The 70622-nt window shown below is 34.3% G+C and overlaps 4 protein-coding genes and 1 long non-coding RNA gene across 11 annotated transcripts; 1 reads left to right on the top strand and 4 right to left on the bottom strand.

Moving 5' to 3' along the window:
* Positions 1-10267: 10267 nt before the first annotated feature.
* Positions 10268-11240, bottom strand: LOC127811734 (uncharacterized). The gene is made up of 3 exons (XR_008025779.1): positions 11122-11240; positions 10951-11042; positions 10268-10797 (listed from the first exon to the last, which is right to left on the bottom strand). It is a non-coding gene; the product is annotated as an uncharacterized LOC127811734 (long non-coding RNA).
* Positions 11241-11322: 82 nt separating this feature from the next.
* LOC127811700 (uncharacterized) lies at positions 11323-17724 on the bottom strand. Of its 6 annotated transcripts, none has more exons than XR_008025777.1 (4): positions 17152-17368; positions 12508-12763; positions 11527-11580; positions 11323-11395 (listed from the first exon to the last, which is right to left on the bottom strand). XR_008025777.1 is itself a non-coding variant. In XM_052351845.1 (4 exons), the coding sequence occupies exons 2-3, from the start codon at positions 17152-17154 to the stop codon at positions 11711-11713; spliced, it is 1056 nt and encodes a 351-aa protein (XP_052207805.1). In that variant the 5' UTR covers positions 17155-17286; positions 17440-17724; the 3' UTR covers positions 11323-11395; positions 11527-11710. The 6 variants fall into 6 exon arrangements, 5 of the variants coding, with proteins under 5 accessions (XP_052207805.1, XP_052207814.1, XP_052207823.1 ...); XM_052351845.1 differs by adding an exon at positions 17440-17724 and having other exon boundaries at positions 11527-12763; positions 17152-17286; XM_052351854.1 differs by lacking the exon at positions 17152-17368 and adding an exon at positions 17440-17724 and having other exon boundaries at positions 11527-12632; positions 12717-12763.
* Positions 17725-19568: 1844 nt separating this feature from the next.
* Positions 19569-22887, top strand: LOC127811682 (cytochrome P450 714C2-like). The gene is made up of 5 exons (XM_052351777.1): positions 19569-19991; positions 20102-20328; positions 21320-21570; positions 21776-22136; positions 22289-22887. Exons 1-5 carry the CDS (start codon positions 19697-19699, stop codon positions 22712-22714), a joined length of 1560 nt encoding a protein of 519 aa, XP_052207737.1. The 5' UTR covers positions 19569-19696; the 3' UTR covers positions 22715-22887.
* A 24118-nt stretch (positions 22888-47005) lies between these two features.
* On the bottom strand, positions 47006-63224 carry LOC127811689 (cytochrome P450 71B10-like). 2 transcript variants are annotated; one of them, XM_052351800.1, is made up of 3 exons: positions 49093-49503; positions 48531-48711; positions 47006-47779 (listed from the first exon to the last, which is right to left on the bottom strand). In XM_052351800.1, the coding sequence occupies exons 1-3, from the start codon at positions 49440-49442 to the stop codon at positions 47150-47152; spliced, it is 1161 nt and encodes a 386-aa protein (XP_052207760.1). In that variant the 5' UTR covers positions 49443-49503; the 3' UTR covers positions 47006-47149. The 2 variants fall into 2 exon arrangements, with proteins under 2 accessions (XP_052207760.1, XP_052207750.1); XM_052351790.1 differs by lacking the exons at positions 48531-48711; positions 49093-49503 and adding exons at positions 60927-61499; positions 62194-63224 and having other exon boundaries at positions 47012-47206.
* Positions 52554-54761, bottom strand: LOC127811678 (tyrosine N-monooxygenase-like). Its single transcript, XM_052351765.1, has 2 exons — positions 53751-54761; positions 52554-53332 (listed from the first exon to the last, which is right to left on the bottom strand). The coding sequence occupies exons 1-2, from the start codon at positions 54726-54728 to the stop codon at positions 52700-52702; spliced, it is 1611 nt and encodes a 536-aa protein (XP_052207725.1). The 5' UTR covers positions 54729-54761; the 3' UTR covers positions 52554-52699.
* Positions 63225-70622: the final 7398 nt, after the last annotated feature.

Raw genomic sequence — 70622 nt, 5'->3', positions numbered from 1 at the left:
ATTTTTTATTAATTAGCGACGAAATATTCCGTAGCTAAATATATTTAATTTAATTAAATAAAAAATAAAAAATTTAGCGACAAGATAGCCCCCGTCGCTAAAAAATAAAAATAAATTAATTAAAAATACTAAATTTAGCGACGGGATAGCCCCCGTTGGTAAAAATAAAAAAAATTATTTAAAAATACCAAATTTAGCAACGGGGTCACACCTGTTGCTAAAAAATAAAAATAATAAAAACACAAAATTTAGTGACGGGACAACCCGTCGCTAAAAAATAAAAATAAAAAAATATAAAATATAAAATTTAGTGATGAGGTTACACTCGTTGATAAAAAATAAAAAAATAAAAATTCAAAATTTAGTGACAGGGCAACCCCCGTCTCTAAAAAGTAAAAAATAAATTAAATAAAAATGCAAAATTTATCGACGAGGTGACCAAGTCGCTAAAAAATAAAAAATAAATAAATTTTTTTAATTATTTTACAACTGAATATTCCGTTGCTAAATTTAAAAAAAAATATAAAATTTTGCTTCGAATATGCCATCGCAAATCCGAATTTCTGTCTCTAATTAGTGACGAAAAAATTTCGTCGCTAAATCCGTCACTAAATTACGAATTTTTTGTAGTATTATATTGTGTTTATCAGGTTGAATTTTGGAATCTTGAAAGAAAATAAATTTTATTTTTTTAATTATATTTAAATTTGTGATGAAAGAATCCAACTCAAAATCCCTCTACAATTATCAAAAAAACGACATGGGGCAGAAAAATCTGTCTCAAATTTGAGAAGGATTTAAAGACGGATTTTTTCGTCTCTAAATCCCTCTTCATCTCTAAATCCCTCACAAATTTGGGATAGATTTAGAAAGAAAAAAATCTATCTCAAAATTTGTCTCAAAACGAAAATTCATTTCAAAATTTGTCTCAAAATGCTAGTTTTCTTGTGGTGAATTTTGAGAACAAGGGCCAGCTATTTTATTTTGTGATAATTAAGTTGTTCTTCATTTTGCAAAAAATTCGGTCTTTCATGAAGGAAGAAGACACATTGAGATTAATTTCCATTTTGTTCGAGATAAAATTATGGAAGGAAAAATTGTGACGAAGTTTGTTCCATCCGTGTTACAACTTGCTAATATATTTACTAAAGCCCTAAGAAAGGAAAGATTTCATTCTTTATTAGTCAAGTCAACTTAAGGAGGAGTATGGAGAAAATCAAAAAATCCACACAATGATATTTGGCATTAGTAGAATTGATTTGATTTTTATTTCTTTCTTTCTTTGTAATATATTGTCAATCAATAGCAGATTTATAGGAACTAAATTGAGAAGCTGTGAGCTGTTTATACTTGTACATTGTAGATAGAAAATTATCAAACAAAGATTTATTCATTCTTCAAAAATTTTACAAGAACTTTTTGGCAATTTTTAAGAAGCATACCACATTAAGTTCTAGTTCTCAACCATTGTCCATTCTCAAGCCAATGGTCAAATTGAGATGATCAACCAAAACATGCTCTAAGATTTTAAAACTAGACTCGATTCAACAAAGGGATCAGGGGCATATGAACTTTCACATGCACTATGAGTCTTTCAAATCACTCCGCATGTAACTTTAGTGGTTCATTTTTTTGCATGCCAACACTTTAGGTTGTGTTCTCTTTGTTGTTTTCAAGTCATTTTTAGTTTTCAATTTTCTAAAATAATGAAAACGCGTTCTCTTTACTGTTTTTAAAAATGCATTTTTGAAAACAAAAAAAAAAAAATTGTAAAGAAAACTCAAAACAATAAAAAGTTATTTTGAGTGTTTTCATTCAAAACAAACTCAAAACTTAAAACACATTTATTTATTTATTCATATTTTATTATTATAATAAAAAAATATTACAAAATTCATTAACTTTAAAATGTAGATATTTTTTTAATAATTTATAAACATTAAATATTTTTAATTTACTAAATAATCAAATTTATTGAATAAAATATCATTAAAAAAATATTTTCAAAATTTCAAAGAGAACGCGTTTTTTAATTTTCTGTTTTGAGAAATAATTTTTCAAAATGACAAAAAGAATGCGTTTTCAATTTTCTAAAAACAAACTACCAAAATAAAAAACTAAAAATGAATTCAAAACTCAAAACTGAAAATTGAAAAGTAAAGAGAACGCAGCCTTAGTAGTTTATTGTTAGTCCTTCATGTTTACTCTCATTTGTAATTAGTTCAAATTTTAACTCAATATTGTTGAGAAATCACCTGTGTAAACCAACACACAGCCACATGGCCAAGACCAAGAGAAGTACCATGATCCACAAATAACCGAACTAAATGAAAGACAACGAAGAACACAACGCATATACGTGTTCGGATCAAAAGATCCTATTCACAGCAGAGGCTCTGCCTCTAGTCAATCCACTATATGAATAGGTGATTACAACACAATATTACAACCAAACCCACAAGAATCGAACACTTACAGTATTGTAAACAGAAGCAAAAACAAAAGAGTACAAGATCGTTCCAAGAACGAACTAAAGCAACAAATATAGTACTTTAGCTTCTCAATACAAACCTCACACGTCTTAGGCAATTTCTAGAGATTCAAACACAATACCTTACCTTGTTCTTCTTCGATTTCAGATCATAGAGCGCCTCTGAGCTCTTCATGAGCTTCTCTGTTTCAACTCTGTGTGTTCTTCTTGCTCGATTAGGGCTTATCAATTCGTGTGTGTTGCCTTTGATTTTCTTTTCTATTTGCCTTCATGCATATTTTCTTATTTGCCCCAAAACAACCATATATATACACGGGCTAATAGATACAATACAGAATTCATGGGCTTAACATAAACATGGGCTTGGGCTTCAATTAACAGCTTACAATGAAATCGGCCCATATTATATTATATATCCAACCCACTTGAAATGCAAATGAATTACAAATAAAATACATCAATATATTTTGAATCACAAATATTAACAAATTCCACCTTGATTCAAGAATGGATTGATAGTGGACTTGACCAAAGACCTCTGCAAATCTCCCAACTACAACGGGAGCACATTAAGCAACGACACAGCTTGCTCAAACTTAAAACTCGAGACCAACTAGACTAATACATGCCTCACTACAAACAATTGAAACCTTTATCAAGACTTCTATAAGCAAGACATCAGGGCTAACACTCAGCCTTCCATTAGACATAGAAATTTTCTAAGATTCCATCTTAGGGATAACACATTTCCACCTCAAACTCTACACTATGAGTTTGTTCAAGTACGTCTAATTCTACAAGGCCATCAAATACTACAAGACCAGACACACATCAACATTTGGACCTTCATCAGAATTTAAAACTTAATCCTTTTTCCTGTTCAATATTCAAATATTTTTCACTCCTTAAACTTCTCAAAAGATTCATTTTTATGCCTAAGGAAGAATACCCAAAATCTCTCCAGAATATCCACCAACAAAGAAAGAAATATTAGGTCCTAGACAGAAACTAGGAAATCGGAACAGCTCCCAATAAAGAGACATAGAAAGCAACTTAGAACCTATGGGAATAAAAAACACATGCATCTATGGGAACCTCTACCCCATACTATAAAACAGGATTCATTTCACCCTCTAAGTTACAAACCTAAAAAAATCCATTCATGCCTAACATGCTTAACTCTAACAGCTCTTTTATGACCAATGTGCCCTAGCCTTTTCATGGCTAGATCCAAAAAATAGACAACACTTACTAATAAATAGAGACTTAACAATTTACTAAGACTCTTAAGTTAATCCATACCTTCGCAATAGCTTACCTGCCTGCCTTTACTTCTTCCTAATTTGTCACATGCTGAAGTTTCCATGGCCATCGAACTATTCAAGTTCCACCTTAATTATTGATACCATCTCCAGTTTGGTTGGTTAATATCTTGCAAAGGAAAAACAAATAACCAATAGCAAAGCAAATGCAAAAAACGCAGCAAAAAAATAGGAAACAGGCCAAGGGAAATACAGGCCAATAGACAGTAACACAAAACACGTACAACAACATAAATGTACTTGAGAACAGTGAAATGATTAGATTGCAATGCTTCCAAAATACATCAAGCAATTACACACAATCAACCTCACAAACTTTCCCAACAAATAAGTGATTTATACTTACAATAGGGAGTAGTTCATGCTTCAATCCCTAATTAATCTTGCAATAAATCACATAGAAACATAAGGCAAAAAAACAAGGCCAAATTGGTTCAAGACTCACAACCAATTAGAAGGGAATATTTGACAGCATGACAAGACCAACAAAAAATTAACAACTGAACAAAGCAATGAATCACTCATTGGAAGTTCAATTCAACCCTAATCTTGATTCTAACAACAAAATTCAAGAATTCAACAAACCAGAGGAACAAATTAATAATAAGAGGATCAAAATTGTGCATTTAAGACATATGCTGCATAGTATTCAAGATTAATATGCTTGCTATAACCTAACTTGCATTTAATCGCAGCAATAACTCAATAAGAAAGTAATCAGAATAAAAGCAGACAAAGAAGACACACAACAGATAAAATTGCGATACACAGAGCAGGGCAAAAAATTAAGGCACCGAATCAGAAAGAAAAGAAAATAGTGAACTTACAGTGGTGATCAAGATCGAACATCAATCTAACTTACCTATTTTCGATCTTATTTTCTGTCGGATCTGGCGTAAGAGTCCCCTTTAGCCTTCATGTGGCAATTGCGATCTTTCCTCAGATCGTTCAAGGGCGTGATATGAAACACCTTCGTTCTGCCTTCGAGTTAGGGCTTTAATCGCATTCTCTCTTCTTGGTCCCCGATGGCTCTTTACCGTACTCGTTCTTGGATCGCCTTCAGATCTATCTTGGATCTTGATGCCGAAACTGACTTCGTGATCCTTGGATCTTGATCTTCTTTAAGTGGCTCTGATACCACTTGTTGAGAAATCACCTATGTAAACCAACACACAACCGCACGGCCAAAACCAAGAGAAGTACCAAGATCCACAAATAACCGAACTAAACGAAAGACAACGAAGAACACAAAGCATATACGTGTTCGGATAAAAAGATTCTACTCACGACAGAAGCTCTGCTTCTAGTTAATCCACTATATGAATAGGTGATTATAACACAATATTACAACTGAACCCACAAGAATCGAACACTTATAGTATTGTAAACAAAAGTAAAAACAAAAGAGAACAAGATCATTCCAAGAACGAACTAAAGCAACAAATACAGTACTCTAGCTTTTCAATACAAACCTCACACGCCTTAGGCGATTTCCATAGATTCAAACACAATACCTTGCCTTGTTCTTCTTTTGTTTCGGATCATCAAGTGCCTTCAAGCTCTTTGCAAGCTTCTTTGCTTTAGCTTTGTGTGTTCTTCTTGCCTGATTAGGGCTTATCAATTCGTGTGTGTTGCTTCTGATTTTCCCTTCTATTTTCCTTCATGCCTATTTTCTTATTTGCCCCAAAACAGCCATATATATATACACAAGCCAATGGATACAAATAGAATTCATGGGCTTATATATCCAATCCACTTGAAATGCAAATGAATTACAAATAAAATACATCAATATATTTTGAATCACAAATATTAACATATATTGAAATTTTCATCCAATTAAGTGTCTACGACGTCTCTACATGTGCTTAACAACATCTAATAACAACATCTACTAAACTAAATCAAGAGTATCTATTTGACCATTATGTCAGTTGAGACAAAGGGTTGGTAATGAGCTAGCTAGTGTCGGATCATGCAATTCACATACCTAGTACCCATGCAATTCACATAGATGGTACCTCTTTCTTGACAACCCATGTAAGTCTCTTTCGAGATTGGCTTGATAATTATTAAAAAGGCAGCCCACACACGTGAAGGTGCACACACGAGATCACTTCTGAAAGAAGAACGACATATATAGAAAACTATCTTATATATACGACACACGATATCACATTTTGATAATTAGTCAAAAAGTGGAATCTAAGTTTGGGCCATGAGAAGGTGATTTGGTCTATGAAAAGCCTTTTGAAATATATATGTCCAGCCCGCATATTTTTCGATGGTTGGGCCTCTTTAGGCCATGGTCGTAGTCCCACTTGGAATCCTAGTGATTTTCTACGCACAAAATGACACCGACATATATACGCACAAAATGTTCTTAGATTTTCTAATGTTTAAATTCTTTCACTATTTGGTCAAAATGAGATGATATGAAGTCAAATCCAAATCCTTTCTAAAAAAGTTGTACCCAAGCATGGAATGTGAAATTTCAATTGACTTCTTCCATAGTCTTAATTAGGTAAGGTATATTGCTGATGAATATATCTAAGAATATAATAAGAATACTTCTGGGGTCATGTGATGAAGGTAAAGGAATAACCTGAATTTTTGGTGGGTTATAAGTTTTTTGAGAAATCAGCTAAATGCTCTAGGACCACCACCTCCCCCCACCCCACCCACAAAAAAAAAATTGGCTGAGTGATTTATGATTGAAAAAACTTGATAAATAACTTGGGTGCCCTCAGCGATTTAAATTTGGAAAGTAGTATGAAAATGGATGGGTTTGATCGTAAGCATCAAATTGGTGACGTATTGATTAATAAATAATTACAAGAGCTAGCTTATAAAAGCAAATAGAGTAGATGCTACAATATTATCATTAGTGGCAATAGAAGTGACCGTCTCCTGAAAATCACCTAAATCTTTATTTGTGCATTTAACTTGTTAAAAAGTTCCATCACTCAAACTAAATGGCCCTACCTAACAATAGACAATGAAATTTGCACATGTACTTGGGTGGTTAATTTGGAGACTCGTGATTTCTAGGTACTTTGCAGTGTTTGGAGCTTTGAACAAGTAATTTGATTGACTTAATTTCATCCCATTTTGAGCATAGAGTAGTACCGTACGTGTTTGTTGATTCAATCTTTTTAACGCCACCCCATTCATTCTCCATTTGGACTATTCCAAAAATTTATGTATCTTATGTCAAATCTACTATAAGATTGTGTTGCTTTGGGGAATCTTTCACGTTATTACAATATTTTTAGAGTAGAGAACTAAGTTGATACTATTGAAGAAGAATTGCGTTGCGCTAGTGGGTAAGAGAATTTTGAATTCTTATAAATAAATTCTTATTTTTTTGAATATCAATAATGGGTCACCATTGAAGCTAGGTTGCACGAAACGAAAATGCGAAACATTTTTGATACAAAACGGAAACGTGCAAACGGCATTTTTCAAAAAAGTTAAGAAATGAAAACGTGGAGTAAACTGTAATTTTTTAAAATTTAGGGGTGTATGTGAAATTAATTTATAATTTATATGATATAAATAATATTAAGTTGCAACTTGCAAACCCTAGAGTTGCAGATCAAAGTTGCTAGATTTTGGAGCAGCTAGAAAAGACCCACGCTGCCTCTCGTCAGAGTGTTCTATCACTGTCGCCGCCTCTCACCGGAGTGTTCTGCCACTATCACCGCCTATCTCGCTATCGCCTCACTTGTTTCTCCATTCTGGCCGTTGCCTCACATCTCACCCTCGTCGTCAAATGGTTTTGTTCGAATCACAGTTGAAGATCCAAACTCGCTCCACTGTTCTTTCTTCCGTTCAATCTCCCAAATTGTTGGCTGATTTCGAGATCAAGACAAGGACTTCTTAGCTGGGTTCTTTCTCACCGTCTCTAGGGATGAAATCACCATTTGGGTCTGCAAATTCTGGCCTAGAAACCCTCAATTCTTCGACAACTTTCATCTCTTTACTTCTGAAAAAGGAAGAAAACAGCTTGCTAAAGGTTTAGATTTGTCACTGGAAACGCGTTTCTAGTTGGAAACGTGTTTTTGGCTGATTTTCTTAAATTTTGAAATGATCCGTAATTTTTCAAAAATTATAAAAACGGCTTGAAAACGTTTCGGGCCGTTTTTCACGTTTTCAAAACGGGAAATGGTTCGAAAATGCTGAAACTACATCTCCGAGTCATTTCCGTGCTTCATAGCATTGAAGTGTGAACACATTTTTTTCTAAATTTATATTCATTATCTAAATAAATAGTTAGGACTTATTTTAATAAATATTTAAATAAAATTTATCTATATAACTCAAAATATAAATTATTTTAAATTTAAATAAATGAATAAATAATGCCTATTTATTAACACATTGCATAGCATTCTTAAAACAAGCATCATATGTTTGCAAGATATTTTAGATGTGTCCTTAGACTATAGATCGAGCGGTCAGACACGCGATATACTGAGTTTATATCGGTGGGTTGTGAATTTAATTATTGTCTTATATAGTAAAATAAAGCCTTACACCTATAATTTATTTTCTTTATTAAAATCGAGTATACAAACTAAGAAACTGCACAAAGACGAACATGTCCCAAATGTCCTTAGCATTCAATCTTGCAACACATTAGGTGACCTGTCGTCCTTGCTGGGACTTGGGTGCCATCAATGGCGAAAATGCCGATATTCAACTGTGGCATGCCGTTGAAATTTTCTTACAACTAAGAATGCATTTACTCGCACAAAAAACCATTTGCCGTTGCCAGGACCACTGAGATTTGGTCACCTAAACTTTGACTCCTCAAAAGTGTCGATATCCTTCCCCATGCATAAGTCAAAAATGGGGGAAATGTACACACACACACACGCAAATTTAATAGACAACTCTTATAAATATATTATAATTGAAATTTTATTTAAAATTTATAATCTTTCGATCCATTGTTATTATTTTTAAACATACATGAATATAATATTTTTTGATTTTTGTGTTTTTCTTTTCAAAATATAAGCCCTTAACTTTAAAGAATAACTCAAGTAATGTTGGAAATAAGAAGGATTTTATGCTAAACCAATGTTCAAACTATAGAAACACAATAATGAGGTTATTTATTAAAGTCCCAAAATGAAAACTTACCCGATGTGTGTATAAGTTTGGATTGGTGTGGAAGGAGTTTTAAAAAAAAAATAGTGGTGCTTATTTTTAAAACCCATCATTTTATGTTAGCAAAATTAAAAATAAACGCATTGACCTTCGGCCATTATTTGTATAAAAAACTTATATTGTAATTGACATGGATGCTTCTAATCAATCAGTTAGATGCATAATGATGGTATATGCTTTTAGGTCTGGACTTAATTGAAGACCCAAACTATTTTTAATATCAATGACTATATATGTTTTCAATAGAGAAACTCTCTATATTGAACAATGTCTATCTTCATTCAAAACGAACTCCATCAAATTAGTTTGAATTCAATTTGAAAAATAATTATAATTCTTTATCTAGTGAATAAATATTAAAAAATAATTTTTTAATGATTTAAATGATGTTTCTCAAATAAATAGGACCACTTAATAAATAATTATATTAATAGATAATACAATTAATCTAATAATTAATTACATTTTAAATAATTACACTTTCTCAGTTATTTTGTTTTTAAGACTTTAAACAGAACTCTACCAACCTAAGTTTTATTTTCTTTTGAAGATTTTGGTCAGCATTCAAAAATGAACTTTTGCTTTATAACTTTGTGCTAACATTGTGTTCTTGCCATGTCCGTGGAGGTACACTCCCTCCCTTTGGCTAGTTTGCTTTATAATGGGTAATTCATGCTAAAAATCACAAAATTTTTGTATCTTTTATAATTTGATCACTAAATTTTAATTGATTACAAAATAATCACAAAACTTTTAAATTGTTTGTAATGTGATCATATTTGAGAATTTTCAACATGCTCTCGCCAGAGTTGCTGCCATTCCAATGACGTGGCGCTGATGTGTTCATGACGTGGCAATATAGTCATATGCGTGCTGATTGTGCAAAAAAACAGCCAATAAAATTGTGCCACTTGTCAGACCCCCTTTCCTCCTCCCCCTCTCTCTCTTTCTTTTCTCGCCCACACTGCTGCGTTCCCGCCCATACTGTTGCGTTCCCCCCTTTAAATTTATTCCAAATTTGAAACTTTATCCAAATTTATTTTAAATTTCATAAATAGATAAATACATATTTAATATTTAAAAAATAAAAAAAAATCTTCTAATTTTACAACTTTATCTCATTTTTACCTAAATTAATTTAAAAAATACAACTAAAATTATTAAAAAAAATTCTTAAATATTAAGTCCTTTTTAAATTCATAAACAAATGCACATTAAAATCAAAATCAGTAAAATTAAGTCCTTCGGTAAGATTTATCAATAACCCTACCACCACCAAAATTATATTTGATTTGAAATTAAATTCATAATTCTCTTTTAGTCTGAAAATCAAAATCCTAACATAACTGTGAATTGCCAAGATCTTCATACAGGCATGGCCAATATAGTCCACAATCTCTATTTGCTTAGAGAAGTGTATAGTTACAGGACATTGTCGAGTTGGCACTTCTATTACAGGTGGTGGATCACGAAAAATCCTCCTTCCAAAAACAAAGTTTTCAACTCCGAAGGTAGCACTGATCAGTACCAGTTTTAGAGGGGAAGACCATGTTTTCAGGGCTAATTTTTTGCCCTGAAATAATATCACATTGCTGCTCCTTGTTTATTATATGCAATCAAACACAAGATCATACACCAAGCAAATAGAAAAGGCTAAGAAATAACAAAAAAATACACCACTGTAGCTCTCACCTGGCATTGTTGTATAACACGGGAAAGCATTCCAATAAGTATGACAGTGTTCAAACTCCTTTCACGAACCTCATCCAAAATTATGATTGAATATTTCCTTAATCAGAAATCACTCTACATAATAAAATAAACATGTTAAATAGCAGTCCATTTTCAAGGCATAAATAGAAGTTAAACAACAAAATAGGTATAATTTCCCAAAAAATAATATATGTGCAGATAAGAGCAGCAAAAACAGGAAAGGGGAAGAAATAAAATAACAGTCACCTTAATTTCCAATAGCTGGTGCCTACGTCGAAGTAAATGGCATTTGCACTACATTGTGCAATGCAACCAACATTATAACATTAAGTGCATACCTGTGTCAAATAATAATATGGCATACTTAATAACTATAATTCTTATTTGTGATTCTAGTTGTCAAAGAACATACTTTACCTATCATCATCTTCATCTGCACCTTCACTTTGGTTTGGATCTTACTTCATCTAGCTTTGCAAATTTTACAGGTTGGTAACTTCTCTTACTCTGCACATGTCTACTAGGACCTTCATTCTGCAATTATGAAATTCACATATCATTTTTCTTCACCAAAACCAGTTCATCATATTTTTATCCACATCATTAGTTCAAAACGTATCTCATCTACCCTCGACATTAACTCATCAATTATTCGGTCCAAATTTGGGTCTTTGTAGTTTGGGGGTATAGGCTGCATCCCATTAATTAAATTTATAAACTATTTTCATGAAGACCTCACAAGTATGTCCAACTAAAACAAATTTTCCATCCACATCCTCATTGGATGTCAAAAAGAAAAGTCTCTGAGCAATTAAAAAATACCTCTGACCATGGTGGCAATATGTGGGTAAATACTTCATTTTCTGGATGATTCACCTGCACAATCAACATGTATATAAGAGTAATAGAAAACTCACTATATGTTGTAGACAATACAAGAAAACCCACAAATATTAACCATCATTAGTTGCATAATAATATTATGAAAAAAAAAATAATAATTGACTTACATTAGGCAAGAGGTGCAATTTTGAAGAGTTGGGTTCACTGGTGGAACAGAAAAAGATGCACAAGACTTTGTTTGAGTTACATCATTAAAGATATTATCTTGTTGTACAGCATCACCATCAGTTGGTTGCTTGCCATGATATCTTTTATTATGACCCTTCACACCACACACTGTGCATGTCATAATTGATCCTCTCCTTAAAACCCTTCCAGTCGCTGCCAATTTCTCCAACTCTTCTGCTTCTAATCTCCTTAATTTTGCCCTCCTTCCTTTCTTTGGGTTTGGTTTTAGTGGGGGTAAATTAGCAACTTCCTTACTCATAGGCCACATTTCATATCCATTTATTGGGTTGATACAATTGTTATAGATCTTCAAATAAGACTCAACAGTGTAGCACGTATCCACAAAATTTTCTGGCTTATTTCTATTCATGAACAACGCATTGACTGCATGCTCACAAGGGATTCCTGTGAGATCCCATCTCCTGCAGCTACAACTCCTCTCATTCGTATCAACTACAAATTGGCCTTCTGGTCCGACAACCTGACATTTACTCCACCCGGACCAAGTGGACATGTAGTTGAAGCTGAGCACCTTAATTTTATCTAGTTTTTTTTGTATTTTAGGACACAATGGACTAGGAATTTTTTTCATAGCATCCCTTTTTTTCCAAAGCCTTTTCATCAACTTACATCTTATGCTTTCTAAGCATGTGATGATGCCCTTATCCCTAGCTTCTAAGATGTAGCTGTTGAAGCATTCACAAATATTATTCAAGAGCAAGTCACACTTACAATGAGTTTGGAAATGTGACCTTGTCCAATGCTGAGGCGGAATTTCATTTAGATATTCATATGCCTCATGTGACTTCTTATACACTTCCTCCATGCATTTGGTGAACTTCTGGACATAGCTTGACCTTGCACAATTCCATAACATGTCCTTCAGCTCTTTTCCTTTCCAATTCTTTCTGAAATTTGTATAAATGTGCCTCACACAGTACCTCTTCTCTGATGCAGGGAATACTTGATTAAAGGCTGGAATCAACCCCTACAAACCAATGGAACCAACTGTAATACCCCATGTTTATATAAGGTTGCCACGTAATTTTAATGAGTTTAGAATATCGAAAAATTGGCTTGATAGCAATTATAAGTACCGAATCAACTGTAGGGAATGCCTCAGAGTGAAATTGTCTAAAGAAACTAATATGGTTTCGATAAGCGTTCCGAGATAGGATTTATGGTATCGAAAGAAATCGGATTGAGAACAGTTTTCGGTACAGCTAAAATACAGCTGCCATTTAGGTTGAAGAATCGAATCGTTGTAGGAGACTCCCGAAAAATTAACGGAACCCTAGGGGGCTTCGGTTTTACGTAATGAGCAACACTTCAGTAGTTTCGGAATGAAACGACAATCCGGTAAGGACACTAGGGCGAAATCGTCCTTTTCAACTAAGAATTGGATTATTAATTTTGCACTTTCAGTATTAAAATGCAAATTTAATTGGTGTTTGAGGATATGGTTGCAAGAAGGAAAAATTCTCAAGTGATATTAAAACAAATTAGGGATTTTACGTAATGTTCTTTAGTTTAAATATGTAATTTATTAGTGTAAAACATACATATATATGCATGAGCGCGTGGCCAGCTTTTGAGAAACTTTAATGGCCGCGATATTTGGCTGCAATTGGAGAGATTGTGCCAGCGAGATTTGAGGAATGGCAGCAGGATTTGAGCAGCTGGATTTAAGGAAGATATGGCAGGATTCGGGGCGCTGGCATGCCTATAAATAGGATGAGAATTGAAGAAGAAAGAAGCAAGAAATGGAGGAGCAATGAGGAAGAGAGCTTCGGCCGAGAGAGATAGAGAGAGCTTGTGAGATCGAGAGAGAGAGAGAGAGAGAGAGTAAGATTGTGAGAGAGAGAGTGTGTGGCTGAGGGTGGCCATTTCCAGCGGCCAAAGGCAGCCATGGCCGCGAAGCAGAGCTTCGGCCATGGCGGATGAGGAAGCAGGGCAGCAAGTTGGGTGGCGCGGTGATGGCTGCAAACGCACGGAAAAAAGAAGGCAAGCGAGCAAGGGAGTTTGTGGAGGCCGGCCGGTGAGGCCGAAGGCGGCCAGAATGGCCGCAAGCTCGCGGCGGCAGCCATGGCCGCGAGCTCGCAGCGGCTGGGCAGCGAACCGGCGGCGGCCGCGAGCAGCAGCTTGCGGCAGTGTGTGGTGCGGCGGTCCGGGAGGCCGAGGCGACTGGCGGCGGAGGAGCTGGCAGCAGCGGCGGTCGCAGGCGCTGTGCACGAGTGCGGTGAAGAAAGAGAAGAAACAGAGGAAGGAGGGAGGTTGAAGATGAAGTGGAAGAGAAAAAAAAAAGAAAAGAAAAAGAAAAGAAAGAAAAAATAAGAAAAAATTTTAGAAAATTTTTGAAAAAATAGGATTTGGATATTTATTAATATTTCGAAAATTTTGGGCGAGAAATCAGTTCAAGCACGCGTTTTGAGAATGTGACACACATACCAAGGATGTCGGAGATGCTAAGTTAAGGTAAGTAAAATTTCTTAGAAAATTTCAGAAATTCAAGAATATTATTTTATGAATTGTCGTAGAAGAATATTTGAGAAAATATTTTAGAAATATTTAGTTTGGATTTATTGAAAAAAATTATGAAGAAATAGAGAGAAAATTATAGAAAAATACAGAAATTATGAAAAAATAGGTTTTAATGTTCATTTAAATAATTATGGTGATTAGGATACTTTGAGACTGAAGTTGAAGAGACTAGTACAAATTTTGAGGTTGGCACGCAAATCGAGGCAAGTCACGAATATCGAGGTAGCCCGATAAGATTGAGAAAGTAAGTGGTACTCCCCAATTAAAGTTAGTTTTATGAAAAATTGTTGAATTGTAAGTGATTTATGTTCCTCGAAAATGTTTTCATCATATTGACATGCCCTGATATGTATCCATCACGTAGACTGCATATATGACATGACTATGAAATGCATAAATACACGTTGATATCATTGATCACTCGCATTTGAGGCCGTAGGGAGTACGAACTGGCACCGCTACTTTACCAAGGGTGCACCCATACACCTCGGCTTCGAAAGAAGGGGGCCGCAAAAATGGTAAGTAGCATGAGGGGTGCAGTTGACACCGATGAGGTAAGACATTGCATACATACATGATATAGCATTATGTACCCTTACTTAGATGATTCATCATCTAATTTGGGTTTTGCCCTTGGAATATTCAAACGTTCCAGGTGGAGATTGTAGTAGATTTGAGGATAAATGAGACATGAAACGGCACTTAGCAAAGAGAGTGTATGAAGAGTAAAATGTATGTTATGCAGCCCATGTATTTAAGTTTTGCTATTTTAGATTCTGAACGTTTTGAGGAATGTTGAATTTATTTACAATTAATGTTAAGATATCAGGTTTCGATCTTTGCTTCCGCATTTGATGTGTATAGTGATTCTCTTTCGAGATTAATAGTTGGAAATTCCGAGACGGATTCAAGGAATGATGTGGTTCAGCTTTAATGTTTAAAAAAAAAAATTATTGTCCTGGAATTGTCCCAAGTTTATAACGCGCCCGAAAAGCGGGGCGTTACACCAACAATTTAAAATATTCTCACATTTAACAATATGCAAATAATATTAATTGTATTTGAAATAAGTGTAAGAATTTATCTTTTGCCTATCAGATATAAAAGTCCATTTCACTAGATTCTTAAAAATTTCAAAATCCACTCCAATATTTGTCAAAAACCACACCCAATTTTTCTTATTTTTCTTCCTCACCACTGCCCAAGCTAGGGGAAATATGCAATCATTAACATCAATGCCAACAGCTGCTAGTAATTGACCCCCATACATGCCTTTGAGGAAACATCCATATACCCCGATTAGTCTTCTACATCCAGCTTTAAATGCATTAATCAAAGGCCCAAGACATATGTACACTCCAGTAAAAACCGTTTCATCATCTTCATCTGGCAAAAACACAACACTACTACTAGGATTAGTTCTCAAAATCTCTTCTTTGTACTTTTGCAAATTGCTCATTTTCATCCCCATCTATCAATTTGGCAGCTATTTTTCTCGCTCTCCATGCCTTACGTATGGTTATTTCAATGTTGCGTTGTTCTGCTACACATTTTATGAACCCATTTAAGTTCCAACCAGGATTAGCTCTAAACATCTCTAGGTATGTCTTTGCCAACCATTTAGATGTAACTTGTCTAATGTTGTGCTCTTTTGTGCAACTGTGCTCAAATTAACCTGATTTAATTTGAAATGTGTGAGGGTCTCTTACCATTGCATCACACCAAATATACCATCCACAACCTTTGCCACACAATGCCTTGCATCTTTTCTTGTCATTTGGTTTGAACTTGATTTGCCACCTGTTCTTAATAGCCCAACTCCTACAAGCTTCTTTGAACTCATCTAATGATTTAAACATCATCCCAACCTTTAATGTAGGATCTATCATATCCCTGAAAGCAACAAATTCAGGGTATCTAACCCCAGGCTTCATCACATCCTCACCCTCATTATCACTTTCAGTCATACTATGCAATTCATTAGATGGGGCCAAATTAGAGTCATTGGAATCACAATCAACATTTCCAATACCCTTATCTACAGTAACTTGCACTCTATGCTCTTTCCTCAAAACATCCCTCTTTATTACTTCATCCACATGCACATCAAAGAGATCATCATCCCCATCTTCTACATCATAATCACTGTCATTCAACATCGTTTCTAAATTAATATAATCCCTGTCCTCCTCATTTCGATCACTGCCATCCTTTCCCTCATTCTCATGTTCTGCTTCTTCTTCATAAATTAGATTTTTTCCTTTCAATTCCCTCACATTGACATTCCTAGTGCTACCATTGTGGCAAGCCTCAACCATGTCATCAATGCTTCTGACATATACATGCATATTTTTTAAACTATTCACGCTGAATCCCATATCCAAACAGTCACTATCAGATACTAATTTACACAAACCCTCACTGTATATGTTGTTTGGGTTTTGCCAAGAGATCTCTACTTCCCCAGTAATACCACTCTCCTTAACCAGTCTTTCAATTTCTAATATTGACAGTTTATCAGCACAATAGAAGTCAAAAAAATTAACTTTTCCCCCTCTATACCCCATGCTGCAATGCTTTCCACCATGATGCATGACAATTGTGAAGTACTCTGAATATGTATCTACGATGTAAAACAATTAAATAGGTCAAATTTCATACAAGTATTAACTATAAATTGGCAATTAATTAGGTTGATTAAATAACATTCTCACACTTTCTAATTAGTGCCCTTATTTATTCTTTGTATCTAACTACACCAACCAATAAACAAACAATTGCATGTATATAAAACAGCTTCAAATCATGAAAAAAGAAGCAAAAAATTAAGCTTACCATATTTTGGTTCCACTCCGTCTAAATCTTTGCATACCCAATCCATCCCTAATGTTGTAGTAGTCGCTTTCTTCTAGATGTTATTTTGACTTGCAATTTGTTTCAAGGTGAACCCTAACTTTTGGGTTTGATTAGCTTAAACCAAAAAATTAACAGTTAATCCTAAGCTTACCATTAACATAAATTAACCTCCCTGTTTGCATAAATTAACATAAATTAACAAGATATTAACAAAGCTAAACAAATTAACATAACCATAAAATGAACCCATTTAAGTTACCATTTTACCTCCATGTTTGCAGCAGCGGTGACTAGAGGCAAAGAAGCGAGTGACCGGAGACAGAGGCGGCAGTGAAGCAATGACTGGCGGGTGAAGCAACAGTGACCGAAGATGGAGGCGGTAACGAACCAACGGGTCACGGAAGCGCACGGCTATGGAGGCAGCGCATGGCGAAGGAGGCGGCGCATAGCGATGGAGGCGGCGACAGCGTCTGAGGCGAACGATGGCTAGAGCAATGGCGGCGATCGGCGACCAAAATGGGAGGCTAGCAGTCTCGGGTGAGAAGAAAGAAAGAGAGAGAGAGCAAGAAAGAGAAGGGGGCGGCACACAGAGATGGAGGCGGCGGCGATGATGGAGGAGAACAGCAAAGGCGATGGAGGAGAACGGCGGCTGGAGCAATGGCGGGAATCGGCTGGAGCAAGGGATGGCAGCAGTCGCGCGCTCGCCCAAGAAGAAAGGAAGAACGAGAGCGAGAGAGAATGAGGGGGGGGGGGAGGAAAGGATCATGCTACATGTACACCATTTTTGTACATCTTGGGCTACACAAGGGGTATTATGACCAAAATACCCTGCGCCTCTCCATAAGCCTCACGCGTCTCTATGCGCCTCATGAGGGGTTTTTTGTCATAATACCCCATTTTGTAGCCCAAGGTGTACAAAATGGGTGTACCAATAGCATTTTCCGGAAGGAAATGGGTTTTATGGGGAAATGGATTTTGACAAGTGGCACAATTTTATTGGTTGTTTTTTTGCACAGTCAGCATTCATGCGACCGTATTGCCATGTTATGGACATATCAGCACCATGTTATCGGAACAGCAGCAACTCCGACAAGAGCATGTTAGAAATTCTCAAATGTGATCACGTTACAAATAATTTAAAAGTTTTGCGATCATTTTGCAATCAATTAAAATTTAGTGATCAAATTACAAAAAACACAAAAATTTTATGACTTTTAGCGTGAATTACCCCTTTATAATCTTCAAAATTGTCATTTATAATGGTTTTTTTTTTTTTGTGTGGCAAAATAAAGAGATGAAAGAGATTATCAATCCAAGATATTAAAAAAATAAAATATCTGAAATTATGAAGTTTGAGAGTTAGGAAATCTGGGCCCCCAAGTATTCCAAACTACCGTACGGAGTGTCCGAGGAGTTAGTCACCAAAAGCTGCCGCTGCGCATACCATATTAAATACCGTACGGAGGCAAGACTTCTTTTGTTTGTCAAATTTATATTTTTGTTTATCTATTTTCATTTTTTTATTTGATCATTTAAATTTCTTATTATTTTAATTTTGAGTAAATTTAACTCTAATATTTTAATTTATTTTTGTGCTAATTCAAACTTTTTATTAATTTGATTACGTACCTAATTTATATTTTTGAGTCAATTTAAAAAAAAAGTAAAATAAGATACTAAAATACATATTATACTATGTTCAATCAAATCTATATTTTTGTTTTTGTATTTTTATATTTTTTTATAAGATTATTTAAATTTTTCGTTATTTCAATTAAATGTCTAAACTTACATTTTTTAACTAATTAAAATTTTATATTTTATTTTCACGTAACAACTCAAATTTTTTATTATATAATGAAAAGTATAAATGTTAAATTGATTCGAAAATATAAATGTTAAATTGAGTAAAAAATATAGCTTTAGAAGTGTAATCGAAATAACAAAAAATTTGAATTGTTACGTATAAAAAAAATCAAATTGTAAGGGTTAAATTGACTCAAAATTAAGTTTATGAATATAATTAAAATAATAAAAAAATGAATAAACACGTAAAAAAATGTGAAAATATAGGTATAAAAATATAAATTTGGCCTATTCTATTCATGTAAAAATATAAGAGTAATTGAAATGAAAATATAGGTACAGGGGTATAATTAAAACAATAAAAAGTTTAAGTTATTAGAAAAAATATTAAAATATAAAATTTAAATTAACTAAAAAATATTGAGATATAATTGAAATATAAAAAAATTAAAAATTAGAGGTACTGTAGATTTGAATTTTTTTGGTTCGGTGATAGTGGGACCAGTTCCATGTTAATTTCCAACGCCTAGGAAATTCTCACCATATACAATCACATCGTTTTGAATGTCAGGGAAGTGGATGACCTTTCCAATTATTCAGCTGCTCTGTGCATATATATGTGGGTGTGTGTGGGTATAGATCCTAGGACAATAAGAAATCCTAACTAGATCAGCACAAGATTACTACTTTCTTGTTCATTATTAATATTGGTTTGGAGATGGAATTAGTCCAAACTTTGTACAAGCTTTTCTTGTCCATTGGTGCGGTTCTTGTACTGGGATCCGTCATCCGACTGTATGAATCTCTGGTGAAGAAACCGGCAAGTGTCAGAGCACGGCTGAGGAAACAAGGGATCACCGGACCACCGCCGACGGTTCTCCTTGGGAATATTCTTGAGGTTAAAAAGTGCCTATCGACGTCGGCCAAGGAAATTACAGCGGCAGCCCCTCCTATCACCCACGATTATGCTGATTGTCTCTTGCCCTTCCTCCCACAGTGGCGCAAAAAATACGGTACAATGATTTGATTTCATGGAACAAATTCCTTTCTTGGGAACAAACATTTTCTTACTTAAAACGTGTATATTAAAATTCATATTAATCAGATTAAATGTTCAATACAGGTAAATTTTTTATGTTTGCTTTTGGGAACAAGCAAATATTACACGTAGCAAGAGCAGATTTGGTGAAAGAGATAACGAAGAGCACATCCATTAACCTGGGGAGGCCATCCCACAACCAGAAAGAGATGGGTCCTTTGTTGGGGGAGGGCATCTTGACCTCCAACGGACCCCTTTGGCAATATCAGAAGAAAATTCTAGGCCCAGAATTACACATGGACAAGATCAAGGTAATTCACTAATTTGTGCTTGATATCTTTGTATATGAATATATATTTTTGTTGGTTAGTTAAGCAAATTAGCTTGTGCGTAGCTCATTGTTGTTAAAATCCCGATTTTATGCGTACGATTTTACGATTTTACGATTCGAAGACCCCCAAACGATTTAAATCCCATGTAAAATCCAATTTGGGATAAAATCCTATAAAATCTCGATTTTACATGTACGATTTTACGATTTTACGCTTCAGAGATCCCCAAACGATTTTACGATTCAAATACCTCCATTGATTTAAGTTGTAATTTAGAGGATGCTTCCAACGTCTCAATGTCACATAGCATCTGACATTGGAACTTATGCAATGAATTGTTATATTTTGTCTCTAAATTGGAACTTGATTTAACATTGATTGCATAAGTTCCAATGTCACATAGCATCTAACATTAATTGGATAAGTTCCAATTTACTTGATTTAAATTATAATTTTTACTTGATTTAACATTGATTGCATAAGTAAATCAAGACAAGCAAGTAATTAATTAATGGACCACCCAACTCCAAATCGGGATATTACTTGATTTAATCAATATTAAATCAAGAAAAAATTGCAATCTAAATCTAATGGAAGACGTTGGAAGCATCTTCTAAAGAATTTTAAACTATATTTTACCTTTAAATTACCTATATTTTGCCTTTAAATTGCCTATACCAACCTACTAGTTTTTGAGCTATATTTTGGAAATATCATCTTTTGAATTATAATAAGGAATAATTAGGTTATTAAATGATATTAATTCATTTTCTACAAAATTATGTTATTATAAACATATATTTACAAAAATTAAAGGGTATTTTTAATTATCTCTAAAATCTTACGATTTTACGATTCGATTTTACGATACGATTTTATGAACCCTTTGTCGATCCCACTTAAAATCCCGATTTTAACAACCTTGGCGTAGCTTATATTGATCAGATGATGGATGATGTTAATTATACAGGGAATGGTGCACCTTATTTGGGAGTCAACAAATGTGGTGCTGGACTCATGGAAGAGTAGAATCGAGGCGGAGGGTGGAGTAGTTGCAGATATATATATTGACCAGGATTTGCTTGAGATCTCCGGGGATGTGGTAGCGAAAGCTTGTTTCGGCAGCAACTTCGCCAAGGGAAAAGAAATATTTTCCAAGCTTTGTACTCTCAAGGAAGCCATCTCCCAGAGGATCTTCTCCATTGGCCTTCCTGGCGTGAGGTGACCCAGAGTTCATTAATTAATTGTTTGTTTGTTTGTAATGAATAAAATCAATTAATATCAAAATAATTTATTCATAAGATCTAAGATAATTTATTTGAAAAGAAGAGAGATAAATTTATTTGAAAATTTTAAGATAAGAAAGTACATAATTTTTTTCAAATAAATATAATAAAAAATACTTTTCATATTTCAATTTTTTCAGATACTTGCCTACGGAGAACAACAGGGAAATATCGAGGCTACAGAAGGAGGTCCACGCGTTGATCCTAAAGGTGGTGAAGGAGAGGAATGAATCCGGGCAAGTTCACAGGGACTTTCTACAAACTGTTATCCAAGGTTCTAAGAACAGTAACTTTAGCCCTCGTGGAGGAGTTGAGCATTTCATAGTAGACAATTGCAAAAACATCTACTCTGCCGCTCAAGAGACCGTCGCGGTCTCTGCTTCATGGTGCCTCATGCTGCTAGCTTCAAACCCAGAGTGGCAAGATCGCGTCCGCGCCGAGGTTCTTCAGATCTGGGGGGCCCAAATTCCCGATTTCGATATGCTCCGAAAGGCAAAACTGGTACACAAAAAATAACAACATATATATTACATGAATTCTAGTTTGCAGTTCTGTGACCCTGCATATATATACATAAATATATATATATATGTTCTGAAATTATATATGATGATACTAATAACGATTAATTATTTTTTATGCGCATGCGTCAGCTGACAATGGTGATACAAGAAACTCAGAGGCTGTACCCTTTGGCAGTGGCATTCTCAAGGGAAGCCCTAGAAGACCTTAAAATAGGGGGAATTGAGATCCCAAAAGGAGTAGGTTTATGGATGATGGTGTCTGAGCTGCACACGGACCCTGAAACTTGGGGACCCGACTCGTACGAATTCAAACCGGATCGTTTTGCAAATGGGATTTCTGGAGCTTGCAAGCTTCCCCAGTCCTACATGCCATTCGGGTTCGGTCCAAGGCAATGTCTTGGCCAAAACCTGGCCATGCTGGAGCTCAAACTCATCATTGGTCTCGTTCTTTCCAATTTTTCTTTCCGCCTCTCCCCAAAATACATCCATTCTCCGATCATGAAGTTGACCATTGAGCCCAAATATGGCATCCATCTCTCGCTCAAGAAGCTCTGAATTACCCTTTTTAAGATACCATCTTGTTAATCGGAAACTGATATTTTTATTAGTATCTGAAATACGAATGTTAAACATCATAACTAGATATGGTACGCAATATATGGAAATAAATGTCATTAATTTTCCATTAGTGGGCTACCTTGTGCTATGTTTGAGGGAAATTAATGATACTTGCTATTAAGTTTTAGTTTTCATTTTTCTTCTCCAAATACTACAATTCTATCCACTGCTGGGATTCTTACAGTAACATGACCATATGATATATGTTCAAGAATATACATCTAGTCCCGGGCATACCGCAAGTGATAAACCTTTCAAGAATAGCAGTTTGACTTTTGGTGAAGATATAAATGCCTTGGAGACTGATAGTGTACTCATTTGAAAGTGTATAAACTTACGATCTCATTTGATTTATTCAAACTCGAAATTAAGAAAGAAAATCGTTCTCCTCCAAATTAAGAAAGAATATACATCAAATTAAGAAACGGATACACACTGAAGGCATGCGGTTGGATACATCTAGTTAGTTAGTAGCAGAACTTAAATACATGAGTTATATAACATACATTTCATTCTTCATGCATTCTGCTAAGTGTCATTTCATGCCTCATTTATCCTCGTATCTGCTACAATCTCCATCTGGAACATTTGAATATTCCAGGGGCAAAGCCAAAGTTACATAATGTTATATCATGTGTGTATGTAATGTCTTACTCATTTGAGGTGTCAATTGCACCTCTCATGCTATCTATCATTCTTACGGCCACCTCTTTTGAAGGCGGGGTGTCTGAGAGCACCCTTGGTAAAGTAGCGGTGCTAGTTCGTACTCCCTACAACATCAATGCACGTGATCAATGATATCAACGTGTACATATGCATTTCATAGCATGTCATGTATGCAATCTACGTGATTGATACATATCCGAGCATGTCAACATAATGAAAACATTTTCGAGGAACATAAATAACTTACAAACCAAACATTTTCCATAAAACTAAATTCAGTTGGAAAGTACCACTTACCTTCTCAACCTTATCGGACTATCTCAGTATCCGTACTCTGCCTCGAAATACACGCATCGCCTCTATTTGCGTGCCAATCTCAAAATTCACACAAGTCACTTCAACTTTAAGCATCAAAGCATCCTAATCACCATATTTGATTAAATAAGCATTAAAACCTATTTTCCATAATTTCTTGAATTTTCTTTATTTTTCTCTCTATTTCTTCCTATTTTTCCTCAATAAATCCAAACTAAATATTTGTAAAATATTTTCTCAAATATTTCACTACGAAAATTCATAAAATAATATTTTTGAATTTATGAAATTTTCTAGGAATTTTACTCCCCTTGATTTAGCCCCAAGCTTCCTCGGTATGAGTATCATATTCTCGAAATGCGTGCCCGAACTATTTTCCCCCAAAAAAATCTTCGAAATATTAGCGAAACATAATTTCCTATTTTTCAGAATTTTTTTTAGCATTTTTCTCTATTTTTTTTCCTTTCTTTTCTTTTATTTTTTTCCCTTCTTCTTCCTCCCCTACCTCCTGCTACGTGCGCTGCCATGCACACTCATGGCTGAGCTCCGCCGGCCTTCCTTCCCGCAATCACCCTCCGCTGACCTCCCTGGCTATTACGCCGCTCCTGACAGCCATTTGTAGCCGTTGATGGCCCTGGCTGGTTGCAGCTTTGTTGCAACTGGTTGCGGCCATGGCTTCCATGGTCGCGGCTTTACCGTTTCTTGGGCCTTCGCTCACCTCCATCGGCCTTGTCGGCCACGGCCACGGCCGCCACAGGCCTCCTTGCGGCTGCCCCAGCTCCTCCCAGCTTGCTGCTCAATCACCTCAGCCATGCTCGCCCGAGCTTTCTCTCTGCAACTTCGACCATCACTTGCCCTACTTCTCAATTTTCCTCTCCATTTATAGGCGCTCGACATGCTCCCTCACCTCACTGATGCCATACCTCATTGCGTGTAAATCAATCCTTCTGCTAGCCACCAGATTGCAGGATATGGAGTGAAGGTTGTAGGGCATGGCTGATTGTTGCAGGCCAAGGGCGACACACATATAGTACACGTATACATATATATAATTATATATTTCATCAATAAATAAAAAAATTACTCCAATTTTCTCATAATATTACCTAGGTAATTCCCTTAGTGCAACTATGCCCTCAAACATTTAATTAATTTGAATTTCAATATCGAAAATGAAAATTAATAACTTCAAAGTTACTCGATTTAGATGATTTCACCCCAATACCCTTACCGGGTTATCGTTTCATCTTGAAACCACTGAAGGGTTACTCTTTGTGCAAAACCGAAGTCTCCCTAAGGTTCCGTTGATTTTTCGAGAGTTTCATACAACGATTCGGTTTTGCAGCCTAAATGGCAACTGTATTTTAGCTGTACCAAAAATCGTTCCCAATTCGATTTCTTTCGATACCATAAATCTTATCTTGGAACGCTCATAAAGACCATATCATTTTCCTTAGACAATTTCACTCCAAGGCATTCCCTACAGTTGATTCAGTACTTATAATTGCTATCAAGCCCATTTTTTGGTATTCTAAACTCATCGAAATTACATGGCAACCTTATACGAACATGGGGTATTACATGCGGGTTTATTTACAATTTTGTCGGGTTTATTTATGGTTCAATTAGAGCTATCGAGCAGTGAGGCAGGGGTCGGCTATTTGGTGACGTTGGGGCAGACTATTGTACGGCCCTGAAGTGGACCATCGGGTGGACACTCCTAGTCATTGACCGTTGACCGGTACCAGACACTGCTGATTAGCTTTTCCAGTGTGTGATTTATTGCATAATTTGATATGTTGTATTACCGTTCATAGTTTGATATGCACATGGGTACGAGTTGCATGTGAGAATATTCATTTATTGAGTATGCTTGGACACAAACATTCTAGCTTGGTTAGGTTGCATCCAGCACAGACATGTGCATCGCGTGTGATTTACTATGTGGGTGGAGCATGGCTTGATGCTTGGGTGTATGGGCGCCAGTGTATCACGTTGATGCTCGCTACGCTATTGCATTTTATGTGCATTGCATGGTTACTAGTTGTAATTTGGTCTCAGACGGGAGGACCATTCCGAGGGAGCCTATGGCTCGGTTATTCTTCAGCTTCGGTGTCAGGAGTATCGACACGAGCGTACGGGTGACGGGAGCATCAACCCGGGATGGCACGCACAGGTTTGTTGGATATATTTGTTGCCTTTCAAGGCAGCGGCAGGTTGATATGGAACTTAGGTGCGGTGTGTCTTGTGTGGGCCCCAAGTACCGATACATGCTTTATTTACGATTTTATACTGTGATGTGCATCTCATGACTTGTGTGTACTTAGGGGTTGGTGTTTTGGGGAGAGTTTATTAGATTTGTTCAGCCTGCAGTCTTTCTTTCTTTATGCTTGCTGAGTCTCTCGACTCACCTTGCTTTCCATCATTTTAGGTAGTGGTGGCGTGGGTCAAGGGCAAGGGAGTCAGCTTCTAGCGGCAGAGTCGGTATGGTGTACAGGCAATCACGTCAGTCCCTATCATCTCTGATAGTTGAGTAGGATTTATTTTATTATTTTTACTGTGCCAGGTCATTCCTCGAGTCTTGTGTATGTCGGCACAGGAGTCTATGTTCATTTATTTATCTTGTGACTGTTGTGCTAGTGGTGTTTCTGTAGTGCATGCATGTATATAGCTTTGCTTCCGTTATTTTAATTCTTGTGTATGCATGCCAGGGAAGTTCATGTCTTATGTTTCATTTTTTTTCCCTTCCGTAATCGCTCCCGTTCGGGTAGTTCGGATGATTTAGATATCCGGACAGGGGTGCTTACAATTGGTGCTGCCTAATTCTTTTAATTTGAGATCTTCCTTGTGCCAGATTGATGTCGACTTGTGATGTCTGAGTAGTAAAATTAGTTTGATTGCCCTGTGTAGTAGTGGTTTGCCTCATTTACGTCTCATCCCTAATTGTCTTAGTAATTGTCTTAGTAATTGTCCAGATTGATGTCGACTTGTGATGTCTGAGTAGTAAAATTAGTTTGATTGCCCTGTGTAGTAGTGGTTTGCCTCATTTACGTCTCATCCCTAATTGTCTTAGTAATTGTCTAGATATAAGAACATCTTTGCTTTGTCACTTCAGTTACATATATAGCAGAACTCTTTATTTTGTTTGGTTTGCTAATTAATAACCATTGAGGCTCCACTTAATGTTTGTAAATCAAAAAATGGAAAACCCAAAATTTGTTGAGTATGAGCTTCCCGATTTGAGATGAAAAATAAATAAATTTAGATTTAGGATCAGAAATAACTTACTTCAAAAGCTATTCCACCAATTCTATCATTATAATATACATCAAATCCCTTTGACACTCTTGTCTTCTTTAGTTGATTTGCATTACTTTCTTTCTAGTTTGCACTCTTAATTTTTTGGAGCACTTACAGAGGCATATTCATTCCCAGCAGTAATAGAAACAGATCTAGCAGTAACAGAACTAAAATTCTCAAAAGTAGTATTTCCCACGTTTATACCATTCAAATCATTCCTTCCATTGTGTTATGTTGTTGTTTCACTCATATTTTGACTAACATTTTGACCATTGTGATTCTATTAACATTAAATAACACCAATATAATTGTAATTACATAATAAATTAAGCAGTGCACTAATTTAAAATGTTGAAGTTAAACTATAATTGTGCTTACCATTATGAGTGGCTTGCTTTCGTTTACATCTTCTAGCATTGTGTCATGTTGGTGTTTCACCCATAGTTTGACTAACATTTTGACCATTCTGATTCTGCAAACATTAAATAACAAAAATATCATTACAATTATATAATAAATTAAACAATGCACTAATTCAAAATGTTGAAGTTAAACTACTATTGTGCTTACCGCATTATGACTGAGATGCTTTTATTTACATCCTTTAGCATTGTGGCCTATATGTTTGCATATATATAGAACATGTCATATTAACCCATTTTCTTGCATATTTACCAGTATTTCTCCTAAGAGAATCTTTCCATTTGTTCCACGATCTCTTTTTTTGGTCTGCCAGGGGTCTTCTCAATTTGTGGAGACTCCATTGCAGGATTATTTAAATCAGGCCAAACCTTCATGCCCCTAACCTGTAACCTGTAATGGCCCACTCACTCTCAAATGTTCTCGCTAATATAGGATATTCGAAATGAGGTCATCACAGAAATGATATAGATAAAACAACTCAATTCATTACTAGTAGCGGAAACTAAATTAAAATTCAGTTACACTTCCAATATCTTATAAGTTTGGGACTCGAAGGCCATACAAAATAATTAAGAGGCTCTAATGTTAATTAACAAAATAAAAATCATTTCATCAAGTCTTACCAAAATGCTAAATAGGATCTTCAAGTTAGACCACGTCTCCGTACACCACTATCCCTGGGCTTTAGTCTCACTGGACTCGCCCCAAAAAATGGCCTTCCCTTTACCTAGAATGGCAAGGAAGATCAAGTGAGCCACAAGACTCACCAAGTTCGAAGAGTAATGAATAGCAAACAAGAATCAAGAATAGAGTGACACCAAAAAGAGTAATCAAGAACTCGACAGTTTCATACAAGATTCATAATTTATGATCTTATCAGTTTCAATTTAAATATATCATGTCACCATATATTATTATGCAAATGTACATATAACATTAATCATCAGAATCCAATCTCATAGGCTCGCAAGTCATTAAACAACATATGCCAAAGTGCATCAAGAGAATAAAAACTCACATTCAATATGGAGCCAACCTGTCGGGCTATGGCCACCTCGTCTCGTGCCAAATGCTCTAGGGTACCCTTCCCTCCGCGCAAAATAATAGGTGTGCAAAATTTAATAACAATAGTGTATATATATATATATATCATATTTTGACATGCCATTTCTAAAATCACGCAAGGTTACCAACCTTGATGCCATGCTCTCAAATGCATAAATAAGTATCCCCATGATTTAATACCACGTATTGATAACAAGTATATCTCCACAAAAGTCTCAAATTTATGATTAGAGTTCCCATGCAACAAAAAGAACCACATCAAGTACATAAGGTCTATTAATCTTTACACATAGTGACATTTAATTTATTGGCCATATTCCAATGACTATTAAAAATGCAAGGAAATTTTTAATATGAATTCTTATAAATTTGGGTATATTTAAAAATTATTTAATAGATAATTAAATAATGCTCATGGCAATATACGTTAGGTGTGTGGGTCTTAAATATGTGTATACATATATATATATATATTATTTGGGTTCTCTTAAACTAACAGAGAGTATTAGACATATATATACATATATATATATTTTAAGTGCCTTCCGTTAAACTTACAGAGAGTATCAAACATACATATACATATATATATTATTTAAGTGCCTTATGTTTGTTTTTTTAAACTTACAGAGAGTTGCAACCATACATATACATATATATATATATATTATTTAAGTGTCTTACACCTTCAGTGAGTATTGAACATGGTATTAAACATATATATGTATATATTATTTGGGTGCTTATGTCCACAGTGGTGTTTTAACGTGCGTGCATATGAATACATATAAGTAGGTGAGGATTAAATGAAACAAGGAGGGAGAGAGAGAGACTACATTGTCGCGCATATATATCTACATATAAATATGTAAATGATGGATTGGCTGGGACAAAAACAGAGGGCGTGCATACATATATATATCTGTGTAAGTGGGTGATTCACTGCTATGTGCATATTCACATATATATGGGTTATTCAAATGGAGCGAGAGTCACATGGATAGGGTGAATTTATATATATGCGAAGCTCAAACAATGGCTGCCCGCAACATGTATACATGAATATATATATATATATATATACACAAAGGCAATTTGATCACACAGCGAGGGAAAATCTGATCAAGACAGGGAAGGCTTCCTCAAAAATGACAGCGATTAAGAGCCTCCCAGCAACAGCCTCTCTGGTCAGATATATAATATATATATATATACATATATATGCGTGTGTGTATATAAATGGGTTTGCTCGACTGGAACAGGGGCTGGCTATGAGCGTGTATTTATATATATATATATATATATATAAGTGGTGATTCGCATGAGCGCATATGTTTATACGGCTATCTACTGAAACAAGGGTAGCCATTCTAGAAAATAAGAAGTAAATGATACTATAACAAGAGGAAGAAAGAGAAGAAGTTACTCAAGAGGCAGGGGTATGGATATATACATATGTGTGTGTATACATTTACAGAGACAATGAACAATCGCCCCAAAAGAGCTGAAATACATAAAAATTACAAAACGTGAATGGACAGGCAAAAGAAACTTGCCTGAGGTTGGATGAGTCTTCTCCTTACTGAGCTTCAACGACAGAGAGAGAAAGAGATATGCAAAGAGTATCACTAGAAGGAGGAAGATGAAGCATAAGAAGGCGCTGGAGAGTGAGAAAAGAAATGAAACAGTGAAAAAAAGGAGTAGCGATATGCACTAAATTTAGAAAATCTCTGCACACAGAAAGGTTGTGCAAATTGCACGCCAATTATGAAATTTTACCAACATGCCCCTCTTCTCATATAATAGACAAAAATATCTAAGGGCTTTATTGACAAATGCTAACTTAATTTATTTTCTTCTTTTTTTATTTTATTTTGTTTATTATTATTATTATTTTATTTTTATTACACCACCAATTTCATTATTTTTGAATTATTTATCACCATGGCCTACAATTGCAAACTATGTGAATATGACTTTAGATAAGTCTAGTTGTTGTACCATTTAGCAATAAAGTCTTGTGAATTGAGTTTTCTGGGAAACATGGCATGTTGACATAGGATACCCTTCAATTCCCAATACCTATAGTTGCATGTAAGTTTCTTTAGGATTAGGACCACAACATGACCGTACTCTCCCTCAATTATTTCAAATCCAAAATTCCCATTCAATATAATTTGACACTTCATAGCAAGTATTTTATTCAGTTCCAACTAAACCATACTATAATAAAAATATTTTTTAGCAACGAAATTTTTTGTCCCTAATTAGTAATCGGTTATCAACAGAATGGCCGTAACTAAATTTTGGCAACGGATTAGCGATGATTTATTCCGTCGCTAAATTATTTTAATTTAACGATGAAATTAGAGACGGAAAGACCCGTTGTCAAATAATTTTTAATATTTTTAAAATTTAGCAACAGATACGCCTGTCACTAAATAATTTTGTGATTTTAATTTTAAAATATAATTTGAAATTTTTATTAAATTCTTTAATTTAGCGACGGAATTATTCCGTCGCTAAAAGAAATTAAAATTAAAACCTAATTTAAATTTTTTTAGCGATAAAATATTTCCGTCTCTAAATGAGAAAAAAATTTAAATTCAAATTAAAATCTTTTAGTGATGGAATTATTCTGTCTATAAAAGAAAATAAAATTAAAATTTAATTAAAAAAATTTAGCTACAAAATAATTTTGTCGCTAAAAGAAATTAAAATTAAAACTTTATTTAATTTTTTTAGCGATGGAATATTTTCGTCGCTAAATGAGAAAAATTTAAATTAAAATTAAAATCTTTTAGCCACAAAATAATTCCAACACTAAAAGAAAATAAAATTAAAATTTAATTTAACATAATTTAGTGATGGTTCCACCCTAAATGAAAAAAAAATTACATTAAAATTTTTCCTATATCATCGCAATTCCATCACAAAAATTAAAATTAATTTAAAATGATATAGGAAAAATTTTAATTTAAAATTTAAAAATTTTAGTGACGGAATTCCTCCGTCGCTAAAATTAAAAAAAATATAAATTAAATTATAAGTTTTAGCGACCGAATGATTCCTTTGCTAAAATGTGAATTCATAAAATATTTAAATTAAATTTAAAATCTCATTTGACAAAGAAAATTTTTATATTTAAATGTAGAATTTATAAAAATTCAAAATAAATTAAAAATTAGTGACAAAATATTCCATCCTTAAGTTGTAAAATTAATAAAAAATAAAATTAAAAATGAAAATCAAAATAGGGACTGAATTTTTTGCCGCTAATATGATAATTTATAAAACTTTCATTTGAATTAGCATCGAAATAAAATTAATAAACATTAAAATTAAAAATAATATCCATTTGAATTAGTAATAGAATACTCCGTTTGTATTCGAATACAAGACAAACAAAGAAGCTCATATTCAAATACAAGGAAAAAATTAAAACAAAATATATATATATTTAAAAATAAGACAAATACAGGTAAAACATATCTGGATATAAAACATAAAGAAAAAAATATATTTGGATACAAGACACAAACATATATTTGCATATTCAAATATCATGGAAAACACTTGATCATTGTTTATCTATACAAAAATTATTAGTACAAAAAAACTTAGAGTTACTTACAAAATAAACTTAAAGTTACTTACAAAAATTATTAGTACAAATAAACTTACAAAATTTATTAGTAACTCCTAGAGATATTTTTTCTTTTTGGAATATACAAGAACGAAACAATCAATCTATTTATATTGCCTAAATGAATCTTCCAATGTATCATTGATCATAAAATATTAATTACATGTTAAACCCTATTGTTGAGCTAACTTGTTCATATTAATTAAGATTTGATAATTAACAAAAATATTTTTATGATATAAATATTCTCTCTTACTCATGCAAAAAGTAAATTTATTTTAAATTAAAAAATAATTATTTTTATACATGTTTTCTTATTTTAATCATTTATGTATCAAAAGTTTATATTTGAATTTTCAAATCTTGATTTCTTATGCAAAAAGTAAATTTATTTTGAATTAAAAGTAAGATATATTTTCTTATTGTTTGAGAAAGTTTAAACATTTTTTGAATTTCAAACTTCATATTAATCTTTTTTTTAGTGGCTAAAATGCTTATAAATACTCCTAAACTCATTTTTTGAGTATTCAAATACTTTTATTGCAGATTCAAAGCACTCGAAAGCTCTCAAATACTCTCAAGCAAAACATCCAAGCAATTTGAGGCTCTCGAAATATTATTGCACATCTACCGAAGAGCCACAAGGCAAGAGCAGAAAAGTTCTTCAAGTCTTCTACGATAAATCCAAACTTCTCCATTTGAGGTTACACATTTATTTATTTATTTAAATATTATTGTCTTATATAATTTATTCTTAATTGCTTATTTGTATCCAAGTGTGAACAAATTATTTGTAACATTTAAATTACTATTGTGGATTGTATAAGTTTTCTAGAACCGTTAAAATCTAGGTGAATCTAGTTTTCAATGTGAGTTAGGGAAAACCTTAGTGTTGGTGGTTTTCCTAGAACCCATTGTAATCTAAGAGTGTATCTAGTTTCCAATGTGAGCTAGATGTGTGTGGAGACACTAAACCACTATAAATTGTCTTGTGCCTCATTTATTTATTCTTACTATATCTTGTGGTTTGCAATTTATTAATCGTAAATTTACATATACATAGTTATAAAATCTTAATTTGTTTAAAATTAAATAATAATATTTTAATTAAAAGAAAATAATTTATATATATTCTTAGAGGAAATAATTAATCAATAATATTTATTAAAAGGAAGAAAAATTTTAAATACTCAATTCACCCCCCTTGAGTAGCAATACCTTAAGGGACCAATACCTATGAATTGCGTGAAAGTATGATACTCTAAATTTGAAATTTTATTTCTTATTTATATATATTATTTTATGTTTATTATTGAATATAAAATATATTTTTCTCTATATATATTATTTCTATTTTATGATTTTTTTAAAAATATTTGAAATATTTATTTTAGAAGTTTTTAAAAAAATTTAAAAATCAAACAACCTGAGCGACACGTATTTGCCCAATGCTAAACAAACAACATTTAGCGACAGGCAGACCCATCGCTAACCCTTCCCCAGAGCGCGCGCACGCCATTCTCCCTTTGAATTTTTCAAACCCTTTGAATTTTCCCGCCCCCCTTCCCAGACACTCTCTGTCTCCCCCCTCTCTTCGCCCCTTCTGCATTCCCAATCTCACTTCAAAATTCTATTTATTTTTTTTTATTATAGAGTCTTTATTTAGAAAATACGAATATCACCAAAATTTATAAGGTTTTTTTTTTTCTGTACATTATATTTTTAGTATTTTATTATTTTACCTTTTGAATGTTTTTTAGATGAAAAATATCTATGTTAGTTATAGATTACTTCGTTTTAATTGATATGTTAAATGAATAAAATCACAGCAACATATCAATTTTAGCTATTAATTTTAACGGTTAATTTATAATAATTAGTTGTTACTTGATTAATATCTCTATTAGTTACTTTTTAATGATTAACTGTTAAATTTAATTTCTCTGTTATTTATATTTATTGCATGTATATTATTTTTTATTTTTTATTTATATAGTTGTATATTATGTATATATTTTTGTGTATTGTCTATATATTATTATGATTTAAACAAGAAATCATTAGAATATGTGTAAATTAAAAATAAAAAGTTATTATGTCAATGTTTTTAATGAAATATTAATTATATAAAAAATCAAATGAATATAAATTGATTTGTAAAAATTGTTTTTAAGTAGTTATTTATTAAATATATTATAAAAAATTAAATAAAAAGCTTAATATTTTAATTAGTTCTCATTTGTATTTTAAAATTAGAAGTACAAATATAATGTTATAAATATTGTTGGTGAGTTAGTTATTTATTAAACATAAGTTTTAAAATTAGAAATATAAAGATAATGTATAATTTCAATAAAAAAAATTATTTATTTGGGAAAAATTTAAAACTATGTATGTTTGAAAGTACAATAAAAAGTAATATTTATAAACTTCAACAGTTTAAAAATAAATTATAAATTATTTTTATTACAACAATTTAAAAACTAATTAGATTTAAGTTAATTATAAATAATTTGGATTTTATAATTATTTATAGATAAATTACAATTTTTCACGTTATTTTAAAATATTTTAATATTTATTTTTTCTCTAAATTAATGATTATACAAATAAATTTTTAATTTCTATTCAATTAATTAAAATAAATTATTAATTATCAGAAATTTATTTATATATCTAAAAATTTATGTTCAAATTTTAATTTATATAATTTATATTTTTTTATATATTTTATTATTATTATTTTATTTATATTTAAAATTTTATTTTTTAATTTTTTTTAATTAGCTATGAGATTGGTCTATCACTGATTCGAGAAGGACCAATCCCGTCGTTGATCAGCGACGAAAAAATTCCCCTTCACTAATTTTATCCTTAAATTTAATCGCTAAAATTTACCAACGCCAATTTTAGTGACGGAATTTGTTCGTCATTAAATCCGTCGCTAAATAATTTAGTAATGAATTTTTTAGTTTTGGTGACGAATTTTTTCATCGCTAAAAACTAGATTTCTTGTAGTCATAGCTACTAGTGATATATCACACATCCATGTTTAATGATTAGAACATAAAAAACCTTTAACAATGCTAGTGCCTAACTTGTTCAGTTTTTTCAAACTATCTTTTGACAGTACCTCAAACTTCTTCCTCCTCTTTTCCCCCTCTGCTACTTTGCTCAATTCTTCAAAATGTGTCTTGCACACATTCTATGTTCCACTTTTGAAAGGTTCTCATTTATGGCTGGAATCAACCCTGTGTAATTGCACCAAAACAATAATAAAATTTATTGAACCTTTGTCCCATATTCTCTAACCTCTTAGCTTTAGCAAAATAAGTGGTCGGAGTATGGGTGGGCTTATATATATATATTCCTATAATCATGTTTGTGTCAATTTAAGTAACAGAGAGATCAGAGATTTGTTGTCTGGTTATCTTGGATGTCTGGAACAACGACGAGAACTAAACATTTTGGTATAGGTGTGCCGATGGGCTCGACGAGTTCAACAACGATTTCGATGGGTTTTGACAATCTAGTACAGGAGTAATGATGAGCTTGACAACGATTGGCTCAACGACGATGGGTTCATCAACGATCTAGTACACGAAATTAGGAATAGAAAAATATTAAAAATGAGAAACCCATTAAACCCTAATCAGATGTGCATTTTATGTTCACCCTTTGTCCATAATTATTGTTTGTTGAGATTTTTAATAATTTTAATTTTTTTTAAATAAAAGTATCTTATAAAACGTTTTGAAAATTCCAGATACTACAACATTTTTAGTAAACTATAAGACGTATTTATGTCTTCACCCATTATTATCAATCATTAAATTATAACTCAAATGATAACAATATATTCATGTTCGTTCAAAAATGTCAAACACATGTTCTGATGTTTGATTGAGAAATGAACACACTGGCAAGCATTGGAATAGTTGCCATGCATGCAGGCCCGTCCCTGAACAGGGGCAATTAGTGCGATCGCCCTGGGCCCATTATTCAGGGGGCCCAAAATTTTTGTTTTTAGGAAGTATTATATTAGATTATTATAACTATTAACTTATTTAATATTTTGAAAAAAAAAAAGACCAACGATCTGGTCTGTTCCGCTCTTCAAGAGAAAGAACACCCAGTACACTACTGGGCGAGGCGACAATTTCAAATTTTTTAGATGAGAATATTTTTGTCATTTGATGTCTTTAGTCATCTTGTTCGTTAACCACTCCTTCATGTCACTTTTTGCTTCTTCTTCTTCTTCTTTTTCCTCTTCTTCTATAGAGTTTTGAATCCTCATCTAAGATTCTAAGTTGATCATTGTGAACTTTCTGTGGAAGGGGATTTCTCAAAGAGGGTTTCTCAAATTCTAGGTTATGTTATTCTTTGTTTATTCTTTGAAGTATTAAAATTGCATTGGCTTTTCTTGTATTATTTATGTTTTCAAGTAACAATGCTTAGTAAGAAACACCCATTTAGAAGTCAAAAAAGAAAAAGAAAAAGACAAAGAGAAGAATTAACTCAATCTCAAAAAGGAGCTCTGGATAAATTTTTTCAAAACAAAACAAATAGTTCACTTGATAACTCAAGTGTAGATTTAGTCAATGAATCTGAGCAGCAAAATTATGTTGAAGAATTTGTAGGAATTGATAGTGATTTAGTCAATGAATCTAAACAACAAAATTATGTGGAAGAATTGCACTACAAGAAAAATGGAATTTAGGGACGAAAACATTCGTCGTTAAAAAATCAAAATCTGTCGCTAAAAATGGCATCACTGAATTTCAGTCACTGATTAAAAAATAAAAAATAATTTTTTTAAATAAAATTAAATATTATTTTAGCTACAGAAAAAGTTCCGTCAATGAATAGCGACGGAAAACTTTCCGTTGCTAATACACAATAAAAATTAAAATATTAAAAAAACTAAAATAAATTATAATTAGCGACAGAAACAATTTCGTCGCTGATTAGCGACGGAACTGTTTCTGTCGCTGACTTAAATTTAAAAAAAAATTATAGCCCGCTCTGGAAGGCAGCTCGCGCTGCCTTCCAGCTCCACGTGGCGCAGCCTTGAGCCGCCTCGTAGCGCCCTGGGATAATTTCTCAGTGCACTTCTTTTTTCCTTTTCTTAGTGTAACGCCACGCTCTCTTGGGCGCGTTATAACTTGGGACAATGCCAGGACAATAATTTTTTTTTTTCTTTCAAACACTAAAGCTAAACCAAGTCATTCATCGAATTCGTCCTAGAATTTCCATACATTTTATCTCGAAACAAAATCACTATACACATCAAATGCAGAAGTAAAGATCGAAACCTGATATCTTAACATTGATTATAAATCAAATCTTATATCTTTATTAGCCATAAAGATATACATCAACATTTCTCAAAACGTTTAGAACCTAAAATAGCAAAACTTAAATACATAGGCTACGTAACATACATTATATTCTTCATGCACTCTGATAAGTGCCATTTCATGCCTCATTTATCCTCGTATCTGCTACAATCTCTACCTGGAATGTTTGAATATTCCAAGGACAAGCCCAAATTAGATGATGAATCATCTAAGTAAGGATACATAATGCTATGTCATGTGTATATGCAATGTCTTTCATCGTAGGTGTCAACTGCACCTCTCATGCTACCTATCATTTTTGCAGTCACATCTTTCGAAATCGGGGTGTATGGGTGCACCTTTGGTAAAGCAGTGGTGCCAGTTCGTACTCCCTATGGCCTCAATGCGAGTGATCAATGATATAAACATGTATTTATACATTTCATAGTCATGTCATGTATGCAGTCTACGTGATAGGTACATATCAGAGTATGTCAATATGATGATATGATGAAAACATTTTCGAGGAATATAAATCACTTACAAATCAAACATTTTTCATAAAACTAAATCTAGTTGGGAAGTACCTGCTCGGCTGCCATGGCTGATTCGGCCATCTCTCCCTCACTCTGCCATTCTCTCAATCTCTCTTCCCTCAATTACTCTGTTGCCTCTCCGATTCTTCTTCCTATTTATAGGCAAGCCAATGCCCCAAATCCTGCCATGGCCACTTCTCTTAGCGTGTAATCCTCTCTAAATCTTGCAGAGACGTGGCTAATTTGCAGGGCGTGGGGTTGCAGGGGATGGTCTGAAATTTGCAGAGGCATGGCCTCGTATACGCGCACACACATCACATTTAATGCTTCATTTTCAAATCTTTTCTCCTTACTCACTGCAAGATTCTTCCTGTAACGCCCCGCTCCCACCTACGGGTGTTACTCACGAATAGCTAACTTACTATTTACATGCTAGGGCAAAGATGAAGAGACGGCTACGTTTCAACGGAGACGACCTAGGTGGGAACTAGGCTTTGCCCTCTCTTCGCTCCGCTCGAGGGTTCGGGAATTATCAAACGACCTATTAAAACCCAAAACCTCGCAATCGTCATCCCTTCTCAAGCTCTTTAATGATGAGCTTAGGGTGACCTCCCAAGATCGAAAGAAAATAAGTTATAGCTCTCTAGCTTCAAATAAATTATGGCATAACGCCTTAATTATAAGAAAATAATTTTTCTTTTCTTTGCCCCAACCATTAACCCATTTATCTCACATTCAATTCCTTTGGAAAATATTTGGATTAATATTTCTTTGGAAAAATTTAAATAAATTTTCCTCATAAATCTCCATCGATTTTCCCCTTTAATTATTTCAAAAATTCCTTAATTTTCCAACCATTAGGAAATTTATTTTTGAAATACAAATCTCAAGGAATCCTCATCCAATTTCTAAAATTTAAGGGAATACTCCATTATTTAATTTTCCAAAATATAGAAAATTTTCCCTCAATTGCCTCAAATTTATATTAATTTAATAATTAATTTAGAGGCTAAATACTCATTTATTTATTTATTTAAATATAGATTATTTCAGAATTTCCAAGATAATATCCTATATTTAAATAAACAGGAATTAAATAAAAAAAAGGAAAATAGAAAAAAAACTAACAGCAGCAAAGGGGGGGGTGTGCGGCAGCTGGCCGCGCCCCCCCTCCAGCGCGGGGCCGCGCTGCCATGCGCGCAGGCCGCGCGCGCGGCCTGGCCGTCCGCGCGCACCAGCTGCGCGCGGCCGCGCCATGCGCGCCCCTGGCCAGCACACTGCCCCCGCCCCTTTTTTTTTTGAATTGAAACCCCACATTTCCAGAATACTTTCTCATACCAAGGGGCTTCCATTACATTCAAGTTTGCCCCCTTTTTCCCACACTTAGCCTTCATTACATATTAACAAAATAAATACAACACTTAAAGCATAAAAATACATAAACATTGCTACTCTTGCTTTCTTCCTTGCTTTCAACTCTTAACCTTGGAAAACTCCCTTCCTTCTTGCACATGAGATACCTACATGGTGAGGATAAAAACCTCATGAGCTATTAAGCTCAATAAGGGTGCAATGACAATAGTATGAACATGAAAATAAATGTGATGCCAATGCATGTATGCAACATGGTTAGGGCTTCCACATCCTCACAACCACCTTGGTTTGAGGCTTTAATCTACCCTACCCCACTCAACCTCATGGCCATAGGTCCTAAAACACACAACATGCCAATGCACACATAGAAATCATGCATCATACTTACAACTTGCAAGCCACCATCCCATGGGGCTATCCCTTACCTCTATTCTTTTAGATTTTTCCACAATCTTTAACTTCAAGAGAGCTTCAACAACTTGACTTGGCAAGACTTCACTTGCTTCCATCCCCTAAAGAAGTAAAAGAAATAAATTTGATCTTTAAAAAAAATCTAATCCTTGAAGATAAGAAGACTAAGAAGTTAGAAGACTTAGATTTCTTTACAAAAACTAAAGAGTTTACCTCTAGGCTCTTTCTTCTTCTTCTTCTTCTTCAAATGGCCAAAGGGAAGACTTGTCTTCCTACCTTGCCAATATATAAATTTTCTCCCTCTTTCAAGAGTGGATCCTAACCTTTGGATCTTTGTGGGTTTAAGAGAAATAATCCTAGCCTTCCATTACAAGCACAATCCATGTGCTTTGGAGATTTTTAATCTCGACCATCCATTCTAATCATTTAAAATTCACTTCCATTTATGTTGGCAATCCATGCCAACTTTCAAGACTAATTTATGACCCTTGGATCAATTTCCCAATCCAAGGCCAAGTCTCCACCCTTGGATCATCTTGGTCTTCCATTCCAAAATTAGTCATTTTCCTCATTTATTTAATTTGACTAATTTCACCCCATCACATGAGTGACCACTTGAGAGACATATATATTTTCTTTCCCACTTAATTTAATGTGACCATTTTCCATAATCAATGCTTGACCATTTTCATTTCTTTTGCATTTTCTTTAAATGCAACTAAATCATGCCTCACATTAATTGCAAGAATGACCATATTCCAATTTCTTTTGAAATTAATTTAAATTTCTATTTACATAATTGGGACAATTTCACCCATCAATAATATATATCAATTGTAAGGCAACTTTCCAATTAATTGCCATTTTAATGAGATAATTTTCACCCTTCAACCATGAAATTTTTCAAAATTCAAATTTGAATTTCTTTTCCCAACATCATCATCACCATCATTAATGGCTTGAGTGACTATTAATCTTTTCCTTTTGATTTAAAATAATCACTCTTATCTCTTCCATTTTACTTGGACAAGAAAATGCCAAGTGTCACTCCATGCCACAACCTTGGCTTTCAAGACTTAATCTAAGCCATCCATGTGGCATTTCCACATTAACCCACTATTTTAGGGAAAATCCATTATTTTACTCACATAAGTAATTTATGAGTATTTTTCCCCATTTCCATAATTTAATTCCATTATAGAATTTACTCCAAAATTTTCAAAAATACCCTTTGCAAATTTTCAATCCCATTTATCTCCACATAATCCAAAATGGGAACTAATTCACTTCCATACTTAATTCCACCTAGGAATTATTTCCAATTTACCAAATTACCCTTTATTGGACTTCACTATCCCAATTACCAAAATACCTCTCTCATAGAGCACCCTCAATCTCAAGCATTCAACACCTTCTCAAGGGCATTTTTGGAATTTTCTCACTTTCTTTCTCATTCTTTTAACACCTGTAACACCGAATGTTACACTTCCTCAAATCTAGCTTCCAATCTTGGCCATTCACGCACACAGCCAAGCATAAATATAAATTTATATATATATATAATTATATATTACACCTTAAATTAAGAGAAATTACACATTAAACCATAATTTTTACTTCTATTTCATCTATGCAACTTCCCAAATTGCAAGTATACCCCCAAACGCCAAATTAAATTGCATTACAATATCGAAAATCCAAAATTAATAACTCAAAACTTAGTCAAAAAGGACGATTCGCCCCAATGTCCTTACCGAGCTATTGTTTCATCCCGAAATCACTGAAGGGTTGCTCATTACGCAAAACCGGAGCCCTTTTAGGGTTCCGTTGAATTCTTGAGAGTCTCCTACAACGATTCGATTTTACAGCCTAATTAGTAGCTCTATTTTAGCTGTACCAAAAACTATTCCCGATTTGATTTCTTTCGACACCATAAATCTTATCTTAGAACGCTCGTCGAGACCATAGTTTTTCGGTACTTATAACTGCTATCAAGCTAATTTTTCGGTATTCTAAACTCATTGAAATGATGTGGCAACCTCATACGAACATGGGGTATTACACTTAGTTTCGATCCCTGGTCATCCGTGCGCGCAACCATCCAAGCTGCAAGCTTCCTTATCATATACACTACACATATTAACTATATACTATACTTACCTGTCAGCCATTTTAATTTTTTTTTAAATTAAGTTTATAAATTTTAAATCTTTTAAATTCATAAATTAATACTTAAAAAAATAAAAATTATAAATTTTAATTCAACTAATATACCACTTAAATGTTGTAATTAATTTATCTCTTAAATACTTAACTTTTATTTGATTAAAAATTAGTTTAATAAATATTTGTTATTATAAATTTTACAATATCATATCATTTTACATATTTTTGGTTTATAGATAAAATACATAAAATATGCATTTAATACATTTTAATATTTATTTAATCTTTGTTTAATACATAATTAATAAATTTTATTTTTTTAATTTATTTTTTCATTTGTAACTATTGGCTAAATTCTTTAATTATTAATTTAATTTTTTTAATTATTTAACGATTCTATATTTAATTTAAATTTAAGTTTTTATTATTTATTTAATTTTTTTTATGAATTAGCGATGGAATATTCTATCGCTAAATATATTTAATTTAATTAAATAAAAAATATAAAATTTAGCGACGGGATAGACCCTGTCGCTAAAAAATAAAAATAAATTAAATAAAAAATACGAAATTTAGCGACGGGGCAACCCCTGTCGCTAAAAAATAAAAATAAATTAATTACAAAATACCAAATTTAGCGACGAGATCACTCCTGTAATACCCCGGGAGCCCAAAGGAGAATAGTATATATTGAGGATAGTGTAAGAAATGAAACAATACTAGTTGGATACCTTTTGGGCTGAATGCAGGTAAAGAACTCCAGGGTTAAGTGTGCTTGACCTGGGGAAATCCAAGTATGGGTGACCCCCCTGGGAAGTTCGCATAAGCCCATCAGGGTAAGTTGTTTTGAGCCTTTCTATCGCTTGATGTGGGATGTTACAGGTGATATCAGAGCCGACTCTTGGAGAAAGCGGTCCAATAAGGGCAGGGAGTGGCGTTGGGGCGCAAGGCCTAAATAAAGAGAAGCTCCTGACAAGCTTCTAGAATGATAACCTCCAAATGGGAAAAGGTTTGGGACCAGTTATAAGGTCGCATGACGGGGATGTCATGTGCTCAAGGGGAAAGAATGTAATACCCCGGGAGCCTAGAGGAGAATAGTATATATCAAGAATAGTGTAAGAAATAAAATAACACCACTTGAATATCTTTTGGGCTGAATGCAGGTAAAGAACTCCAGGGTTAAGCGTGCTTAACCTAGGGAAATCCAAGAATAGGTGACCTCCCTGGACAGTTCGCGTAGGCCCATCAGGGTAAGTTGTTTCGGTCCTTCCTGTCGCTCGATGCGGGATGTTACAACACTGTTGCTAAAAAAAAAAAAAAATCCAAAATTCAGCAACGGGGCAACTCCCGTCACTAAAAAATAAAAATAAAAAATACAAAATTTAGCAATAGGGTGACACCCGTCGCTAAAAAATAAAAAATAAAAAAATAAAAAATTTAGCGACGGGGCAACCCCAATCGCTAAAAAATAAAAAATAAATTAAATAAAAATGCAAAATTTACCGACGGGTGACCCCATCGCTAAAAAACAAAAAATGAATTAAAATTTTTTAATTATTTCCGTCGCTAAATTTCAAAAAAAATATAAAAAATTTGGCGACGGAATATTCCGTCGCAAATCCAAGTTTCCATCTCTAATTAGCGACGCGTCGCTAAATTCGTTACTAAATTACGAATTTTTTGTAGTGTTGGTAGGAACTGAGAATGATTTTAATGCACAGATAGGTGATTTAGGTGAAGATGAACATGTTGAAAATGAAGATTTTGATCATCTTTGTAATAATGAAGACATTGAACTTGAGAGTGTAGAACCAAGTTTTCCTTTAAACATTTTTTATCCTAGAATTTGGGATAATCTAGATGAAAAAATGAGAGTTTTACTTGTGGAAAAGGTCCTGTAAGAGATAATAATATCAAATTTCCCATGAATGAAAACTTTAGACATTTTTTCTCGACTTATTGCATGAGAAAGTTACGAAATGGAGAGACTTATGACAAAAAATGGCTAGTATGATCAAAGGAATTGGATATGATATTTTGTTTTTGCTGTAATTTGTTTAAGACAGTGTATTGTAGAAGTCAATTAGCAAACGAAGGACTTAGGGATTGGAAACATCTTAGTGAGAGGCTTAAACAACATGAAAACAACATTGAACACATAACTAACATGAGTTCTTGGATTGAATTACATAACAGATTGAAAAAAAATGAAACAATTGATAAAGGCATACAAGAACAAATTAGGAAGGAGAAGGAACATTGGAAACATGTTTTAGTAAGAATAATTTATGTTGTCAAATGTCTTGCTAAAAATACTATTGCATTTCATGGAACAAAAGAGAAAATTTATGAAGAAAATAATAGTAATTTTTTAGGTATATTGGAAATGGTTGCAGAATTTGATCCAATAATACGAGAACATTTTTAATGAATTCAAAATGATGAGATTCACTATCACTATCTAAGTCATAAGATTCAAAATGAGCTAATAGCTTTGTTGGCTTCAAAAGTCAGAAGTGCAATCATTAAGAAAATCAAACAAGCAAAATATTTTCCAGTGATACTTAATTGCACTCCTAATTCAAGTCACAAGGAACAAATGACTTTCATAATACGGTGTATGGATGTGTCAAGGAGTCTAGTAAAAATAGAAGAGTACTTTTTAGAGTTTTTAATTGTGAAAGATACAGCAAGATTAGGACTTTTTAATGAATTGCAATCTGTCCTAGAATCCCTTGGTCTTAAAATTGATGATGTTAGAGGATAGAATTGTGATAATGGATCTAATATGAAAGGAAAACATCAAGGTGTACAAAGAAGATTACTTGAAATGAATCCTAGAGCTTTATTCATGTCATGTGGTTGTCATTTTCTTAATTTAACACTATGTGATATTGAAAACTGTTGTGTGAAAGCAAAATCCTTTTTTAGGGTGGTTCAACGCATTTATTGTATTTTTACTAATTCTACAAAGCGTTGAAAAATTTTTCAAGATCATATAGATAGTTTAACTCTCAAAACATTATTAATTACATGTTGGGAAAGTCGTGTAGAGAGTGTTAAAGCAATAAGATCTCAAGCTACTCAAATAAAAGAAGTTTTATTTAAAGTAGCAGAAACTAGTGAAGATGCTAAAGCAAAAGGTGAAGCTAAAAGTTTAGCAACACATGAACTAGAAAATTTTGAGTTTTTATTAGGCATGGTTCATTGGTATGATATTTTGTTGAAAATTAACTTAGTCAGAAAAAAAGTTACAATCTAAAGATATGTGCATTGATGCCACTTTAAAAAAATTGGAAGTGCTCATTTCTTTTTTTGAGAATTATAGAGAAAATGGATTTGCATCTGCTATGATCGAAGTTAAAACTATTGCTTATATATGATATGGGGAGTGAACCTGAATTTCCTAAAAAACGTGAAAGTCATAGAAAGAAACAATTTGATGAGAATGTCAATGATGAGACAGTACAATCAGTTGAAGAATCATTTAAAGTCAATTATTTCATTTGTGTAGTGGATATGGCTCTTTATTCATTAATGAGTAGATTTGAACAAATGCAAACATATGATGGTATTTTTTGGTTCTTGTTTAATTCAATGAAGTTAACTTCATTGGGTGATAAGGAATTTAAAAATTATTGTGTGAAGCTTGAAACTACTTTAAGAAATGATGAGTCTTCTGATGTTGATGCAAGTGATTTGTTTTCAGAGTTACAGGTGCTGCAATATCTTTTACCATCAGCAGTAAACACAACACTACCGACGATTTTAAACACAACACTAGTGTGTTTACTGCTGGCAAAGGAACACCTTTGCCAGCAGTTCAAAACCGCCGGTAATAATATCATTACCGACGGTTTTAAACCGCCGGCAAAGGAAAAACTTTGCTGGCGGTTTAAAAACCGCCGATAATGATATTATTACCGGCGATTCAACAAAACCGTCGGTAAATTTTTTTTCCCGGCGATTTTTTAACTGCATGAAAAAATCAACTTTCTTGTAGTGACTTGAAATTGTAGAATTTATAAAAGATATGGACCGTTTTTCAAATATTTTGATTGCCTATAGAATACTATTGACTGTACTTGTGACTGCAGCATCTGCAAAAAGAAACTTTTCTAAATTAAAATTATTGAAATCTTACTTGAGGTTTACCATGTCACAAGAAAGGCTAAATGGGCTAGCAATATTATCCATTGAAAATAAAATGTTAGAAAAGCTTGAATTTGAAAGTATCATTCCGGATTTTGCATCTCAAAATGTAAGAAGAAAATTATTTAAATAATACTTTTGTAGTTGTGATTTTGTTGCTTTTCACCTTATTTTGCAAGTGGTGATGATATTTTGTCAGTTGCTAAGGATGCAAAGGGAATTCAAGCAGGTTGCTGGTGTTTTCTTTGACTATTGAGGGAGAAAATACATTTTTATTTTTCTGGTTGTTGAGCATGTAAAGAGATTAAAGTAGACTGCTGCAGTTTGCTTTGGCTATTAAGGATGATATTTTTGTTTTGATGGTTGCTAATGCTAAGAATGGAAAGGGATTTCAAAAAAAATGATGTTGTTTTGCTTCAGCTATTCAGAATGTAGAGAATTTTTTTTTTTTTGTTAGATGAAAAAGAATTTATTTTACTAGATGAAAAATAATTTATTGAATTGTTATAAATATTTATCTTGTCTATATATTATAGCCTTTTATTATAAATTTTAATATATTGAAGTTTGAATTGATACAATTTATTTGACTTGAATATTAAATTTTTAGTTAATTTAAAAATATTAAATTTCAGTTAAAAAATAAGAATAAATTCATCACTTAGTTTAAATATATATATATGGAGCCTAATTTTTACTTCTAGCTTGAGCGTGAAAAATTCAGGATCGGCACTGCCTGCATGGGGCCGGTATATATGTGGAGCCAAAAATTCAAACCAGATGTCGTATCCGTTCCATTAGTAGTCGCATGGTGATTTGCCGGGAGTATATTCAAAGGCTAAGGCGAAGTCAAATATAATATTGTCAAAAGAGACATTAATTGACTGCATAAGGATGTTCATTACTTATAATTGAGCGACAAAAGGATTAGAAACTAAAACAAGCAACTTTATTTCTGAACGAACTCCCACTTAATTAATTAGCCTGCATAATCCTCCTGCCAATTGTAGTTGACAGGGACAAGCAACAGAGGCACCTTCTTCCTGATATTCAGCCCAAACTCTTCTTCCATGCTCAGCTCCTCCTCCTTCATCCCGTCCGGCAGTTTCCAGTTGAAGCAGTGCAGCAGATTCGCCAATGTGAACTCCACAGACACGGTAGCCATATTGATCCCAGGGCACATCCTCCGGCCAGACCCAAACGGCAATAACTCGAAATTATGGCCTTTGAAGTCGATGGGACTGTTCTCAAACCTCTCCGGGATGAACTCCTCTGGGTCCGTCCAGATTTTGGGGTCTCTTCCGATTGCCCATGCGTTCACCAGAATCCTAGTTTTGGGGTTGATGCTGTAGCCGCCGATCTGGCACTGCCGGATGGTTTCGCGGGGAAGAAGCAGCGACGCTGGAGGGTGCAGCCGGAAGGTCTCCTTGACCACGAGTTTCAGATAGGTGAGCTTGTCCAGCTCGGCTTCGTCCACCTTGGGCTTTCTTCCGATACAGCTTCTAATTTGGGCTTGGGCCTTTTTCATGGCTCTTGGATTCTTCGAAAGCTCAGCCATGGCCCAGATTATAGTAACGGAACTGGTGTCGACCGAACCCAGAAAAATATCCTACAGAAAATTATCCAATTGCACTGTTAGGAGGGATGCAAAAAATTGAGATTAAGGGACAAAATATCAAAATGTATCGTATTATCTTGTCTTGTTTTGTGTTGAAAATATTAAAATGATGTTCGCAAGACAAAATATCAAAATGTATAGTATTATCTTGTCTTGTTTTGTGTTGAAAATATTAAAATGATGTTTGCAAGTTAAATAAAGAAATATCAAGATAAAATTTCTACAACGAAGTGAATAATAATAATAATAGAAGTATAGAACTATCAAAGAGAGGTTTGGCCTCAAAATATTGAGTTTATTCTATGTTTAAGACCCAAGAATTTGAACCACATGATCTAAATCTTGATATCATGTTGGAAAAGATAAAAAAAAATGAAGTTGAAAGTATTGAAATGCTATGTACTGGGATGAATTGTGTTAAACAATAACAAGTATGAAAATTTATAATTAACGAACACATAAAAAAATTTCTAAGATATAGAAAATATTTTAATAAAATATACCTTTTTATTGATTGATAACAAATACATTTTAAATCCATAACCTTATTCATGATTATTACTAAAATTTTAGAAACCTCTTGCATTTCAGAAAATTTCTGCTAACAAGAAATAAATTTAATTATGGGAATATATAAAAACAAAAAAAAAAGGATCTTCAAACTGGAAAATAGCACATATATTATCTATTCAAAATCCTTAAAATTAAAGAACAAAAAGGAAAAGCAGAAATGGCGAATTACCAATAGGATTGCCTTCATATGATCCTTGGTAAGATGGATAACAGTAGTTCGATCCTTGGCCAAACCAAGCATAACATCAATGATGTCTTCATGCTGCTTCGGCCTCCACGCCGGATCCAGATGCGCTTCCAGCGCCGCCTCAAAGAACGCATCCAGGTTCCGAAACGTCTTATCCACCTTTCTCCGCAGCCCCGTGACCCAATCAAGCACCCCTCCGGCCGCCGGGAAGAAATCCGACGCCGCTAAACCACTCAACAAAACCATCGTATCGTTGATAATATCCTTCAACGTCCCGTACTCAAACTGGCTCTCCCTGTGATTCGTCCCAAACGCAATCTTCCGAATCACGTTATTCGTCAAATTAAAGATCGCATCGCTGAGATCAACCGGGTTCGGCGAAGCTTCAGACATGGACCCAATCAAGTGGCCAATCTCGGCTTCGCGAACCTTCCAGAAGGACTGCACTCGCTTGTTGGTCAAGAGCTCGATCACGCAAAGCTTCCGCATCTCTCGCCAGTACTCGCCGTAAGGCGAGAAGGCCAAGTCGAGAAAGTTGTAGGACAGTTTCCGCTGGCCCCGAGAGAGAGGCCTGGTGCAGCAATCTAGATCGTGAGTTCTGAGGACCTGTTTCGCCAATTCCGGCGTGGAGACGACGAGGGTCGGGACTCGGCCGAGTTGTAGAAGCATGATCGGGCCGTATTTGTGAGACAGCTTCCAGAGAGAGTAATGAGGAATCTCGCCAAGTTGGTGGAGGTTTCCGATGATGGGAAGTTTTCTGGGGCCGGGAGGAAACTTGGCCGACTTTTTGCTCTGTTTCAGAAGGAAGAACTTGCAGAGGGTGAATGAGAGAGCTAGCAAGATGAGGGTGAGAAGCCATGGGAGAAAGGTTGAAGAAAAGGAAGAGAAACCCATTACTTTGTTTCGGCTATGGCTATGGCTATGTGAACAATGTTTCGATCTTTTATGGGAGGTAAGTGATGATTAATGGCGGGTGCATGAATGCCACGGGCAATGGAGCTTTGAGTTTTGTTCCGGACGTGGGTTAGCAGGCGGGTGGGTGAGGTTTGGGGTGGGGCCCATGTACACCCTCTCATACCTGTGTTTGTTTCGAGCAAGATAACATTTTTTTTATGAATCTTTAGAAGATGTTGGTCGTTTTTACTTCCTTTCCGCATCTAGGTAGTTGTTGAGCGTATCCTTAATGCCATGCAGATAAAGTTTTGACTTAGATTCTTTAATTAATGTAAATAATTTATTAACATATTTTATAGTTTAACTGAGTGTCTCAAAAAATTTTAACTTACTAGTTAAGTCTTTTATAATTTTAATTTTGATCGAGAATTCTACATTATAATTTTTTTAATTAAAAAACTTGCATTTATATACTTAAAAATGAAATTTACTATAATGCTCCTAATTAATCTTAAATAATTATGATTAATTCTATTATTATAAATTTATTAAAAATAAAAATACTAAATTTACCCATGCACGAAGAAAAGTGACATTAATTGATGATTAGAGAGAAAAAAATAAAGTAAAAAATATATATAATATTAAATTAGAAAGAAAACAAATAAATTCAACGTGTGAAATTAGAAATATTAATATAATATTTAAAATATATATAATAATAATAATAATAAATCTAAATCGTTTGGTCATGTTGTGTCATAAAGTGACATTAAGAGGAGGGTAAATGTCGGTGACAGCAAAGACTGAGGAGACAATGGTAGCAGGGGGGAGGAGACACTGGTGGCAACAAATGGGACATGCTTGGTCTGGATTTGTCATTCTCTGTGCATCTCCTTCATCGACAACGAGATTGACCTCTAATAGAAAGAGAATGGGGGAAAGCCATCATGCATACATTAGTGGCGAGTTGATCTCTATAAGAGAGAGAGAGAGAGAAAAGAGGGGGGAAAGAGGGAGAGAGGAGATTTTAACGTGTATTCAAAATTTTGGGTTGATGAATTGATTACAATATATCGATATCAAAATATCACGATAAATATTAAATTTGATTGTCACCAAAATTGTGACGATAAATTGTTCATCTAGCATTACCCTATTCACCAAAGGCTGCGTATATCAAGGAGCAATACTATTTTTCCAGCATCAAAGGTATCCTCACCATATATGTCACATCTTTCTTTCTTTTTTATTTACCTAAGGTGTTTGAATTTCGCCAACTAATCTTCAGGGGTGACTGATCTTCCCCTTTGATGCACCTTTCAGGTAAATTTGGATATAAATATAATCTATATACACTCAAAATTAGACATTCAATACAATTTATACAAAACTTGTCTTATAATTAAATACTATTTTTTAACAATAATTCTATTTTTTAAATTATCACATTAATTCAAACTTTGATATTCCCCGTAAAATTCTAATTGAGCATGGGCGCATAGGTCACATCATTTTGAATGTTAGAGAAATGGATGTACCAATTATTGAGCTGATTGTGGATATATGTGTGTATATATATATATATATATAGAGAGAGAGAGAGAGAGAGAGAGAACAGATATAACCAACAAAATACAAATTAACCCAAACTAAAAACAGATTAAACAGCAATAATAAATATATTAATATAAACAACTTAAATTCACAAATAGTAACAATTGAAGAAAAACAACAAATATATTTATTATAAGGATATTTTCAGGGTCATGTGATCAAGGTAAAGAACTAACCTAAATTTTTGGTGGGTTATAAGTTTTTTGAGAAATCGGCTAAATGCTCTATGATTTAAAAAAAAAATGAAAATTAGCCAAGTGGTTTATAAATAAAAAAAAACTAAATAAATAATCAGGACTAAATTTATATTCATTATCTAAATAAATAATACGGATTTATTTTGATAAATATTTAAAGAAATTTTATCTGTCTAACTCAAAATATAAAATTTTCAAAATTATTTTAAATTTAAATAAACAAATAAATAATACCTAATTATTAACACAATACATCAACATTCCTAAAGCAAGCTCTATATGATTCCAAATATGGCCCCCATGGCATAGTCGAGAGGTGAAAGTTACTCTTAAAGAGACTTTGGACTATAGACTGTTATATAGTCAATTGTAGGTCTTGTATTCGACCCTTGGCCATGAATTTCATAATTTAACCCTCCTACAACAGTGCCTCGGGTGAGGACTTACATTTTGCTCCCAAGGATATTCCAAATGTGCCTAAAGACCAATACTGTCACATCTTTTTGAATGTCAGAAAAGTAGATGGCTTTCCCAATTATTGAGTTGATTGTGCATATATGTGTATATATAAAAATATAAGATCGTGTTATATGTACGGATAAGATGTACAAATTTGATGATTGAATCGAACTTTATCATCAATCATCAGATTTAGCTCGACTAAGCTTCATTGATTGGGCTTCATGGCTTCATCCAAAGACAATAATTGCAAATTAGATAATTAAGGACATTTTATGAATTTTACGATTATCACTTCGATAACTTAATTAATTATTTTTATAAGTAATATTTTATATATAGAGAGAGAGAGAGAGAAATAGAGGAGATAATGACAAATAATATACAAACCCAAACTAAAAATAGATTAAACAACAATAATATAATATATTATTATAAACAACTTAAATCCACAAATAGCAACATTTGAAGGAAAACAACAAATAAATAAAATTATATGACGAAAGTTCAAGTTCTATAGATAGTAATTTAAACAATTCAAGTGCTACTACAATAACAATCTTATAAACAAAAAATAGATAAAATTAGTAGTTTGGCAAAATTTTATTTAGTGTGGAACCCTTTCTTTTACTTTTTCATTATTCAAATTGCAAGAGGCTTATGATAAAATTAACTCTTTATAAGTGTGTGTCTGTATATATATATATATATACATATTTTCAAATATATATATATATTATTATTTTCCACTACCTTTCGAAGTTAAGAACCTTTATTTTTCTAGCCAGTATAATAAAATATACTGACGTACGTCTACACAAAGCCCTCCTGGTTCGCACACATTACAAATTTATTCTCCAGAATCTGCACATCTAGATATATTTATGTGCATTTTTCTAAAAGGAAATCCTATAACAATTGACATCTACTGGCCATAATTAAAGCAAACTCTACACTTACTCTTGCTATCTCGCTAGCTATAAGTCAAAGTGAAAAGTACAAGTTTTCTGCTAATCGCGGCTCTGCAAGAACAAGCAAAGGCTTAGCAAGAAAGAGAGTATTGGCCGACTCCTTTAGCTCAATCTTTGAAACCTTGGGCGGCAATTTCCAAGTGAAGCCTTGAAGAAGCCTGGCCATTAGCATTGTAGTTATGGCAGATCCTAGAGTGACGCCGGCACATCCACGCCGTCCAATGCTGAACGACAACATGCGTAGATCCGAGTCATTGAGCCCCACCTCGGACCCATCGGCCTTTAGGTGGCGCTCTGGTTGGAACTTGAGTGGCTCCTCCCAAACCCTAGGGTTTCGGCCGAGTCCGGGGCGACTGAGCAACACATGACTACCCTTGGGGATGAAGTAGCCGGCGACGGTTGTGTCTGCGACGGAGACATGGGGTACGTTAAAGGGTGCAACCGGGTGGAGGCGGAAGGCTTCTTTGATGCAAGCTTTGACATAGTTGAGTTGTGGGAGATCGGATTCTTGGACGAGTCTTTCTTTGCCGACCACAGTATCCAGTTCCTCAAGGGCTTTTTTTAATATTTCTGGTTGATTCAGCATCTCAGCAAGCGCCCATTCTATGGCATTTGATGGGTTATCTACTGTTGCCAGCATCAGCTCCTGCAAACATAAAGTCATATGTTAGTTTGACGGAATTTGACATCAAGAATCAATTCTACTTACTGTAAATATTCATTTAATTTCTAATTTTTTTTCTTACTACATGCATTTTATATTGGCCAGAAATATATTTTTTTCCTTAAACTTTTACATTTTTTTTATAGAATCTTAAATTTTTTATAGTTTTAAATAGATTTCTAAATCATGTAAAATCTCTCATTTAAACACATGACTAACAAGTAACATGCATGTATTTTGACGTGACAATTTTTTAATATCTTCTCTGCTCCATCTCTTCTAGCGTCTCCTTTTGATTTTTTTTTTTTAATTTTATATTTTGGTTATCATTATTTTGTTTTTCTTGTTTGGAGTTAGGATGGAGAGAAGTATATATATATATATGTATGTATGTACTTACTGTAATTTGGGCTTTGATTTCATCTATTGAGAGTAATGGGATACCATCCTCATTTACGAGGGTAATGAGCACATCAAGCCAATCCTTTTTCTCTGCTCTCGCACCCTTTTTCCATTCTCCAACCCTTTCTTCAATTATTGGGTCTTGGTATTTTCGACATGTAATGACAGCTTTTTTGATGATTTTCTCCTGATCGTCCAAGTCTAGATTGCCTCGTAACCATGGAATATAATCTGAGATGCAGAATGAATAGAGATACTCAAGGATGGTGAATAGAGCATCAACGTGCTCTTCATCCTCAACGCTTGGACCGCCGTCTTCCCTTCCCTCTCTGAAAAATCTCTTCCCAAATATCATCCTTCTTATCGCATTGGCACAATAATGCTTTGCAGTGGCTCTTATATCCACAAGACCACTCGATATGGAACTTTTGTAGCTTTGATTGTACACAAAGCGAACAAGGTGATCGGCTTCTTCCACTCTTATTTTATGAAGCCATCGAAATCTAGCTGGGCAAAGAACCTCAGAAGCGAGGACTCTCCTCATCTTCTTCCACTGATCTCCCATTGGTGCAAGAACTGCACTGAGATATCCTTGGCTAGTGACTTTTGCCGATAAACAAATCGGTCTGGAGGAGAAGACAGAATCGCATTTCTTCAAGAACTCGCAAGCAATTTCAGGAGAAGTAACGGGAATGACAGAAACATTGCCAAGACTAATGCAGATGATTTCGGAGTTCACTTCCTCCATTAGTCTGTGTATCCACCGGAATGTGGGCTTGTTTATGAGCATTTCTGGGAGGCTTCCGACGAATGGCCATGGTTTTGGGCCAGGTGGAAGGGAGAGGGTATTTTTTCTCTTGTTTTTGTACTTGTGAAAGATGATGAGCAAAGAAAAGGTCATGACGAGTAGAGTTGAGCAAATGCCCGTTAGAGTTGTTGAAATGCCAATGCCGCGGCCGCCGCCGGCCATTTCCATTTCCAGAAAAATGGCAACTTCGAGTTGTTTTACTAATTAGATATCACCCAAATGCGATATTGCCCTGTAGCATCTTGCTGTATGGCTAGCTCGCCTTATATAGAAGTTGTTCAAGGATTTGTTTGACCGACTACCCATTAGCAAAAACAAAAAGTAAAAAAATAGAAGAGAGAAGTCAGATAGAAAATCTGTTACCAGGAAAATTGGTTTGGGCATTCGTAGGTTAGAGTGGCCGGTGACACATGGTGAGATAGCATTCACCGGCCACTCCTACCCTAGTTACCTCCCCAACTACGCCACCTTTTATTAAGTTTCTGAGACTTTTCTACTTAATTTTCTGCCTAATTTAAACAACAATTAATACCTTATCTTTGCTAGGAATAAATTAAGCCAACACAACGAGGCGCCCAACCCCCTGTATTAATTATTAACTCCATTAATTTAATGCCCATTTTTTCTTCTCATCATGCGACACCACCCAACTTTATAAGGTAACGTTGGCTAAAATAAATAAATTAAAGTTATATTAAGATAAAATTATAATATTTTTTGGATTAAGATATAAAATGATTAAAAAATTATTAAAAATATTTTAAGATTTTTATCAAACTTTTTGTTAAATTTTATGAATACATTTGGAGACATATGAGTCATTTTTACTTATTTATAAGGTTAAAGATAAATTTATCTAAAGGGTGTGAGATATAAATTTATCTAGATAATTTCAAATAAGAAGTCATGTGACTTCTTTTTTAAAAGTTGTCAAATAAATTTAACAAATATAATAAAAAATATTTTTGTCTGGAATACTTTCATATTTCTCTCTTTATAACTTATATATTGATTAACAAACACTAGCATAGCATTTGTTAAAATAAATAAGATAAGATTGTATTAAAATAAAGTTAAAATATTTTTTGAACCAAGATATAAAATAGTCAAGAAAGGGCTAGGAAACATTTCAAAAATTTTACCGTTAAAGTTTTTAGAATACATTGGGGGATATATAAGTTAATTTTTTTTTATTTGTAAGGTTAAAAATAAATTTATTTAAATTTATTTGAAAAAGAGATAAATTTATTTAAATAATTTTAAATAAAAAATCACATAATTGCTTTTACAAGGGTTGCCATTCACACTCTGAATAACAACTTTTAGATAAACCTCAGCCGATCGAGTGGGTGAGCAGATGAAATAAACGATTTATTCAAAACAGATGTCATTTATTCGGCTATTACTTCTTTGCAAAAGACAAGAAATATACATTATTTTTGTGAACCACTAATTTTATAAAACACCTTTTATTTATATTGGAGGAATACCGACCACACTCTTTTAAACACATTTTTTATAGTACTCTCATCAAAACTCTTGTTTTTTTTTTTTTTTTTTGGGGGGGGGGGGGGGGGAAATCAAATAATTAAAATGAAATCATCATTTTTTTTGTTAAGTAAAGTATCATTATTAATTTAAGTAAATAAAGTATCAATTTAGAATTGCTAACAAAATTTTGTTTTTTAGGAAAAATATGTTAACATTCCACTAAAGTCTATAGCATCTAAAAAGTACTTTTAATGTGCATGACTGTATGTGTTTAACCAATGATTACAAAAATAACATTTATCAAAAATAATAATAATGTATAAATCTAAATCGATTGATCATCACCAAATTTTTTCATTAAACATGGGGAGGACATTTAAAATGTGGGTCTCCTCAAATTTTTTCATAGCATATGAAAGGTGATGATTTTGTATTGGCCAAAATTATATTTTTTGTCTTTGAATTTTTATTTTTTTTGTTATAAAATTTTATTTATAACAAAAAAAATGTTATAAATAACAACAAAATATTAAAGAAGTTGATTGCCATTACCTTTTGCATGTCGTTGACTACGGTCCAACCTCTTGCAATTGTAATTCTCAAGTCCTCTTCCAATGTTACAACAAATCACTTTAAATTTTTTTTTCTACACCAATAAATCCATAAGTCAAGGGATACATTTGGTTATTATCATCTTTTGAAAGAGTCACAAGTAACTGTAAACTGCCCCTTACATTCCTTCTTTAAAAAGCAACCATCTAAACCTATGATTTTTCTACAATCCTCCAAATAACCTTGCTTAATTGCATCGAAATAATAATAAAATTTATTGAACCTTTATCCCCTATTCTCTAGCCTCTTATATAGCTTTAGCAAAGCAAGTGCTGGCAAGGTTGGACCTTTTAATTTCATCAACATATATAATCATGTAATTTTACAAATTCAACCCTATAATCCCCCATTACCCTACTCAACACTTTATTTGTAACATCTTAGAATTTTTGAAGACAAATAGCAATTATTAATTATGGTATTGAACATTTGAGGATTTAAGGAAATAATTAATTTATGGGTTTTATGGGATTTATTGAGTTATGTGAGGAAAATATTAAATTTGGTATGTTTTGGGATTAAAATAATTATTTGAGGTTATTTTTAGGAAATGTGTCATTAATTATTTTGGTTTCAAAGTATTTATTTGGGAGAATAGAATAAATTAATTTGGGGTAATTTCTGAAAGTTATTAGTAATAAAAAAGAAATTTTGAAACTTGAAAATGCCTTAAAAATAAATTGATTGCAATGAGAAAGTAAAGAGGGCTGTAAAAGAGATGGTTGGGGGTGCAAAGGAGAAAGGCGAAGTGGCGGGATCAAACCCGCGGCCAAGAAAAAGTGCAGCTGGGTTTTTAAAACCCAACAGGCGCTCCCATGCGCGCGCGCGGGGCCCAGTGGGGGCCCCTGCCCCTAAGCGCGCGCAACTACATACGCGTGGCCACTCGGCTGCATACGCGCGACCAGGTGCGCGCGCGCAGCCGGCATGCGCGCTGTCGCACGACCATGCTCGCCATGCAAGGCCTGCGTGGCCCTGCTGCGCGCCAGCCATTGTCAAGTGTCCAAAAACCCTTTTTTCATTAGAATTTTTAATCCCTACATTGTCCTACCCCCTTGGCCTATAAATAGGCCATGACATTGAGTAAAATGGGAGATTTTTGGAGGGAATGTTTTGGGAAATTAGGGAGAATTTTGGAAAAATTAATGAAAATTATGCCCATGTAAGTTTGGGTTGTGGCATAAGTAACCCCAGTATGCTACAAGGATTAAGAAAATATTTAAGACAAATTCTCTTCCTAGTTTTTGTAAATTCAGTTTCTCCTCTTCTCAAGTTTATGTTTTTAATTTGTAAATTCTTATTCCTATTAAGGCAAGATCTTCTTCCTCTTTGTTCCATTTAAGAGGCAAGATCTCAGTTTTCTTATTAATATGCAAGCTCTTAATTCCTGATTTTTTAAATTGCAAGTTCCTCTCCTATTTTACAAGTTCAATTCATCTCTTCTTAAGTTATGTTTTAAATTACAAGTTCTATTTATAACTCTTGTCATTGCAAGATCCTACCACTTAATTTCTAAATCCTATGTTATTTTTCTATTTTACATATTATTTCTCATTTGCTAGTAAATTATTCCATAATTTACATTTATGCTTACTGAATCTCAAATAGGGTTTGTATCACCCTATCTTTCCTTGAGAATGATGCTTTATTGTGGACATGCAAAAGTTTGATGTTGTCTTGCATGAATGTTGCCCCATTGTGCATATTGTTTCGTTAATTGCATGCCAATTATATGTGAGAAATTATTACAAATATGCATGTTATGAGGATGCATGAAGCATGTGCATGAAAATGATTTTTAAATAAATGTGTAAAGGTCTCATGATACGCGCAGCGGACAAGTCCGCAGGATATATTTGCAGAGAAAGTGTTGAGCTTAAAGTTGGACTCCAGTCCTAAGTTTATGTTATGGACTTCGATCCCAAGGTTTCGGACTTCAGTCCCATGTTTATAGTTCTAAAAGGTACTGCATATGAGCATGGATGCATGTATCATCATTTTATCATGTGAAAGTACCCTAAATGGCATTCATGTCTCTTTTGCTTCTTGATACCCATAACTCTTATACTCACTTTCTTCCAGTTATACTTGCTGGGTCTTATGGCTCATGTTTGCTTGCATTATTCCAAGTAAAAGTAAGGCTAAAGTAGAGGGCGAGCCAAGTGAGACAGGATCCATGGGGTAGCAGTGCGTACAAAGTCGTCTCAATTAAAGGTCATTGGGGGGTGTTTTGTGGTGTGTAATATTAAGTTATGCTTGTTTATGTTTTAGGTTGTACTCCTGAGGGGATATGGTGGGTTGTGAACCCTAATAAGATGTGTAATATTAAGTTATGTTATGGGTATGTGGACCAGAATGTATTTGTTTATGAGTAAAAATGTATAAGCATGGCTTCTGTTGTCAATATCAAGGAGAATGTATAATGTTTTAATGGGTTTTGACATTTATGTCATCTTGTTGTGGGTCCCTGGTTAGGGGCGTCTACATTATTCTTCACCATTTTACAAATTATTCTTCCCATAGACACATTAAACTCTTTCCTATAATATTTTTAAGGAATACATAATATATTTGTTCATAATCTAAATCTCTTGTGTATGCCTTCAATTCCACCACAGATAACTTATCAAGGTAATTATGTTAGGCATAATTGTTTCAATCCCACCAATGTACCTCAGTACAAGTTGAAGCTCAAAAGTTTCTCGCAGTGCATTTGCAAGTTCATTACTTTATCCATAATATATAACCTAAAAAATGGAAGGTGAGGCCCTAGGTATAACTCAACGATAAAACATGTAGAGTTTTATAAGGAGTATTAGGGATCAAATGCTTATGGTGACATTTATTTCATGTGAAGATGTGAACTGAATATCTTGATCTGTGTGTATAGACTGTGATTGCATTCAAATTTACCTAACAAGCAAATCAAAGGAGAAGTCGCCCATTCCCAAGACTAATCGGGCGAAACTCGGAGCCTAGATTATTAAAAATAAATAAATAAATTAGACCACAAATTGATAGAAAAGACAAAGATGAAATAATTTTTATTTAGGAAAAAAAGTGCTTTGCTCTTCATTTTTAAAAATAACCGTTTTTACAAAATTTTAAAAATAAAAATTACAATCACACGGAGCTAAATTCTTCTCTTTTAGTTATAAATAAATAGTAAAAAAAAAAAAAATTTGAACCATCCGTTGAACTTCCAATGTCAAAATCTTAAACAAGCAAATGAGTGAAAAATTGTAATCAAATCCATAGTTAGAGGGTCAGGGTGGGTTAACATATATATATATATATATATATATTGAGTTTTGTCCCAATTCCTCTTTCTTTACAGTATGGATTGTTGGAATCAAATGAACTGAAAAGAAAAGGGTAAGGGTGGGCTTATATATATACCTATAATCATGTCTGCTTCAATTTGAGCAGCAGTGAGATCAGAGATCGGTTGTCTGGTTGTCTTGGACGTTTAGAACAACGACGGGAACTGAACTTTCTGGTACAGGTGCGGTGATGGGCTCGACACGGGTTCAACAACAATTTCGATGGGTTCTGACGGTCTAGTACAGGAATGCTAACGAGCTTGACAATTATGGACTCAACGACGATGGATTCATCAATGGCCTAGTACAAGAAATTAGGAATAAAAAAATGGAAAAAGAATAGAAAAATATTAAAAAGGAGAAACCCATTAAACCCTAATCAGGTGTGCATTTTATGTTGACCGTTTGTCCTTAATTATTGTTTGTTAAGATTTTTAATAGTTTTAATCTTTTTAACTTTCAGATACTACAACTTTTTTAGTAAATTACAAAAATGTATTTATGTCTTCAGCCATTATTATCAGTCATTAAATTATAACTCAAATGATAACAACATAATCATGTCCGTTCAAAAACGTCAAACACATGTTCTGATGTTTGATTGAGAAATGGAGACACTGGCAAGCATCGGAATAGTTGCCATGCATGGGGCCGGTATATATATGTGGAACCAAGAATTCAAACCAGATGTCGTATCCGTTCCATTAGTAGCCCAATGGTGATTTGCCGAGAGTATATTCAAAGGTTAAGGTGAATTCAAATGTAATATTGTCAAAAGAGACACTAATTGACTGCATAAGGATGTTCATTACTTATAATTGAGCGACAAAAGGCTTAGAAACTAAAACAAGCAACTTTATTTCTGAACGAACTCTCACTTAATTAATTAGCCTGCATAATCCTCCTGCCAATTGTAGTTGACAGGGACAAGCAACAGAGGCACCTTCTTCCTGATGGTCAGCCCAAACTCTTCTTCCATGCTCAGCTCCTCCTCCTTCATCCAGTCCGGCAGTTTCCAGTTCAAGCAGTGCAGCAGATTCGCCAATGTGAACTCCACAGACACGGTAGCCATATTGATCCCAGGGCACATCCTCCGGCCAGACCCAAACGGCAATAACTCGAAATTATGGCCTATGAAGTCGATGGGACTGTTCTCAAACCTCTCCGGGATGAACTCCTCTGGGTCCGTCCAGATTTTGGGGTCTCTTCCGATGGCCCATGCGTTCACCAGAATCCTAGTTTTGGGGTTGATGCTGTAGCCGCCGATCTGGCAGTGCCGGATGGTTTCGTGGGGAAGAAGCAGCGACGCCGGAGGGTGCAGCCGGAGAGTCTCCTTCACCACCAGTTTCAGATAGGTGAGCTTGTCCAGCTCGGCTTCGTCCACCTTGGGCTTTCTTCCGATGCAGCTTCTAATTTGGGCTTGGGCCTTTTTCATGGCTCTTGGGTTCTTCGCAAGCTCAGCCATGGCCCAGATTATAGTGACGGAACTGGTGACGATCGAACCCAGAAAAATATCCTGCAGAAAATTATCCAATTGCACTGTTAGAAGGGATGCAAAAAATTGAGATTAAGGGACAAAATATCAAAATGTATCGTATTGTATTATCTTGTCTTCTTGTGTTGAAAATATTAAAATGATGTTGGCAAGTTAATTAATAAAGGAGTATCAAGATAAAATTTGTGCAAAGATTGAACCAAGTGAATAATAATAATAATAATAGAACTATCAAAGAGAGGTTTGGCCCCTCAATATTGAGTTTATTGTCTATGTTTAAGACCCATGAATTTGAACCACATGATCTAAATCTTGATATCATGTTGGATAAGATAAAAAAAAAAAATGAAGTTGAAAGTATTGAAATGCTATGTATTGGGATGAATTGTGTTAAACAATAACAAGTACGAAAATTTATAATTAACGAACACATAAAAAAATTTCTAAGATATAGAAAATATTTTAATAGAATATACTTTTTTATTGATTGATAACAAATACATTTTAAATCCATAGACTTATTCTTGATTATTACTCAAATTTTAGAAACCTCTTGCATTTCAGAAAATTTCTCCTAACAAGAAATAAATTTAATTATGGCAATATATAAAAAAAAAAAAAAACGGATCATCAAAGTGGAAAATAGCACATATATTATCTATTCAAAATCCTTAAAATTAAAGAACAAAAAGGAAAAGCAGAAATGGCGAATTACCAATAGGATTGCCTTCATATGATCCTTGGTAAGATGGACAACAGTAGTTCGATCCTTGGCCAAACCAAGCATAACATCAATGATGTCTTCATGCTGCTTCGGCCTCCACGCCGGATCCAGATGCGCTTCCAGCGCCGCCTCCAAGAACGCATCCAGGTTCCGAAACGTCTTATCCACCTTTCTCCGCAGCCCCGTGACCCAATCAAGCACCCCTCCGGCCGCCGGGAAGAAATCCGACGCCGCTAAACCACTCAACAAAACCATCGTATCGTCGATAATATCCTTCAACGTCCCGTACTCAAACTGGCTCTCCCTGTGGTTCGTCCCAAACGCAATCTTCCGAATCACGTTATTTGTCAAATTAAGGATCGCATCGCTGAGATCAACCGGGTTCGGCGAAGCTTCAGACAGGGACCCAATCAAGTGGCCAATCTCGGCTTCGCGAACCTTCCAGAAGGACTGCACTCGCTTGTTGGTCAAGAGCTCGATCACGCAAAGCTTGCGCATCTCTCGCCAGTACTCGCCGTAAGGCGAGAAGGCCAAGTCGAGAAAGTTGTAGGACAGTTTCCGCTGGCCCCAAGAGAGAGGCCTGGTGCAGCAATCGAGATCGTGAGTTCTGAGGACCTGTTTTGCCAATTCCGGCGTGGAGACGACGAGGGTCGGGACTCGGCCGAGTTTTAGAAGCATGATCGGGCCGTGTTTGTGAGACAGCTTCCAGAGAGAGTAATGAGGAATCTTGCCAAGTTGGTGGAGGTTTCCGATGATGGGGAGTTTTCTGGGGCCGGGAGGAAACTTGGCCGACTTTTTGCTCTGTTTCAGAAGGAAGAACTTGCAGAGGGTGAGGGAGAGGACTAGCAAGATGAGGGTGAGAAGCCATGGGAGAAAGGTTGAAGAAAAGGAGGAGAAACCCATTACTTTGTTTTGGCTATGGCTATGGCAATGGCAATGTGAACAATGTTTCGATCTTTTATAGGAGGTAAGTGATGCTTAATGGCGATTTGGGTGCATGAATGCCCCGGCAATGGCCGTTCGAGTTCTGGGCCTGACGTGAGGAGCCGAGGGTAGTTGTCCCCTTCCCTTTCCACCTTAATAAAAATCTGTCCCATCACCCAAATAGTGTTTTTTTTTTAAATTATAAAATTAAATAACAAAATTATAAATGACATATATATTAATTATATATGTATTATTATTTGATTTTATAATTTTTTTATTTTATAACGTTTTTGAAAAAAATATTATTTAAAAATAAATGATGTTACAGATTTTTATTAGATAGACAAGGAAGGACAATCATTGGAAACAGCATATCTCAACTCTGACATGAATTAGCAGCGGTGGGGCTCACTTATACCCTCCCATATTTGTTCGATAATATCAAATAAATATTATATTATTTAACACTGAAAAATAATATGAACCTTTAAAAGATCGTGATCATTTCCGCTTCATTTTCGTTTTCGCATCAAGATAGTTGTTGAGCTATTTTGCATGGAAATAAAACTGAAAAATATTTTTAATAAAAAATATAAATTTAGAAATAGGTATTTTTTTAAAAAAATAGACATAAATATGGTCCGAAACGAAAATAAGAAACGTTTCAGAAACATTTCAAAAACGAAAAACGATTCCTATGAGGTGTTTCCGTACAACATAGATTAAGGGTATCTATACAAATAAAGTTTTGAGTTAAATTCTTCAATTAATGTAAATAATTTATTAACATATTTTATAGCCTAATTGTACTGTCACAATCAACTATGTGTAGAATTTGAGCTGCTGTAGGTTTGGCCTTCTTCTTCTTTCTTTTCCTTTTTAAATCCTTATTTTATCCTCTTAGTTGTTTCAATTGCTTAAGTAAGATCTTTGTAACTTCGTCAAATAAAAAATAGAGAGCTGAGAAAATGTTATCAAAGAAAAAAGAATGGAGAGAGAGAGTTGAGAAGAGAGCAAAGAAATAGAGATGCAACAAGAGACAAAGAGAGAGTCGAGGATATGTTATCGAAGAGAGAATTAAGATGACGTCATAAAATTATAAAGTCAGTATGTGTGCATATTAAGTGCTAGATAAATGTGTTAAATGGGTAATTTTACTCAATTTAAAGATATATTTAAAATTATAAAATATATATACAAAATTAAACCATTTATAGAACAAGAAATTATTTATCACAATTCCTCGTCAAAGAGAGATTACTACTGCAAGATGCAAGAACCCAAATATTCATATGTCCACTCACTTGAACACATTTACTAGTGAGTCGTATTGTTCTCCACATCGAGCTAAATTTATTAAAGGTGTGTTTGTTAATCAAGATAAGGGAGAGAAAAGATCAGATATGAGAAGCATTTCGGATGTTTGGTCTTTTCAACGTGTTTGTTAAGCTTATCTGACCATTTTCGAAAAAGGTCTCACGTGACCTCTTATGTCCCCCTTTCAAGATAAATTTATTCGACCTTCCCTCTCGGATAAATTTATCTGACTCTGTCAAAATAAGACTCAATTACTTGTCTACCCCTTATAAGATAATTAATGTCATTTAATGCATTTTGAAGATTTCAATTTATGAAAAAACTTATTTATTTAACTCTTATAATTAATATTATTTAATATATTTTTAAATTATTATATGTTTTGACAATTTTTAAAATTTAAATGACATTATTTATTTTATTGATTTTTAAAATTTAAATTTCTCTCTCTATGTATATATTTTTTATTAACTAATATAATTCCTTTCATCAATTTTTAAATTATTTAGGTGGAATTATTGTAATTCTAACAATTATTATTTATACTTTTCAACTTTTTTTAAATTTATTTTTGAACATGAATTTAGAAAATAAAATATTATTTTTTATTTTAATCTTAATTTTTTTTGACAATTCATATTAATCATAAAATACTATTTTAATCATAAATTTGATAATAGGGATATTTTCGTAAAAAAAACCCTTATCTTTATGCTTATCATATATATTAACAAATACATGAAAAGAAAAAGTACAGTTATCAATGGATTCTAAAAAATTTAACAAATAGTCTAATAGAAATCTTGGAATGCTTCCCGATCTTATCTTGACTATTTCATATCTTAGTTTAAAAAGAATCTCAATCTTATCTTAATACCACATTATCTTACTCATTTTAACAAACGTCCCTAAATAGGAAGTCATTCGCCCTTAATTTGGATAGTGTTCTGTGGACAAACCTCAACCTCTGCCGATTGAATGGGTGAGTAGATGATATAAAAGACAACGATAGAATTGCAATACCATGCAAATCTGCTTTTTAAGTTTTATACGTATCCCATTTCTCATGTTCAATGAACCTTCCTTAATTCAATGCCGTTGGCAACAAGAAAAAACATTATTTATAAGCATACATTTTATTTTAAAATAGTTTTTTTTTTAGTTTTCTCTGTTAAACATTTTTTACTTATTGATAAAATATTATAAAATATGATGAGTTAGTTATCGACGACAATAGGACCATTTTGTACCTAAAAATAAGGTACAATAAATGAATATTCTCGAATAATAAGATATGTTTATTTATATATTGTATCTTAGCCATTTATTAAATAATGTTAATTATTATTTTTAGATATAATAAATATAATTATTTTATTTTATTTTTAACACTCAAATAACTATATTAGTTGATGAAATATTTTAAATTATCATATATCTGTCATGAATCAATAAAATTATTCTATTATTGAAAACAAGTATAATAAATATACATTATATCTGTATTTTTTTTTTTATTAACGCATTATCACGAGCGCCCCTCGCTGTTCAGCTCCACGATTTCAGCAGGAGAGGTAAATCAAGGAATTCAGCAGGCAGGTTTCGACCCCTAACACAACTGCAAACGTGAGGGCGATAAGTATTTTTTCATTTTTTAGGGTCACTTCTTGCCTGCTGAACTATCTCCTGAGTAGAGCTCGAATACATTATATTATATCTGTATTTGGAACATAGGACTGTGCCCCCATTTTTGGAGTGGCAAACCTTTTTGTTCGCTAAAACATGAACAAAAGAGTAAAATAATGTGGTACCACTTTGAGTGGGTCCACCTATATCTAATTTATTTTTGTTTCGTTATGTTTGTTAAAATGAGTAAAATAAAAGAGTAGTAGATAAGGTTAGGATGTTTTCGGAATTAAGATATGAAATAATCAAGATAAGACTAGAAAGCATTTTAAGATTTTTGTTAAATTGTTTATTAAATTTTTTGAAATGCATTAGAAATCACAAGCATCAATTTTTTTTTCTATTTGTAAAGACTAAGATATGCTTATCTCTAAAAATATCAAGATAAGAAATTACATAACTTCTTTCTCAGAGTCAACAAATAAGTTAAACAAATATATTGGAAAAGACAAATGATATGGCATTACCTAAAATTACAATAATACCCCTACGTGTTAGTGGCCTCACTTGTCATGTGGATTGCTTGAGAGACTGACATGTGGCAAGTCAATAATCTGGTACGAAGTTCGAAAGATCTGGACCTGATCGCGAGACCTGTTCCATCTTAATCGGGGTCCTCATCAAGTATAAAAAGGTCTGCAGCTCTCATATTTATAACGACCTGCATTTACTCTACTAATTTGAGCGTCGGAGTCCATCCCAGGGGACCCTAGCCCGGCCACTCTATTGTCTAGCAGATTCTATCACCAAGGTCCGACATCGCCAAGTCTGAGGTTCTATTCCCGAGGTCCATTCACAGAGGTAGCACGTGGTGGTCGGTCCCAAAAATCATCATCATTTGGCACCCACCGTGGGGCTGACGTCTAGACTCACCAATCTCTTCTTTCCCTACCTCGCGCTTCGGACTTCCACTCCTTACCTCGGACCTCGGTCTTTCTACAAGTGTCAAACGACTTTCACTCTTTGCCATAACTAACTACATGGCTTCTCGAAGAAATGTGACTCGTAGCCAAGATAGTGCCAATCTAAAGTCCCCGCCACAGGGGGAGAATCCACCACCTCCGGCCAATCCAATGCCAGAGGACCGACTCACCAGGTTGAAAAATCAGGTCCAACAGTTAACTGAGTTGTTGACTGGTTATCTACACAAGAATGAACAACATTGTCTGCATGTGCCCTCTCAATAGGAGGAGCACCTGTCACCTCTTCCTACTCAGGAGCCTTGTCAATCCCGCCAGTCGGACCAGGAAATCCATCTCTCTGAGGTGGCAGGATTTACTTCTTTCCCCTCACGAGAAGGAGAGACTTCGTAGGAGAGGCGATTGCGTTTCATAAAGAGGCAACTCCAGGAACTCAAGAAGGGAAAAGAAGAGCTGCCTCATCTCGGCTCTAACCAACCCCTGAGCAAGCGCTAAGGTGCAACTTAGATTTGATGGATGAGCTCCAAGACCTGGCGCGAATTCGACAAGCTGGGTATAATCAGTGCATTACTAGATACTACAATCGACGAGTCCACGTTAGGAGTTTCATGCTAGGAGATCTTGTACTGCGACGGTTCGACGTGAGTCATCCTCGAGACACGAATAAACTAACTCCAAATTGGAAAAGACCATACCAGGTGGTGGAATCCTTAAGTCCGTGGGCATATCGACTAGAAAACATGGAAGGCAAGCCCTTGAAGCATACCTGGAATGTGCAAAACTTAAGGAACTTTTATCAATGAGCAGGGGAATTCTCAGAACCTCTTTGTACTCTTTTTACGACTAATGACAAGACTTCGAATTCTCTCCATCTAATAGTAATCTCACAAAGGCCAATACTTCGCCAAAGAAAAATCCAAGGGTCACGAGCCCTAAGCCGTCCCCAAATGTGGACTAATGGCCACAGAAAAACTCATCCAAGGGTCACGTGCCCTAGGCCGTCCACAATCCGAAAATGGAAGGCCAGAAGAAAGTTAACACCCTCATTCGCGTGGGAGTGGTAACAATCCAAGGGTCAAGTGCCCTAGGCCATCCACAAGCCGAAGGTGGACTAATGGCCGAAAGAAACTCAACACCCTTCTCTGCAAGAGAATGGCTAAAATCCAAGGGTCACGATGATAGAGTTGTAACCTGGGAGCCAATCATAAAAGTTGTGAGTTAGCTGCATTTCTAATTAATCTTGGACGTATTTTGATTAATATCTGTATTTCTCTTATAATACGTGGCAATACGTTCATCTTTATATTTTACTATTTAGATGATTCCCAAAGAGTATAGCGATGTCAATCGAGTTATGATGAGATCATACTAATGAGATTGAATGACTGATGCTTCATTCTTTAACTATTTTTGGTCATAGGACTATAGAGTGAGGCCTCTATAGTACCGTCAAGACCAGTACATACTATACATGCTCGTAAGGAGGGTAGTTGATCTCATTGACTACTTGTGTGGTGACACTAATGCAAGTGTGTAGGTGTTCATTAGTGAATGAGTTCACTGAATGACCTAACTTGAGAACACCCAAATGGTAATTCTTACTAAATGTCAATTGGGAGTTCTATGTGGCAACATGCGCTAGTAATTTCTTTTCCTAAGGTACCACAATTATCTTGTATGAGGAGTGTCATATTTTGATGCCACTGTACGGGGTCTAGTAAGATGGGTCCCTAATAGGGTGGTTATTGAATATGATCTGAATCATACGAAGGTAGGTGAGTACGCAAGATGGAATCTATCGACCTTAGTAAGATTTAAAAGGTATATGCCCTATGTGAATGATGAAGTCACAACTCGAGGAGTCGTTGGCCAACGCAGATAGTTGAGAATTAATAAGAGTTATTAATTTGACTATATGAGTTGTGGACTTAACATTCGTACACATAATGTTGGTTATTAGAAGTTTAACATTTTACCATACTTTTAGACTATACCGAGGTATTATGATATAGGGATCGAATAGCACTGAAACTTGTCACAAAACGGTTCATTAGAAGTGTCATTTGCATTTCATTATGATATGGGGGCCATGATACGTTGCTAGACGTCAATCTTGGTCTAAGGGCAAGATAATAATTTTACTCACGTGATGAAATAAATTAAGGATCATAATGAAAGAGTTTTATTAGGAGTAGGATTTTATAAATTGCCCTTTGCCATTTTCATAGTGAACCTATAAAGTCACACACAAACAAAGAGGAGTTTCATGAAAATTTTAGTGGGACCGAAAAATATTTTGGGGGCCCATAAGAATTTGTGGATTTTTGGGGTGAGCTAGCACTCGCGGAAAAGTCCATGAGATGTCGACAAAATGAGCAAAACGTAAAACAAGGTAAGAAACCCACAATTGGGTTTGGGCATTGGTCCAATATGTTTATAACATGTTTGGGTTTTCTTTAAATCCCTAATTTGACTAGGTTTTGGGTTGGGCCTTGGCCCAACATGTTTATAATATGTTAGACCAACTATAAATACTTAGTTTGACTAGGGTTTATGGATGGCTCTCCATTTTTTGCCTCATAACCCCTTTGGCTTTCTAAAGAGAGAAAGTTGATTTTTGAGAAAAACCAACCATATCTCTAAGTGTTGGATTAGATCTTGCATGATTGATGCAAGGAGATTAAAGGGGCATGCTCATAGACATCGATTGAAGCATCTCTTTGGTGTGGATCACTTATAAAGGGTGGGTAACACCTCATGGCACAAAGATTCATCCATTCTTCATCGGACAATCAAAAGGTTTGATTTTTCGTTATATATTTATATTCTTGAAGTGATTATATATTTGCAAACTAGATTCGTTCATTTTGGGTTTCAAGATTAACCAAAGAGTTTGGTTGATCCAAATAATTTTTAAATTTCCGCTGCGTTTGGATCCGAGAAACCCAACACACGAACCCTAGGCCGTCCACAAGCCGAAGATGGACTAATGGTCGGAATAAACTCAACACCCTTCTTCGCGTGGGAGTGACAACAATCCAAGGGTTAAGTGCCCTAGGCCGTCCCTAAAGGTAGACTAATGGCCAAGAAAAAAACTCTAGCCCAACACCCTCCTCCACAAGGAAGTGGCTAAAATCCAAGGGTCACGAGTCCTAGGTCGTCCACAAGCCGAAGATGGACTAATGGCCGGAAGAAACTCAACACTCTCCTTCGCGTGGGAATGACAACAATCCAAGGGTTAAGTGCCCTAGATCGTCCCCAAAAATGGACTAATGGCCAAGGAAAAACTCTAGCCCAACATTATTCTCCGCGAGGGAGTGACTAAAATCCAAGGGTCACGAGCCCTAGGCCATCCACAAGCCAAAGATGGACTAATGACCGGAAGAAACTCAACACTCTCATTCACGTGGGAGTGATAACAATCCAAGGGTCAAGTGCCTTAGGCTGTGCCCAAAAGTGAACTAATGGCCAAGGAAAAACTCTAACAGAACACCCTCCTCCATGAAAGAGTGGCTAAAATCCAAGGGTCACGAGCCCTAGGCCGTCTGCAAGCCGAAGATGGACTAATGG

This window comes from Diospyros lotus, chromosome 1 (genome assembly GCF_014633365.1).
Source record: "Diospyros lotus cultivar Yz01 chromosome 1, ASM1463336v1, whole genome shotgun sequence".
Classification (NCBI taxonomy): domain Eukaryota; kingdom Viridiplantae; phylum Streptophyta; class Magnoliopsida; order Ericales; family Ebenaceae; genus Diospyros; species Diospyros lotus.
Note: the sequence above shows the minus strand (reverse complement) of the source record. Positions and strands in the feature narration are given on the sequence as shown.

Coding starts and splice junctions, on each gene's coding strand:
- LOC127811689 (XM_052351790.1), bottom strand. CDS start 63,105: ATGGGTTTCTCCTCCTTTTCTTCAACCTTTCTCCCATGGCTTCTCACC. Junction 61,500..62,193: donor ATATGAAGGCAATCCTATTG/GTAATTCGCCAT, acceptor AATTTTCTGCAG/GATATTTTTCTGGGTTCGAT. Junction 47,207..60,926: donor GGCTGACCATCAGGAAGAAG/GTGCCTCTGTTG, acceptor ATCAGGAAGAAG/GTGCCTCTGTTGCTTGTCCC.
- LOC127811678 (XM_052351765.1), bottom strand. CDS start 54,728: ATGGAAATGGCCGGCGGCGGCCGCGGCATTGGCATTTCAACAACTCTA. Junction 53,333..53,750: donor AAATCAAAGCCCAAATTACA/GTAAGTACATAC, acceptor TTATGTTTGCAG/GAGCTGATGCTGGCAACAGT.
- LOC127811682 (XM_052351777.1), top strand. CDS start 19,697: ATGGAATTAGTCCAAACTTTGTACAAGCTTTTCTTGTCCATTGGTGCG. Junction 19,992..20,101: donor ACAGTGGCGCAAAAAATACG/GTACAATGATTT, acceptor TGTTCAATACAG/GTAAATTTTTTATGTTTGCT. Junction 21,571..21,775: donor ATTGGCCTTCCTGGCGTGAG/GTGACCCAGAGT, acceptor CAATTTTTTCAG/ATACTTGCCTACGGAGAACA.